The following is a 72,089-nucleotide window of genomic DNA, read 5'->3' on the forward strand; positions in this document are numbered from 1 at the left end:
TTTGGTGCTATATAGCATTGTTTTCATTACTTTTGATTTGATTTTCCATTGTTTGATGATACTAATACGTATAGTTGATGTGTAGAGCCATAGGTGCTTTGGCCAATTAAAGTCAGCTGTGGAATGACTTCAACTGCAAGTTTTAAAAGGAGAGTTTGCCTTCCAAGTGAAGCGAGTTCTGTAATAGGTTGGATCCGTTTGAGTCAAGTCCAACAACTGCATGGTGCTAGGCATAGCATACTACTGGCATAGACATAAAAGTAGGCATGTTTGAAAAAGATTTACAGTAATACAAAAGCAGTCTAGTAGGTAAACATAATCTAGAAATCCCATCTATTTTATCTTATTGGTTTGTAATTCTCTGAAGTATCTCGCATTCAAATAAAAATTTACTGCATGGGGAAAATGTGTAAACTATTTCAACTCTTTTAATAAGGTTCTAAATAACACAAACATTTGTGCCTTTAAAGTTTATATAGTGTGAAATCATGAATGATGTATTTTTTTATACTAATGTCATTACAAGAGCAAAATAATATGTGAAACACACCAAAAAATCCCATTCTCTGAAGTTTCATTGGGGAAATGACTGGTAACTTATATTAATTCCACTTTTTGGATTCAAGTTCCCGGTGCAAAGAATTCACCCAATGGGTCATAACCCCAGGGCAAAGGTCACATCTGGGTCATCTTTATATTGTGGACCTTATAGTTGTCAGATTACTCTTGGACCATTGGAACATAAAATGTGAGCTGCTTTGAGCTGTCAAGTTGTCATAGAAGAAGTTACAAATGTAAACGATTGATGCAGCATGGCCCTTTGATTTTGTTTTGATTATATCTTGGTTTTGCGTCTATTAATCCCTCTGGAAAAAAAATAATCACTGATGGTTACTAATAATTCATATTTTTAGTTAAAATGTCTAATTTCATTTACATCACCAAGTGTTTTGTTTTGTTTAGCTCTTTTGTAACTGAAAATTAGAAAATCTGACAACTTAATTAATACATATTTTTTTTCTGTTTGATAAGGTTTTGTTTGATTGGTACATAATTTTAGTTCTTCATTTAGTTGTTTGAACATATAGTTGCATGTCAGTATGAATTGCGTGCAAATTTAATAACAGTAAACTAATCCGTTTCATAGAAGGTCCATTTTAATTATTTCACAAAAATATTACATGAGTCTTATTCCCTCTTTAAGAAAGTATCAAGTTTGTTCAAAATTTAAAAGAACAAGATTTTGGAGGTTCTTGTAAATTTCTGAGAAAAGTATACAGCATGTTAGTGAAATCCCCAATTAAATGAACGTTTTTTTATGTTTGTAGTTCGAATCAGACTCAATAAAATTTCAGATGAGCCCCCAATTCTTTTCTTGTTTGTTTCCTTCGTGGTTTAGTTTCAGATTGTGTCTTTAAGGCGTTTACGAGATGACTTCACTTTTAATCCTGAAGATTTTTTTAAAAGAGAGCTTTATTTGCGCTGCAAATAGCGGTCATACTAAAAAGCGTCAACACAGCGTCAACACACTCCAAAGCGTCAACACAGCGTCAACACATCCAAAATGCATCAAAAGTGACAAAAGCAGTATGTAACCCATACATTATGGACAGAAACAAGATTTGGCTTAAAATTAATAGGTTAAACGTCTGTTAAGCGTCTGAAAATTGCGATTATCCGTTCAAGAATATTGGCTCTCCGTGCCGCTCCGAAATCGGCTGCCATGTTGCCTCGGTAGACCATACCATTATGCTAAAGGGTGATAACGTTGTACAATAAACCAACAGAGAGGGCGCGGCCGGCCAATACCAAAAGATGTCCATTTCAATAAAGTATAAAATGAAACATAAACACAACTCACAAATTAATGATCCACCACTCCGATCCTCAGTCCTTACAGATCTGGTATCCCTCTGTTGTTAATGTTTATGACACGATAATGTCATTACCTACACACCCCTACTTGAAATGGTGTAGTCCAAGCTTTGCGCGAAGTCAAGATGGCGGACAACGGCCGTGCAAGTGAAAGGTCATTTTTTTTCGCGTGAAAATACTATATTTGTTACCACGAAATGGAAACTCAATCCAATGGAAAATCTCTTTTATTCGATGCTTTACAATTATATACCATTTTTGTCAATTCAGAATGTGTTTTGGATGTGTTGACGGTGTGTTGACGCTTCTGTCATGTGTTGACGCTGTGTTGACGCTGTGTTGACGCTTTTTAGTGCAACCCGCAAAGAGCGACCTCAACGACGGGTACCGGGTATGTAAGCAGAGACGAAAGATGGCGCTGTCCATGGTGTGAACGTGAAACGATTATGTGAAACGTCTTGCATTGCAAATATATTAGGCAACGATTAACATGGAGACACAGAAAGAGTCAGATGCTGCAGTAGCTGTCGGTTGTCCGTCTGAAACGGTTTGTACTCAGATACAGATACAGATACAGATTATGTGTGCTGATATTAACAAGCAATCTTTACCTTTGGAAAGAGTGCGCATGGACAGATGGACGTACATGTACATGGTTGGAGGAATGTGTTCTTATACCTCCATGCATCTGTCCATTTAAATGTAATGTGGCCAATTTACTGGACTAGGCCTAGTCCGAGTAACTAGGACTCTATGGATCGCTTTTTTTAATATTTGGACATGGTCTGGCGATCCGTAGAGTCCTAGTTACTCGGACTATAGCCCCACTAGTGTGGCCGTCGGTATGCTGCGCTGAACCAAAGGCCACACACCGTGGTACCGCGCGCTACTGAGGACGAAGTTTCATAAAATCTGCGGTCCGTTTCTTACATTCTCAGTTTCTTACTTTCTTATGGTTGTATTCTATGATGTCTCACCTATCACTTCTGGGATGCTTAGGTCTCTAATGATGTTCCATTTTCCGAGATATTCTTCAATCTTTCTGGAGCCCATATGCACTCGTGAAACGTCTGGTGGTGGCAGCCATTTTGAATGGGACAAGAGATGACCTCAAGCTGTGACGTCGCGTTTATGCAAATTGCTTGTCGAGCGCGCGAGGGCGCGAGTTGCAAATGCGACGGCTGTTTCCTGTGCCGTAGATCCTGAGGGGAGATCGGTGCACGTGGCCCCCTGACGATAAATGCATGGTACAGGAAACAGCCGTCGCATTTGCAACTCGCGCCCTCGCGCGCTCGACAAGCAATTTGCATAAACGCGACGTCACAGCTTGAGGTCATCTCTTGTCACATTACCATTCAAAATGGCTGCCATCACCAGACGTTTCACGAGTTCATATGGGCTCCAGAAAGATTGAAGAATATCTCGGAAAATGGAACATCATTACATCTAAGCATCCAGAAGTGATAGGTGAGACATCATAGAATACAACCATAAGAAAATAAGAAACTGAGAATGTAAGAAACGGACCGCAGATTTTATGAAAACGTCCTCAGTAGTGTGCGCACCACGGTGTGTGGCCTTTGGTTCAGCGCAGCATACCGACGGCCACACTAGTGGGGCTACTCGGACTAGACTAGGCCTACCTCCGTAAATAAAGCCAAAAGGCCACACTTCCACCATGCACAAAAACATGTCGAACCTTGTCAAATTTTGATTTTCACATTTAGGCTTAGTTTGTACTTTGTAGTTTATTTTTGCTTTAGAAGCATACTCACCCTCTTTATAGGCTAATCAGTAGCTGGAATTACCCAGCCCTGCCTTATTCAGATGTCTACATTTCGTGAAATTTCCAGATTCGTTTGCACCCGTTTGCATATCAAGATTTCAACATGAAATTTCACGAAAATTAGACATCTGAAAAAGGCAGCACTTTCTGATTAGCCTATAAAGAGTGCGAGTATGCTTCTAAAGCAAAAATAAACTACAAACTAAGCGTTAATGTAAAAATCAAAATTTGACAAAGTTCAACATGTTTTTGTACATGGTGGAAGTGTGGCCTTTATTTACGGAGGTTGTCCAGTAAATTGGCCACATTTATGGGGCTAATTCCTCCATGGAATACTGCAACCTGACGCTGCTTTTTTCTTCATATACATGTAAGGGGCCTATAGTACCATCACATCTCAATGAAGGTCAGTCATTGCAAAAAGGCAGTGGATATTTAGCCGGAGAGGGCAAACCTTTAGTAAACGTTAGCTTGCCGAATATGCACTGAACATGCGCAGTGACTGGGGTTTTTTTTGTACTTACGTTTAAAAAAAAACCTCCAGAGCCACAAATCTGAGAAAGAAAATGTAAAACTTGACAATAAAATGTTTCATGAGACATGTTAAAATAATAAAAGAAGAATATTCTTATTTTGGGGGGATGGGGGAAAAAAAACCTTGAAAATTTCGCCAGCAGGGATAGAACCCGGGTCTTCCCGCTCATGAGATCCGTTGCTTATCCACTAGGCCACAGGTGCTACACAACCGTTGGTGGGAATTTAATATATCTTATAGGCCTAATTCAGCCCTATCTTAGAGAGTACAGCACCCTCTGTTGATTTCCAATTTTGTTAGGAAATACTTAGAACATTTTCTTGACTCTCTGTAGACTTTGTACACAACTGCTGAAGCAGCGTCAGGTTGCAGCATTCTTTCCTTACCTTTTTGCAGCCATAATAGTTTTGTGGGAAAGAGTTCCATACAAAGTAACATTACAATACAAGGCCACCACTCAAAGTCTATTACTAGTACCGGTACTACACAAAGTCTATGGGCCATTACAGAAAAAGTTACAGCATTATCAAAGAATATTTGCACTCCTAAAATAGTGTTTTTTTTCATAGGATTTACAACTTTTGGTACTTTTCAGTTCATATTAACCCTAAAGGGGCCGGGGGGGGGGGGGGGGGGGGGCGGAATCCGCCCCCCCCCCCCCCCCGAACATTTTCCGTGATAGCCTCTAAAAAAAAGAATTTCGCGACCCAAGCTGTTATGACTTTTTAGCCTCGAGCTTTGCGCATCTTTTGATACCAAAAACATAAAAATCGGACCACTGGTTGCTGCGTAGCGAAAAATTTTCCGTGAAAACTGAATTTTCGCATATACGTCATGTACACAGAGCAGAATTGCCATTCGTACATATGAATACTTAATTAGCCATAATTCCAAAACCCTTTGACCTATAGTCATGAAATTTCTTGGGTATGTTTAGGAAGAGTTGCTCTATGCATGTGCCGAGTTTCAAATTTTTCGTCACTCGATGGCCGAGATCTTAAGGGGGGGGGCGGAATCCCCCCCCCCCCCCCCCCCCCCCCCCCCCCCCCCCCCCCCCCCCCCCGGCTGAGAGATGGTCAAAATAACCCGGCCCCTTTAGGGTTAAGGGTAGGCCTAATCCTTACCTTTAGGACCCAGTTCCTATATGAGGTGAAGACTCACCAAACAGCTGACTAAATGACACTCACAAGTGACATTCTGATATTTCTTGACACATCTGAACAGCCGGTAATGTAGCCCCACTTCTGGAATTAGAAGGCACCTTTCCGTTAGTCTTCTACTTACTAGCATTGTGATTTTTCGGGGGGTCAGTGCTGCCTGGAAGATCTAGTGGTGGCAAATGAGAAGGCTGTTCACTGTGTAAGAGCCTGGCCGAACATTTGAAACCTACATGTAGATGATGGACACGAAAGAAGAAGTACAAAGCATGAGTTGTCACAGAGAAGCGTTTTTAACGCTAAAAGGCAGTCGGGCAAGGTTTTGTGTATAAAACTTTCAGTGTGTGAAGGACCGGTAAACCTGGTAACACTATGGGATTTTAACGTGTAATTGCCATCTGGAATATGCTCTTTATGCTGGTGCACTTGATCGGCACGTTTCAAATATTTGAAAACATCTGATTAAATCCAAATTTTAATAATCAAATACTAATTTTTCAACAATGCAATGCACAGCACTAAGACCTAATGTAATGCCATTCGTACAATTTGATTCTATTGCAGTCATTGGCTGGCAGGGCTGATGTATGCAAGGGATGTCCTGGGCAGTCACTGTGCCAACAACAAGGTAACTGTTGACAACTATAATTATACGTGACATCACCCTTGTCACGTAGAAGTGGATATATGCATTGGGATGGAAGTATATTATCCCAGTATGGATAGAATAAATGGGTAAGGGGACCATCATTATTAGGGGTCCGCTCGTAATTCCGACGCCTCATAGGTCCGACGCCTCATTAGCCCTAACCGCCCTGAATCCTTCAAAGCCCTCTTTGCCAAAGTGGAGGAATTTGGAGGATTGAGGTTACATGGCAAAAGTGCATTACTGATTTCGTAGGATGCACTTTGTCAAGGTCTTGGGCCAGACCTTGTGTTGTTTTTGCTCAGCTATGTATAAATATAATGTAGGCCTGGATTATGCTTGAAATCCTCCGTACTGCTCCAGGATGTCACTGGCCAAGCCTCAACATATTGACAGTCACTGCAGCAGGATTTTGCAGGATTCAGGCAGTGGTCACCCCTCCACGGACTATATTCAAGAAATACTGGAGGAATTTGCAGGATTGAGGCTATGTGCTATTTTTCCAGGAGGCCAATTGGAGGATTTTGCAGGATTGAGGCTGCATCCTAACAAAAAGGCCTAGGAGTTAGGGTTATTCTGACAAAATCTCATCCCCCAACCAAATAAAGGCCCATAAGTCCGACGCCTCATAGGTCCGACACCCCATAGGTCCGACGCCCCATAGATGCCCCATAGGTACGATGCCTCATAGGCCCGACGCCTCGCAGGTCCGACAATTAAATTTACTTTGATTTCGGTCCATAAGTCAGACGATTCATACATCTGACGCCTCATAAGTCTGACACCTAGTTTGCTCGACAATCATTATTAATGAATACAAACATTGCGTAAAATGTTAGAATGATGGTACCAACAAGTGTTCAAGTTACAGATTACACATTCACATTGAAGGATGCACCACTCACAGTGGCGTAGCCATGGGGGGGCAACAGCCCCCCCCCATGAAACCTTGTCGCCCTCCCCAGTCGCCCCCCCCCCCCCCCCCCCCCCACTGAGATTTTGAGTTTCTAAAGAAATTATCATTGATCTACATGACGCCCCCCCCCCCCCACACTGAAAAATTCCTGGCTACGCCACTGACCACGCAGCTTGATTTTCAATGATATTAGGCCTGATTTGTGATTTCATTCTGTTTATTAGGTGGATCAGACCCAGACCAAGAGATGATTGACCTGAGAATGAATGCCATCAAACATAAGATACTTGTTCTCTCAGGAAAAGGAGGTCAGTTCCATAGTTGTAGCATTTTTACTACGGGATCAAAAGACTTCAATGTGATAAAGGTGTAATCATTCATGTATCAAAGCCCTTGGTTTCAGTCTTGTCACCTTTGACGATTGTCCATTCTATCTTATTGCACTAGAATAGAACGGCTTACATTGACTTGAAATTCTTGTGCCAGTAATGTTCAACATTGTTTAGTATACAAATACAAAGAATTAGTGAAAAACCCTTAGAAATTGAATTTCAGCTTATGAAGCTAACCCCATAGTGTGTTTAACATAGGTTAAGAAATTGCTAACTAAATGAACCATCAAAATTCTTCAAGCATAATGATCACAATTGAATGGTTTTATAGTTGAACAAAGAAATTGACGGGAGCAGAATATGAACCTGTGAGCTCCGGATTGCTGTTCCGCTGCTCTACCAACTGAGCTATCGAACGCTGTGTTAGCAGTTCCCCACTTCGGCAATCCCTTTTTATTTGAAAAGATTCTAAGGTTGTGAGCAAAATTATATGACAGTACAGTTTGCAACAGCAAGTTGTGGTCAACATCCAATACATGACCGATGACAAAATCTGGAACAAAAGTGTAACAATGTTTGCATGGTTTAAGGGAATATACATGTGCAACATTTGCAAACATCGAAAAACAAAACCACCAAATTTTTACGAAATATCTCACTAGGATCATGCTAGGATGTTGGTAAATGACAGTCTAAAGCATCCTGTAAAATTAGGGCACCTGGTGTGAAGTCATTTTGAGGAAAAATGGTATTTTTGTATACATTTCTAATGGTGGTGGTTTTTCCAGCATTTTCGAACACAAAACTTCAAACATGTTAGCGTAACAGTATTTGATCTATTATACTAACCCTCAAGTAGTTCATTTTCTGAAAATTACAGCAACAGCCAATGATGTACATTCCCTTTAAAACTATGATTCCAACTGGACAATCTGCATTTTGATGTGGTAAATAACCCTACACTTGTAAGGCTTGTTTGTGGTTAAATAGAAATGTAATTGAATATTTTCCAACTGTCATTTTGTGCTTGCAGGTGTGGGCAAATCCAGTTTAGCTTGCACACTCTCAATGGCTCTGGCCAAGTTGCATCCTAACAGGGTAAACATGACACTAGTTTGTTGTAAGCAAGTATGTTGTCTCAAGTTTATGCATACTTTATTGTTCACTTCATAGTTTCCTTTTCGTATCTGTCAATCCACTAATTGTTGAAAAAATGTCTTTAATTATTGGCTCCTATTATTAAAACTAATAGACTGGAAGACTGCTACTTTAAAGCTATAGTCCATCATTTGTAATTTGTGCATTTTGTTCGTTTGAAGCAACAAAAGAGTTCAAAATCTAATAAAGGATACTAAGCAACTAACCTGATAAAGTTTCAGCTAAGCTTCAGCTGTACATTCCGAGAAAAACAGCATTCTAAGATCTCAATTTCAAATCAAAAGTTACTGAATCATGTTTTGAATTGCAGCTTTACGCGACGTCACGCACTGATCCGACGAATTATAACAACCGCGCGCGCGTGTGCGTCGTTCCAATACTTGCGCGCGCTGCGCTGAATAACAAAACGAACTACTAATTTAAATTTTCCAACGGTGCTTCTTAAGAATCACCGTTGGAAATGCCTTCTTTCGTTGATTACTTCAAAATGACAGCTTCCCAGAAAGAATAATTTCACAGGGAGTTTAGTTCCCTTACTATCTTTCAACTAAGTTTGTTTTTCAACAATAATTACGCCAGTTACTTTTCGGATGGCTGCAAATGATGGACTATAGCTTTAAAATGTTCAGAGAGAAATTGAAAAAGCTGCCATCCCAGATTAGTAAATGTGTGCTGTTTTGAAAATATTGTTCCCAGGTTGGACTAGTGGATGTAGACATTTGTGGACCAAGTTGTCCACAATTGATGGCCGTTAAAGCTCAGACTGTGGTCAACACACAGTGGGGATGGACTCCACTCAAGTAAGTAGGACAAGGAACAGGTGTGTACAAGCCAGTTCTTGCTGAAGGGAATGCTTATAGGAGTGCATTTTTCCTTTGCTGAATGATCTGTTTGGATGGTACTTTATTTATAGCTGTTTAAAAGAATGCATATGAAATTCTGTAAGTTCGAAATTTATAACTTAAATGAAAGTTTTATACACTTAAAAGTTGAGTCTGTACCCTTCTGAAGGGGGCAGACCCAGTACAAGCTGGGGATTATTGCCTTACCCCCAATACTATTATTCTATTGCAATGCCTTTATAATGAAATAAACTTGAACTCATTTTTTACATTTATCATGAACAAGATCCTACATGATGAATAATGTAATTGTGTATATACATTCATCTGTGTATGGGTACTTACCTTTTGTTATTAAATAGTTCTTAATTGGTCCCGCATACTTTGTATTTTGTTGTTATCATTGATGTTTGCAGGTCTCCACTGGGCAATGTTAAGGTCATGTCTATTGGGTCCTTACTTCAGCAAACAGACAGTGCAGTAGTCTGGAGAGGACCACGTAAGACACAGCTTATCAAGAGATTTCTCAAGGACACATTCTGGGGACGTCTGGACTATCTTGTCTTTGGTCAGTCTAGCTCTGTATGCAATTAGTTTCATTGAACTGATTATAGACCATGTCACCTATGATGTCATGCCGACAGACAACTGACATGCAAAACAAACACCTTATCATCTTTCTCACATTATTTTGCCAAAATTTAACAGTAAAAAATTAAAAATGCAACACATTTCAACACAGCAATATTTCAAGAGATATACATGCAGTACCAAAGAGAATACGAACATGAAAGTTCGTTTCCAGGAGACAACAGTTTTCAAAAGTTGGCAGAATGTGACCACATCGTCCAGTTTTGTGAATAGATGTGACATTGTCTATATTCTATCCCTGTTTAAGCACTACATAAGGAGCTTTTTTCTACTCTGTAAATTTGTTTTTTAAAACTCTGTGAGTGGCTTTTTTCACGGCCTTGTCATAGACAAACTCCATTATCCCTCCTATGCAAACATACATTCTGTGCCAAGTTGTCCTTGCAGTCAAAATCAATCAAGTGACTGTTTTCAACCTGTAAGAATTCCCAGCCTACGTAAAGTAGGATTGACTGGCTGGGACTGTTTAATTAACTTGACACAGCTAAGACAAGATAAGTTTGCGGTAGCACCATGTGAATAAATCTCTTTTCTGAGTATGTGTGGTTCTGAAAAGAACCGGAGGGACTCAACGTTTCGAACAGTATGCTCTGCCCGTCATCAGGAGAATTACATACTCTGCTTTGTCTGTTGACACTGTGCTTGTTTGACATGTGATCTGACTGCTGGTGACCAGCCTTTGATAAAAGTATAGTAGGGGAAGTAAAAGTGAATTTTGACTGTGTGTGACTGCTTAAATAGCAGGAGGGTTGGGAAAAAAGGTAAAGGTTTCTGCAAGACTGAAGTGAGCATTTCGTTTTGAATTTTAAAATTAGATGATTTTTAGGAGTGAGTACCCACTTCACAGGTGAGTCTCCACTTTGCGGGGATCAACCGTATTAGCCTAATTTGCAGAGCAACTGGTGCACACACACATGTAACCCATAGGCTTTAGAGTATAGCATTGATGGAATGTTTTATCTTTTTCAGTTCAGTGCACCTAGTGTTGTTAACCTTCATGTACCATTGTCTACACAGTGCTTATGTAGTTCTGATCTAAAGTGTAGTATGCTGTCCAAAAACTTCTGCCCTTAAATTTTCAATAAGACGAATTGACAATTTGCTCAATTGAAAAACAGTTACATGTACTTACAGCAAACAAAAGAGCTAGCTTTTGGAAAGCTTACAATGTATCCTGTGTTACTTGAAGTTACTCTGTAAGAGTTTTCACAAGTTGAAAGAAACTGAAAAATCCTTCCGTCATTCTCCAGACACCCCACCAGGTACAAGCGATGAGCACTTAACAGTCGTGAAGGCCCTTAAAAATGTGAACCCAGAGGGCGCTGTGATTGTGACTACCTCCCAGCTGGTTGCTATGGCAACGGTCCGTAAGGAGATCAGCTTCTGCCGCAAGATGGGGCTGACGATCCTAGGGGTGGTGGAGAACATGAGTGGATTCGTCTGCCCTTGCTGCCAGGTGGGGACGCAAAGGCCAAGTTTGGGTAGTTTTGTTCTTGACATTTGCGTGTGTGTTTAATACCATAATAGAAAATGGCACCACACACCACCATTGAATGTTGGTTTTTGCAGCAAGACAAAACAGACAAATTCTGTGGAATCCATCTTCAAAACAACAAACAAATGAAAAGATTTTCCGATTGAGAAAACTGTGAAATATTTCCTAAGCGGTTGATGAGATTAGTTAACATTATTTGTAATGAAGCGGCTGTTGGTTACATTGGATAGTAACCAACTGACCAACCAACCAACTCAGCCAAGATTTATGGGGAAGGGTTTCACCCTGTACCATTATCACAATCTGCTGCCAAAAAAAGAAATCATTTGTTTACTTTGTGCTGTTAACTTATAGAGAATATACGCAACTAGCAGTCGCAAATTGCCCAAATTCAATTCAGTGTTCGGAAGAAATTCTTAAGGAGACATAAGGACATAAATAAGATCCCCTCATACAAATGTATTTGGTATTGACAAGTACCAAGGAAACTTCACCTAGAGTCATACATTTAAGCCACTAGTTTTGTTAGTAAAGGAATTCTTAATTTTACTTAATAGTTATATTAGTTGATGTGTTGATAAGTAAGGCGTTTAAAGCTTGATCAGTTTTATTGTGGAAAATAGAAGTATTGAAAATATCTTGTTTCCACTTTTCTTATGTATTTTGGAGAAAAAAAATTGAAAGATTGATACAAAATTTAACATGGAGCGCCATTGCTTGGCTTATAAACTACCTTGCACACATGCGAGTATGTAGGGTGCATCTACAGGGAACGCAATGCAACCAATGCAACCTTTCATTTCTTATGTTCGCTAAGAATTCTCTGGCAGTAATCAAAGGTACAATGTGGTGATTTAACTTCATAAGAGAAGGTCACAATATTTATTTTAATTAATGGCATGCTTTAACAAGACAATTGACTGCTGTGATGTTGGACATGGAGGTTTTTACTCCTTCATGGACACATAGCACCCTTGGCTCTGCCTCGGGTGCTATGTGTCCCTCGGGAGTTAAACACGCCAAGTCCCACATCACAGCAGTCAACAATTGTTGTTAAAATGTGCTATTGTTCTGTTGTGACAGATACCCTCGTTTTCTGTAGTGTATTTTAAATTTAAGTATCTTTGTTCAAATTTGATTTGCTATTTTTAGGAGGAAACTAATTTGTTTCCTACTGGTGGTGTTGAGGCATTAGCTGAAGAATTCAATCTCAGATACTTGGGTAAAATACCACTTGACCCGGTAAGTCCTTGTCTGAGATTAGTCTCGCATTTCTTTGCATGAAAAAATGTTAAGTGATCCTGAAATAAAAATCCCCATTTAGGAAAACAGTCTTGTTACCTTGCCTGAGAAGTATGCAAACTCCCACAACAAACAACTGAAATAACCGTGTCATCATTATTACAATTCTCATTCCACCATTACAGAGCCTGACATCATGCTGTGAGGCAGGTCAAAGCATCTTAGAAGAGTACCCAGACTCCTCAGCTACAAAGGCATTGATGGGGCTTGCTAAAACACTGGAGGCATGCCTGCAGAGGTGACACCCGTCTACAACTTCCTCAAGGATTCAGGGATACACCGAGTCACAAAGTCAATTCCAGTACTAAAAATAGGTGGCTCAGAGTACTGCTTTCAGAAGACCAGAAGTGCTGCCTTTGGTAAAATTCACTACCACTTAAATTTTCCTGACTTGCTGCCCATTTAGGAGAGCATCTTTAGTAGGCTGAGCATTGGTTGGAATATAGACAAGAGTGTCTTGTCTTAGGCGATGAGCATCTTCTGCACCATTAGCTGAAAGCTCTAAAAGATTGATAATGACTCATTTTTGTTTTATTCTTTCATGGCTGTCTATCAATTTTGTCATCTTGTAACATATTGATGAACTGTTGCCTTTGTTGATTCAGTGATAATATTGTACCGAAATTTGCCTTGTCACAATTTAGGCCAAAAAAAAGTCTTTGGTTTCTGGTATGGACCGGAGCTTGCCCCAAAAGTGGTGCGGCGACGCACTTTTTTTTTTTTCCCTAATTTGTTTTTCTTCAAATGTCGGCTGTAATGCAGATGACGCTTCGATCCCTTTAAAACTCTCAAAAATATCCTTCAGGGTGGAGCTTGAGGTGACCTCAGTAACGCCATAAGGCTTGAGAATTCTACACCATCTTACGATCTCGACCGACACGAACATGAACATTCTGCGGGAAATTTGGATAGTCAAGAGAAAACGGTAACATCAGACTATACAGCATCATCGTGCATGTGCTGCCAGGCTGGTCATTAGTCTGCTCCCTTACATATTACGCTAATTAAAAAGCATTTACAGGTTCCAGATAACGACCATCGCTCCCTCAGTATGGCTTCCAGACTCACAATTACAAACTTACACCACCGTCTGCAAATGGTGCCCGACTAAATTTAGTGCAAAATTTATGGGAGCCCAGAGAGGCCACATAAAGCTTATACTCGATTGTAACCCCATCTAAAAACATGTTAAAATTGTGCAGCCGCAGGATTCCAGTCAAACCAGTGACTTTGGTGGTTTTCAGACATCATTTTACATTGAAAAAAAAAAGTTTAATTTTGCCGATGTGCATGGCTACGGCAATGAACAGGCGTGCATACCAGAAACCGGAGACTTTTTTTGGCCTTGGTGAAAGTTAATGGGGAATTTAGGAGTGTTCAATACCATTCATTACACCTATATTATCATGTTAACCAAATCAGACCCCAATGTTTTGAATAAAAGTGAAAAGGAACTTAATTAAACAAATATTTAAAATAATAGACTTTGAAATGCAGCCTTGAACACTTTAACCACGCAAGTAGGCTGAAATGAAAGAATTGTGCAAAAAACTCCAACATAAAATAGATATGCTGACTTTATTCAATTTATATCATCTTATAATATACATTGTTTATTTTGCAACCATTCCATGTTATTGATATTGAGGCACAATAAAGCATATCACTGACGGCATTTATTTTTATACATGACTTCAACATGTTTATCTGCATCTGGGCAGTCAATAATTAGGCCAAGAAATTGGTGGTCTGGGTATCATTAAAAAAAATCATGGTAAAAAGCTAGATTACAGTCTTTAGAATAGTTGGTTATTTATTCCTGTAACTACAGAAGTTTGTTTGACAAACGGAAAATAAATTTTACACGATATCTGAAGAGAACACAAACGTTAACTGTACACCCTTTGATGTCAAACATATTCTCCAGGCCCCAATGTCATGGCTTTGTTTACCACAGAGTTCTGCCCTTGTGATCACACTTCTGTGCTTACAGCACTAACACAGACATTTCTGCTAACCCTGTATGCACAATTCCATGCTTGACTATGAGATACGCTACCCGTTGGTGAACCATTTTGTTTGCATGGACTTTTCACTTACGATATTAGCCACGAAATTGAGCCCTGATGACTGCACACCTAACAACCTTTAAAACTGCCAATCAATTCTCTAAACGTATTATTTATTCTATAGATTTATAGCTCCAAATCATGTATTTATTTACAACAGTTGTGTGTAAATCCATTTTCAATTTCATACCTTGCTTGTTCAGGCACCGTCACGTTACATTTTCTGTGAAATCATTTACAGTAACAACAGTGCTTAGCTCTTCTGTTGTACGACAGCTATTTCAGAATATATGCAATTTGATTGAATTATATACTTTTTGTACAGACAATGCAGTATTATTAAACTGACAATTACTCATTATTTACCTTGTAAAATATAGCTTTTTAAAATCACTGAACTTGTTCTGAGTTATGTAAAAATGTAATTTCAAATCCCTTGCAACAACAGCTTGCTTCATTATATTTATAAATTGTTTATCAAACATACAATGTGATAATGACTTTGCTAAATAAATTCTTCTAAAAGAAAATAAGAAAATCTAAACAGAGAATCAAAAAGAGGTATTGGTGCTAAATGTTCAATGCAGTTTCTAAGAATGGTAAACACTTGACCCGAAACATTGCCTGTACTATTTCAAATTTGGTTCCAAGCCAAACCTCTTCACAAATTCTGTGTAGTACATTGGTCCTAAGATTAGCTGACAAAGTGTTGAATTGGAATGAATTTTGCTTTGGAAAGTGGAGCTGTCCCTGTGCACACATAAGAATGCATTGAATTAGTATTGCAAAGGGTCACTATACCATCTTGATGTGCAGATCATACTAAGATTATAATGGTGGAGTTCCAATGCTATTTATGTAAGAACAATAGGTTTTTAAATTCTTGGTCTTATCTTTTTTTTTGCATCATTCCCTGATAAATATTGACTGATAGCAAAGGCACCAAATATTTACAACTTTTCACTGAAACGGTATTTTACTCCATTTTTCTCATGATACAAAATATATACATGTAAGTAGGTCACCCAAAGATCAAAAATAATGCAAAAGTATTTTTCAAATGTTTATTTATTCAAAAATACAAAGAAGCTGCTAAAACTGAAAATAAGGAATGAGAATTATGTATAAACAATGGCTACTCTAAAACAGAGAGCTACAATATTTAATGTATACACGGATGACTGTACAATCTGATTTGTCAGTGTCATGAGTATTTAACAGAATGAACCCTGACCCCTGGCAATTCGTTCACAAACTATTAATCGTCACCTTGTTCACTCTATTCTATTGAGCAAGTTACTATCAGTTGTGCAAGTACATGTATGCTACCAATTGTTCCACAATCAGAAATTGAGGCGTACAGCCGTACACTGTTGGTTTGCACTTTTGAAATGTCAAGTTTGATATTGTGCATGAACACGTTTGTGCAAGCAGTTGGTGCCCTCACCTGGCTTTCAAATTACAGTAGGCTATAAAAGCACCTTACTAAGTATCACAAGGAGTTCATAAGTTAAGAAATTCCTAACTACTGAAAGCAGTTCCTTGTACCTCTAGGCATCTGACTCATCAAGCGCTTTGGAGTTATCATACCCTCCCTCCACACCTTTGCCTAAATTCAGACCTTCCAGCCCACTCGCTATGGGCACCTGGGGTACGTACGCTGACCCGGCATACGTACTGTTGTTCTTGTTAGAGTTGGAGTTGTTAGCTGGCCCCGCAAAATGCTGGTTGCTGTGTGGATCCACTGAGGGCATTGTGTGAACCGGTATGAACCCACTTGGCTGGCTGGGATGTGCTGGGGGTTGGCTATGATGTATTTGTGGATTGTGTTGAAACTGGGTTTGACTGGGTTCAAACTGGGTTTGGCTGGGCTGTAACTGGACTTGGCTGGGCAGTAACTGGGTTTGGCTTGGTTGTAAATGGGTTTGGCTAGGCAGTAACTGGGTTTGGCTGGGTTGTAGCTGGACTGGACTAGGTTGCATCTGGGCTTGGCCGAGTTGTAAGTGGGCTTCACTAGGTTGCAAAGTCTGATGGCCTGGTTGTTGTGACAGTGTTTGGTTCAGCTCCTTAGTATGGAATGGTGGCTGGTTGAACTGGCTGGTTGGTGGGCTACTCGATGCTAACCCTAGGTTTGGTGAGTCTCCCTGATAATACCAAACAAAACAAAAATTGCATATTTTCGGTATCATTTGATAAAGGCTGACGCCTACCCATTATGTCTACAGACCGGCGTGACTGACATGATAAAACAATGAACAACATATAAATAGCGGGCAGTCATTGAAAAAGTAAAACCAACTATGTGTACCTCGAATGCAATCAAGTGATGCGGTGCTTGTAAGCTTTTGTAAATTAAATAGGTTTGAAGACTTTGTAAATTTCTTTAACTCAAAAAAAGATCGCGTCAAGGTAGGTCCCTTTTTTATAATTCGGGTTTAAATTTAAACGTTTTGGAAAATTTGTAAACGGATTTATATTTGTATTTTCGTTTAAACAAGTAAATGTGTAAACATCACATTCTTAATCAGTAACACAATAAAATATACACAAAAGCCAAAAGGAATTATCTCAACTGTGTATAGTCCCCAATAGGTCTCGTTCAAATGACGTCATTTCCTACAGACCATCCACGTGCATCTGCATTTTGAGCGTCAACTTGCATAACGTGCATCGGCTGCTTTGTATTTCAAACACATTTCGAGCAACAAACGCGCGTGTTTGGAACATTTTCAACACTGCGCAATGCGTGTTTGATTACGTAACATACGCAGTTGCAGTTCTCCTACAGAGATGGCCGTCATTGAGCGAGCCCTATCTTAATGCATACCTTGTCTTGACCCACTGCAAGAGCTGTGGTACGCTGCTGGAGTAATGCCTGAAATGCGATGTCGGCCGCCAGACTAATGGCTTGGCATATTTCCTCTGCTCCGACGTCTGCTTCAAAGACATGGCATATGAACTGGGATTGTTGTCTAGCCCCTTGCTGACGCGTTATAAAGGCAAATAACCTGGTGGAATATGAACATTTGGATTTAACAGAAATAGGATAACTTGAAACTTTCAGAATACACTACCAACGCTTGACCAGAGCTATCCAGTCATGGGTTTACTATGTTGACAGATTGCCTAATCACAACTTCCATTCTGACCCAAAAAATCACATCAGTGGTTTTCATGATAATACATGTAGGTGCTCACCTTGCAAGCAATACGAGTGATTCACTAAACAGTGCGCCACTAAGAGGAAACCACGGAGAGTCATTTTTTCGCAGTGCATTGTGGGAGACAAATTTGCAGCGTGGGACACTTCAAATTGTTAGTTTGTACATACGATAGGTGTGTAAGTGTATGATTCGAGACTCCTTTGTCTTTTCTTTTCTTTTTATCAAGATATGGTGTTTTTTTGTGAGGCAGAAGAATGCTTTGCCTCGATCTATCAAAATTGTCTTCAAGTTGTCTACTGACTTTCATTCAAGTCAGTAGACAAGTTGGCTCCTCCATGCAGAAATTTCTCAACAGTCGTGTACTGTATCCCGATCCATCAAAAGAACATTGACAACAACACTCTCACTGTCACAGGTATTGAACATATTTGATCAATAACACGTTTTCAAACGTCGATTTTCTAAGGACAGTGAATGTAGTACCTTTTGTTTTCTTGATGGGCAGCCCAGAATGACACATCAGTCAGATCATGATGAGCTTTGATTACTTGTTTGGCAGAGTCAAGCAATCTGCAATGGAATGAAGGACCTTACATTTCTAAAGCCAAGAAATTGATGTATAAATACGCAGTATTTATGGAGGACCAAAAGTGGACATCTGCTTTCCTGCTTTCCGAATAGCAAAAAGCACATTGAACGTTTTCAAACATCCTATTTTTACAGCTTTTCTGCCTTTCTGCTTCCAGAAAAGCAGAATGTACGTTTCAATAAAATTTACTTTTTCTTTTCTGCTACATGGAAAGCAGATTTTACTTTTCCTCCTTTTGCTGGCGTTTCCTTTTCAATGTTTTATTTGTTCTGCATTTCTGCTATACCCGAGAGGCAGATTTTACTCAGGTAAGGACAAAAAGTGGCACACTGATTTTCTCCTTTCAGAAAAGCTGATCGAATGTTTTGACAACTCCTTCATGAATTTGAGTTTATCGTTTCGGCAAATTTCATGCTTTATTAATTGGTGCTGCATTTAAAGTGGTTGTTAATTTGATGCATTTAAGGGGGAAAACTACACTAAATGCCGACAAAGTTGACCCCTGACCTTATAGACTGGCTGGTCACCACAAGGTTCAACTCTGTCATCTTGAAGATGTTATGAATTGCCCTGGCAGCCATGATTTTCCTGATGGTATCCATGACGATGTCTAATCCTTTGTCTCGTCTGACCTCCATTGACCCCAAGAACCTCAACGAGTACATCTGGACATAGCCCACAGGATCAGTACTTCCTACAACTGTATGAGATAGGCAAACAAAATAACTTGCAAGCTGATATAGCCGCTCAAAATGGCCCCCGCTACTCGAGGATCATAGCGTATTGTTTCAATTCCTTTCAATAAAGGCATTAAAAGAATTAAGAAAACAGAAACAATGAACGCACATAGGTTAAGGATGCGGGTAGGGATATTGTTTAGAAATGAGGTTAGGGCAAGGATTAGGAAGACAGTCAGGGTAATGGTGAATCATGTTTGGTGTGTAGATTATCCATTTGTGTTGCAAATATCCGTGCCTCCTGTGCATCATGGTTAGAGTCTTAGAGACCAGATATCAGACTAGTCCAAACTTCATAAGATATGCACTTGGACAGTCTCCAAAATGGTTTCAAATAAGGACAGAGGTTACAATTGTGTCCTTCAGCAAGTCACTTTACTTCAATAGCTTCTGATCCACAAGACAACATCAGATTGCTGTTTTACTGGGTTTTTTTAAAATTGCTTTTACCCTTTTATAAAAGAATTTCATGTCTTTTTTTAACTTACATGACTAATATAATATGAATCTGAATCTGATTTTGAATCTGACTACCTATAAATAACAGGTATCTATACTTGAAGGGCAGATGTTGCTCATACAATATCTTAAGTTCAAAAGTCTCCCCTGATATTAGGGTGATTTTGTTGCAACACTGGGATGCATTTTTGGACTTACTTTGTATGGGTCTCGGCTCCTTATCTCCAAATGGGTTGATCCTCCTTTGTGATCCCTCCCTGGTGGGTGGAGCATATCTGGTCATTGGAGGCGGTTGCTCTTCACTGGGTGAGATCATATCAAACTGGATTGGTGTAGTGGACAGCACAGAATCAAGGGGAGATGGTGGAGGTGTTGCTGGGATGTCTTGACTGCTTGAGCAGCTAGTATCACTTGAACGGGATGACTCCTTGCCACTGTTCAACAAGAATACAGCCAAGCCAAGGCTCTCATTACTAAATATTTGTAAGAATAACCAAATATAATTGTTCTGTCCTCACCTGAAAAAACAAAAAAATCTGAAAACTCTGGGTTCATTTTTCTTCCTTAAAGCTACAGTCCATCATTTGTAATTTGTGCATTTTGTTCGTTTGAAGCAACAAAAGAGTTCAAAATCTAATGAAGGATACTGAGCAACTAACCTGATGAAGTTTCAGCTAAGCTTCAGCTGTACATTCCGAGAAAAACAGCATTCTAAGATCTCAATTTCAAATCAAAAGTTACTGAATCATGTTTTGAATTGTTTTGAATTGCAGCTATACGCGACGTCGCGCACTGATCCGACGAATTATAACAACCGCGCGCGCGTGTGCGTCGTTCCAATACTTGTGCGCGCTGCGCTGAATAACAGAACGAACTACTAATTTAAATTTTCCTACGGTGCTTCTTAAGAATCACCGTTGGAAATGCCTTCTTTCGTTGATTACTTCAAAATGACAGCTTCCCAGAAAGAATAATTTCACAGGGAGTTTAGTTCCCTTACTATCTTTCAACCAAGTTTGTTTTTCAACAATAATTACACCAGTTACTTTTCGGATGGCTGCAAATGATGGACTATAGCTTTAAGAAAAAAAATGGTAAATGCTTCAATTCGCGTTTTGGTAAAAAAAACATGCAGGCCTCATTAGTAGTAGGCCTACTGTATGAATTTACCGTACTGGACTGTGTACATATTATACTGTGAAGCATGTGGTGTTGTGTGTCTCGTCTCAGATATGTGCGCTATGCATGCAGCGCGCATGCAGTACATCTACATGTGCTTGTATAGGGGAACTGCCAACTGCATGGAATCCTTTACAAAATTCCCATGTAAGATACAAGAAAATAGGTAAAGGTTGACCAGCAATTTTTAACACAAACTAAAAACTAATGGCTCAATGAAAGTATGACACAGAAGTGCCAGTGTAGAAGCATGTTAATGACACTTGCATGTTTTAGAGGAAAATAAAATATTTAGATAACTTGTGGAAAAAAACTAAATAATTACATGTACATACCTGTGCTGAAAACTGTCAGCTCGTTGTTTCTGGGGCACATTGGACAGAGACATAGGCTGCTTGGGGCGTGTGCCACCGGTGGGGGTAGTGATGATACCTTCCCCACCCCCTCCCCCTCCATGAGTTGTCCCTGCGGTGGGTGGGGCACTGAAGGCTCGTGATCGTGCATCTCCAACACCTTGAGCTTGAGGGATATTACCCTGGAAGGTACAATTGCACAAACATTGATATTCTGGAATACTGAAAAACTGGGCAACTGCCAACATCTTGTCAGATAGCTCAGTTACATAGTAGAGCCCTGGCACATTATTCTGGAGGTTATACTGGTGCAAAGCAAATTTCAGTCTATTCTCTTCGTTCAACAAATATTTGATGGACAATATTACATGTTGGTTAACATTGCAAAGGATGACTTGCATGTACATCTTTTTAATGTAATTCTCTTCAGAAGTTTTTAAAGACATCATACTGCTTGGGGGGTCCGGGGGCTGTGCTGTCCAACCCCCCCCCCCCCCCCCCCCCCGCCCCCTCCCTCCAACATTTTGCAATGTACAATATTTTCTCCTGCATTCTACTGGCATTTGAGAATTTAGGAACTTAGCATTCAATGTGTAACTTTGGCCCCATTTCATTAGTACCATAACATTAGTCGGGGGCGGGGAAGGGGGAGGGGGAGGGGGGAGGGAGGGGGTTGTATACTTTTATAATTAGAGAAAATGAAGAGATATTACATGAGACCTGGAATGAAATAGGTTGCTTCTTACTTGGTGTTTGTTCTCTGGCATGTAGAAGCCACTGGAGATGTTACGGATTGTAGTAATCCACTCGGCTCTATCAGATTCACTCATACACTGAAGAGTAACCAACCTAGAATAGGACAACGTGAGTCACATGATAACATGGCAACTGTTGTTAAAGGGAATGTATACCATTAGCAGAGATTTAAAAACAAAACTGCCAAAATATTTGTTCAATACCCTACTTGAGTGAAAGTAAATAACAGTATCAAATATCCATTGAAATCATTACACCTGGTATGCTGTCATTTCCAAGAAGAAAGACATTTATATCAGTACTTCAGCTTGCTCACTGTGAACAAAACTGCTTTCTCAAATACTACATCCGTTAACACATCCAAACCAGCTATTGACTTTGTGCGTCCACTAAGTAGCCTAGGTACATTTTTTCTACAACACAGCCGACATCAAGCATGTCCTGTGATCTATGGGCATGACAGATTCAGTGAGCGGCACTTTGACAATTGAAAACAAACAGCATTTTTTTCCCCTTGTTTTTCCAGTGTTAATCATGTTTTTCCAGCACCAATGGACACAACACATTTAACATTTCATATTTGCATTATTGCAATTTATTTCGTATTTGCAATTTACATGTTGTTGAATTTCTCAACTAACTTTTCTTTGTAACAGCTCAAATAAAAAAAATAAAAAATGTGTGTTTGCTTTTTGGAAACTTGCCAAGTGGGCCTTCATCAGTTCAATGAATGTCAACAAAGGGAATAGTGTAAGCATTCAACTTCATCATGTACATGTAGTCAATGTATTAAATATTTTTTTCCCTTCAATTTTCTTTGTATAACGATTATAAATGGAGGCCACATCACAGCAGATCCACAGAACTCACTTTTTAGTGTCCTCTGGTCTGGTGATTTGGAAGATGAAGCGACGATCATCAACTTCTGCTGCATTGACTGTACAGCCATCCAAATCTAGGACTAAACTTCCTGCAATCTGTAACACACAAAGCAAACAGCTGATGCTATACAACATATTAACTGCAGTTAGTGATAACATCTTTTTTTTTCAAGATTTTCTTCTGATGAATCCCAAGTAAAAGAAAATGATTAAAAAAATGTTCAGTTTTAAAAGAGATAGGAAAAAAAAACCCGATACATTAATTACTCCTGAATATACTACATTAAACAAACATGCATATGCTGGCAATAATTTCTCTGGACTTAAATATGTAACATTTGGTACGACACAAGACATAGTCTTGGTTGCAAAGTCTAAGGTGAGCAATGCTACCTGAATTCCCTTATACATGTACAGTCGACTCTCGTTAGTACAAACTCTGTTAATACAAAATTCTGGTTATAACAAACATAAAGCCTTAGTCCCGACTGTGCATTTATGTGCACAATGAATGGGACTGATGTTCCTCTTAATACAAAATTCTGATATAACAAACAATTTGGCTAGGTCCGAACGAGTTTGTATTAACGAGACTCGACTGTAATAGGTACTGTTCATAGCAAAAACAGCTGAATTCATCATGACAGACATGGTATAATGCTTGCGTTCTTTGCTGTGCTTACTGTTTAGGGTCTATATGAACAATTGAAATGCACTGAAGTACAGTCAGTGGAAATGATGGGTTGAGTGCAGGGCCATGAAATACGGCTCGGTTTCTCAAGCCATTCTCCTGTGTAGTACTCACGGTTGTAGCTTATTTCCTGTTTAAAATGTCTCCCCAAAGACTCCAAGGTATTAACATTCAATGAACTATTCCGGCTACATAACTCATCATACCGGTAAACAGCCATCCAAACTCCTGCTCATGGTTACAAACACTCAATCTCAGGAATACCGCAGGTTCTGAAAATATCCTCTCATACTGTGCCAAAGGCTTTTGCCAATCAGTCAATAGGATATACCTAATTACCTATGCTTCCTACATATCCTAAGGGGTGAAAACAGTGTAAGCTATCTCATGTCAGTTCAGCATTTATTCTCATCCTCCTGTACTTATATGACAGGAATTCCTTTTCCTCATGTTCAAGAGACTGGTGAAAATTACTTAACTATAGGCCTATATATAATATTTAAATTACATACTTGTATGGCAAATGCTTTAAGGAAAAATTTGAGAATATTCTGAACTTGAAAACAATTCACTATCTCCAAACAAACACTAACAAACCTTATGTGGCTTTTTTGGAAATATTATGCTGTGTGCCATTCATTTACCCACCATCTGTTTTTTGAAAAGCAAATATTTATACAAACATATTGACACCAATTATACGTATTTTCAGATTTTGTTTACTTTGTTTGGTTATTTCAAAGAGTTCGACCAGAATATTGTTTCCCCAGATATAATTTTTCAAGTGAAAATTACAACCAAAGCACAGAGTCAAAAGTAGGATAAAGCTGTGTAGTGTAGGGAGCTCACATATCAACCAATCACACAAAACAGTGATGTACATGTAAAGGGGACACTGATTTGACACGTTCCCTGAATTTTGATCAATAAAGGCAAAGCTAGTATACACACACGTGTATGGTACCTAGGAGCTCACATATCAACCAATCACACAAAGCAGTGATGTACATATATGTAAGTGGACACTGATTGACACGTTCCCTGAATTTGGATCGATAAAGGCAAAGTATACACACACGTGTATGGTACCCAGGAGCTCACATATCAACCAACATCACACAAAACAGGGATGTAAGTGGCCTCTGACTGACACATTTCCTGAATTTTGAGCTATAAAGGAATTTTATACACGCACACGTATGGTACCCAGGAGCTGCCAACCACACAATGAAAACAGGGATGCAAGTGGACACTGACTGCCAATGATATTCTGAATTTCATACCTGTCCCTTGGCATTACTCATCAGATTGCCACCTTGAGTGAAGAAATACTGTCTGTCCCATCGGTGAGTCAAACCAGATTTGCTGCCAAACAAACACATCTCAGTAACCATTCAAGAATACACTGACAAATACTACACCAATACCCTTCAACTTTGCATAGTGTCCTTCAAATATGCATCAAGAGTTTATTCTTCATAGATGTAGATGTTCATCACCCCAAACAAGGACAAACAAATACTGTCAAACAAGGAAAGAACTGGGCAAAAAAAATAAATTGGGAATTACTTGAGACTTTTTAAAGTACATGCAACCTGATCTCAAGGATATCCAACATGTGATTGCTATTGCATTTTTTTTCCACTTCTATTTTCATACAACACAATTTTCTTTACACAGTAAGGTCATATTCACTTGTCAAGTATAATTTCAAACTGTAATACTACACTGATATCGACTTAAAACTACAACTCACATTCGTTTTAATTGTAACATCATTCTTTACTTGTTCTACTGTAGTTCTAAGACTCATGTCTTGATGGGGATTTGTTTAAGCAAATTTCATTGATGTTATTTTTGATGTGACACTCAACTAAGATGAATGCCTGACTAACAATTTCAGCTTACCTTCTGATCATGAGATATCCAGCTATCTGACTAAGGCCAGTATTGACTGGTCTAGACTGCATCTGCATGTCTGGGGTAGGTTCAGGCATGTAGTAATATGTGGAGTTCTCAGTAATCTCTTGCATCTTATCACTGGATCGCTGAGATAGTTGACCCATCTCCGAATGGACACTGTCAGGAATAAAGACGTTAAGTCTGGACTTAAATTGAGCTCTCCATTCTTAAAGCAGTTCCTATTTTTCAATTTCATCAATTTGTTTTTCACCTTCATTTGTACATACATGTATACACAGCAAGTAAGTTTTGATATGAAACACAATGTGGTTGGAGCACAACTTAACTAGCTTGCTGAATGAGGCACTCCAGTGCCATTGTCCTGCATGTCCTGTGCTATAATTTGTACAAGTTGAACACTGGTCACATGTTCTACAGTATGCCTTACTTTGCTCTCATTACCAAACCTCACAGAATCTGTGGCAGGTCTCCTCACAATAATCTGGATTTGAAAATAATAACCTACATGTAGACCTACATTTGTCATATTCAGTTTACCAAAATGGTGCATAAAGTGGACAAACATAAATCAAGTGACGTCCAGTACTCAAGAGACCAACAATTTTAGGTAGTTACAATGTTTGTTTTTTTAAATCAATCTAAAGTTGTATGTTGCGAAAAATGCACAAATTCACTTGTGCAGTGTAACATACCGGTATAGGATTCCCTGTTACTTTAACGCTTGTATCATTCAAATTCCATGGAAAGTACTTTAATTTCGTTCCAGAACATTATTGGGCTTCATTGTTTAAAATTTTCTGATTTTGAATTACACCAATACATTTCATATTTAGTCCGGAGAACTTCACGAATGCAGCATTCTGATTTCAAAAATGTCTCCTTTACATGCAATTGAAAAAGCGTTTGTTTTTTTATCATTTCATTTTCACCCTTTGGTCATTCATATTCACTTTGTGCATAAAGGCTATCAGCTTCGCTCCAAAAATTGGGCCACCGGTATCAAATGAACGAAACGAGTAATGTTCATAGCGACTTTTGGCAAGGTATACACATCTAGAATTGGAAAGTGTGTGATAGCTTTGTAGTGTGAGCGGTGGAAATGTTTTCACAATGACCCTCATTTGATACTGACCCAACCCCCAGGCTGATGGCCTAATAGACCTATTAACCCTAACCCACCTCACTCCTCCAAAATCCTCCTGGCGGTTTTGGAGGATTCTAGAGGATTGAGGATGAATGGTGATTGAATCAAATGAGGATTCTGGAGGATTGAGGATGAATGGTGATTGAAGCACATGAGGATTTTGGAGGATTGAGGATGAATGGTGATTGAAGCACAAGAGGATTTTGGAGGATTGAGGATGAATGCATTTTGAGGCAGGACTGTCTGATGATTTTGAAGGATTTGGCGTTGGTTATCCTTCATTTAAACACGAGTGCAAAGTTTTGGGATGAGGAGGATTTTGGAGGATTGAGGATGAATGCATTTTGAGGCAGGACTGTCTGACAATTTTGAAAAATTTAGGCGGAGTTGCAAATTTTGGAAAATTTTGGAGGATTTTGGAGGATTGAGGATGGTTGTAAGCAACAAGGGCCTAGGGGGTTAGGGTTAAGGGGGAGTTAAAGGGCAATGGTTTTGTAGCTTGGATAGGCCTAAACCTTTTGTGCATTCACTGTTACTGAGTTAATACTACACCCTCTGACATACATGTACCTGGAATTATTTGACTTTGTGTGTAATATTGTAAAAGTTTAGCAAATATTTTAAGAACCGTTTCAACATATGGGCTGCCCTTTCACGGTAACAAAATTCTCATTCACACAAGCAAAGAACATTCCATAAATCTCAAAGTCTCAAAGCCAATCTGAAAGAGATACTTTGTCATGATCAGAAAATAACTTGTATCAATTTGGACAATGGGATGCCAATCACTCACTGGAAGGGTTTTTTTCAGTACGACCGGTAGGACAACTTTTTTCTCTCAAAGACTTTGGTATAGTAGTTTCGATGAAAAAAAGGTAAATACTATGAAAATGGAATCCCATGGGTATTTTTTGTGTGTGGAAAAGATCAAGACACACTCAGCCCATACAATATTGTAGGGGGAACACTTCGGCATTGGAAACATCAAACGCAGTTTACTGTTTACATTGTATATGACTGGCCTAATAATAGATACTCAACCATTCGGAATATAATCAAGTATGCAGCGCTTCAAATACTTTGTAAATGAGATTAAAAGCATTCATAAGTTGTGAAATAAATGTACATGTACAATTCGAAGGCAGATGGCGTAAAACAAAGGTCCTTTTTTTAACGTTTCGTTTACACGTTTTGGAAAATATGTAAATGGATTTACAACATTTCTCGTTTAACATTTCTTGTTTCTCGTTTTTCAAGTGTGATTTTGATGTTCCTTTTGTTTAAATAAATCCATAAATGAAGTTAACATGTATCTCTGTTTGCCCTTTATTCAAAGGAACTAGAAACCCAAGCAAGTCATGCATGATCCACTGATTCCATGGTCATCTGCACATACATTTAAAGGTGCAACAAAAGAGTTAGATTACCTTTTTGAAGCAAGAGGGGGAAATCATTTTGCAAAATCTATTCAAAAAAATTCTTTAAAAAGTCAAAGAGGTTGAAACATATGTGAAAATAGCTTGCCACTAACAAAATTGAATGACAGTTTTAACATTTAAATGAATAATTAAAAACAAAAAAGGAAATTGCTTTTTTCAATTCAATGCCAATCTCACATTCATGAGACAAATTTCACGAAACAAGGATGAATCAGAATGCTACATTTGCGAAATATACTGGATCAAATATGAAATATATTGGTGTAAATTCGAAAGTGGAATTAACAAGGAGCCCAACGGCTCACAAGCACAGCAACTCACAAGCACATGCTGTACATACGGTAGTGCACATAAAGGAATTCCTTTCAGAAATTTTTGCTTGCATATTGACAAAAGCACAAAGCTTGAAAGTCAGTGCCAACTACATGTACATGTACATGTGTACACTAAGGATGCGACTTTGCATTCATTTTGTAAACGTTTAGCAAATATTTTAAGAACTGTTTAAACATTTCACACGTTTAAATGTTAAGCCATTTCATAAAGGTGGATGCCTGACATTTTGTCTGCAGACCAGCATGATTTACATGATAAATCAACAATGATTGACATAACAGAGGGCAGTCATTGAAAAAGTAAAACATAAGGTAAAACTTCGAGCATGAAAGTTTGTTTCCTGTCCCATTATTATATCAATTAAATAAAAGATACCTTTTTGAGTCTTTGGTTACAGAGCTCGTATCAGGAGCTTGCGACACCATCACAGTGTCTTTATCAACTGGTTAAGGTAAAACTTATCTACACATACCTGAATGTAATCAAGTAGGCCTACATGTGGTGCTTCTGAGGTTTTGTAAATCAAATAACGGTTTGGAAACATTTGTGCTATGTATGTTTGACTCAAAGGAACATCGAGTGAACGTAGGTCCCTCGTTTATAACTCGGGTTTTTATTCAATCTTTTTGGAAAAATTTGAAAAAGGATTTAGAATTATTTTCATTTTACACGTGTATCTCACATCCTTGGTGTGCACTGTACATTTGTAACACAATTTTAATGCACTTCAGACTATTCCAATTTCTTCTAATAAGCTCGTGCTGGTCTCGGCCCAAAATTCTGAGAACAGTAGGTGCGAGACCAAGACCAAGACCAGCGTTTTTTCCGAGACCATGCGTGGTCGAGACCAAGAACACGTTCAAACTGGTCTCGAGACTGGTCTCGAGACCAAGATCAGTCTCGACGGCTACAACACTGGTAACTGGGTCAAACACCTGATTTGTTTTTTTGCTCGTACCCCCCGCCCTGCAAACAGGATGCTGGGGAGGGGGTACGAATGAAATTTGTTTTGGACTTAAAACACTACTCCTTTCAAAAATTACATGGCACAATCACATGACTCATGCATGAACACAAACATGACAAATTCGTTGGCCCGCAGCTTCCGAGACATTTCCAATCAATCTTGTTAGATTATGTACATGATTTTCCCAAATTGCTGGCAGCGCATGCACATGGCCACTCAGTGGCTCTGGAACACAGACTGCATTGCCGTTGTACATACATATGCATACATGAATTTCCTTTCATGTTAAGTCGGTACTGTCAGCCTAAACTATTGTTTTCTTCTAATGAGACGTAAATTTTATAATTTTATCCTGCAAGTCTTGATTATTTTGATTGCCCCCAAAAAAATTCTGCAGCTAAAAATTGTGTTTCCAAATACCCGAACTGAACAATTCAGTTTGGTTCGGAAGTGCTACATGTATTCGCTGAATTGTGGTTTGGTTTGGGCAGTTTGGCTGCAGCACTACTTTAGTCACTCTTAAAAAGGAAATATACAAACAAAATTTAGAAATATTTTTTCTATAAGCTACATGTATGTGCTAGGACTGCTATGCACCACACTCACCCAAGTGAGGCACACACACTCTCGACCAATGGGAATTATGGGGTGCCACTATTTTTAGACACATTTGTTCCTTTGTTTACTTTTAAAACTCAAACTCTAAGAACGAACTTGTAAGGTCCCATTGTACCTTTTGTTAAACTTCCTGCTCCTTGTGCCCCATATCAGCCCTCGTGCATGCCCATTGGTTCATGTCAAGTTATGCAGTGTTCATGACTAATTCTAAACTGATTGCGTTCACACCCATTGCATGGGCACAGGGAGAATGCACCTGAATCTATGTGAACAACACAACTGAAATATCAGGTAGCAAAAACATTTTGCATTTTTTACAGCTTGGAAAAGTAATAAACAGAGCCCCTATATAACCGGTAGTTCAGATCAAAATGTAACTTATAATCTAACAATTGAAAACATTTGTTAGTTCGAGAAATACACGTGTGTATATACTGGTACCAAAAAATAACATGATGAGGTGTTATTACTTTTAAGTGACTTTTTATGACTTTTGCAGTTTCCTTGTAACGTTGTGCCATACCACTAAAGTTTGTGCAGTGTACGTAAGTGGGTAAATGGAACGCACCCTTAAATGCAGTGTTTCTAAATAAACTGACTAAAACCTGGAGCACACTGATGGAGCATTCAATATCAAGCTGCAGTGGGGGACAATATCAACTATTGGGCGGCATAGTACTTTTTGGATGTCAAAAAAACAACAACTAGACAAAAGTATCAACTACATCCTTGTAGCTGTCTACATGACTGTATGTGGAAATGCATAACATCACAGCCGGGCAGACAGACTGACTGACCGACAGACAGACTGCTCCAACTCTAGAAGTTTACTGCTACATTTTCAGGGAGTTGCCATTCAAACAAAATCAGCTTTGCAGTTTGCTAATCACAAATCAGCTGAGAACAAGTTCAAATCAAAATGAAATCACGTAATATATGCACGAAGAATGTGTTTCTGATGTAGGAACATCTCTACACAGCAAATCTGCTATATCAATAGTAGCCCATAATGTCAACAGCGAAGCCATTGATTTCCCATTTCAGAGATTTTCTGTGATAATTCTAAAATTCCTATCAACCCAGTCAAAACAGGTTTCTCTTTCATCATTTGTGCCTCAAAGTTAGTTGGCGTCAAAAAAAAAAAAAAAAAAAATGAACTATCCTCTCTGTGAACGTTTTTTCAATGGAACATAAAGCATGCAAAGACTCTAGTCATGACGCACACATAATGTTTAGAATTGTAACTACATGTCATGCACATGTACATATCTTGCTTTTTTTTTTTTCTTTTTTTTTTCTTTTGATCAGTAGTACACAACATTTGCATGTAGGGTTTACTGCAAAAGCTGAATCCATTTCAAATGGAAATTCAATTAATTGCATCTGTTTTATCATTACAAAACTTTTGACTGCAAATATAGAAATCTGGCATGATTATACATTTGAATGCAGGTAGACAAAGTACTGACATACCTCTGAACACTCTCAGTGATGTTGCCTAGATACTCCTCCGTCTGTCTTGTCAGGGTCTCCTTGCCCAAACGGAAGAGCATGAGCTGAGCTTGGAAGAAGCCCAGCATGGGCTGCAGCAGGTTGGTGGTGCGCTTGTATTGAAGGAGGTTCAGAGAATTGTAGTAGTTTAGGGAATTCTGTCAAAGAAATCATATGAAACTATTACTTGTAATATTCAGAGGAAATCCTCTCAGCTTCAATGACTATATGATCTGCAGTGTACATGTAGATCAGACCAAAAAAGTTAATCACTCCCCCCCCCCCAAAAAAACTGTTTACATTTGTTTACAATGTTTCCAAGTGGTAACCAACTTGACATGTTTACCTGTAAGAGTTTCTTCCTGCACGAGTATAACTCATCATTTGCATCTATTCTTGCTTTTGTCTCATTCTCTTTCTTCTTTGAGACCCGGCAGTACTTGACTATTGCATTGTCGTGTTCTGTTACAATAAGAACAAATAAGAAAGGCATCAAATAGGCACAAGTGTCTGGCCAAATATGCAGCAAAGTCCACTGATTATACCTTTAGATATTCACGAGGCACCTTGTTGGGAAAAAAAAACAAGATGAGGCTTGCTGGGTACTAAATAAGGACTATAGACCAATGAGCTCCGTGCGCTACCAAAAGAGGGCGCCCTTTTACATAACGACGACGCCCCATGGGCGGGACATTTCACTGGTTGACGCGCATCGTTCCTTGTGTGTGACGCACGTACACCTGGGAATTTGTTCTATTTACACGCAGTGGCTGCGCTTCGCGGCAAATGAATTGCAGTCAGGCAAGATGAGGGGGTGCTTGTGAACGGAGCGGATATACTAAGGACAAGGTGTCTTTACTCTCCTGATCTAATCTTAATGGATCCAACAAATATTACCTACTGTTGGATGTTGTTGAAAACCACAGTCTTAAGATAACAAATATTGCAAAACTGGAAAAACTGTACCTTGTTCTATCATTCGCTGGAGTGCTTTCATATTTGTGATTTCACTCAAGTCACCGTTGGTAAATGAAGACAATGGCTGAACCATCAAGTCATTCAGTTGAGTAGAATGAGCTGTGTAAACCGAGCTGACCTTGAAAACACAAAAGAAGTTACGCTCAGTGGTTTGGATGGTACTATTACCCCTGGGTAAGACTAGAGTCTCTACCCTTTCTTTCACCCCCCAAAACAGCACTGCAGCACCACTGACAAAGCTAAGAAGACTGTAACTTTGAACTAAGGTCTGGGGATTGCTTTGTGTCAATCATGGATTATGATGTCTTGAAGTCTATTGAAAAGCTAAACTCTGCCACCCACAGAGATGTGGCAAGGGGGAATGGGTTTACATGTATTTAATAAGAAACGGTGATTCTTCCTACAATTGCATATAAGAAAATGTCAGTGTAGCTTACTACATGTAAGAATCCATACTTCATCACCAATTGTTAATACTGCCAACAAAGAGAGGAATTCTAATCTGTCTATTTCTGACCATTTCTTTGCATTTCTTTGCATCGTTCCAAGAATCCAGGAATTTTGACATAAATTTAGGAATTCTCACCTCTTCCATTGTCTGTGCAAACTGCTTGAGGGTTGAAGCCAGAATACTGTCATCTCTGCCCAGGGGAAAATTCTGTCATGATTTTAAGAGTTCATAATTTTAACAAACATGATGGAAATTGCAAAGGGAAAGAATTTCACTGACTCACTAGATATTCAATAAATCCACTTAGAAACTTTCCTTCTCTGGAATGACCTTTTCCTTCAATTTGTCATTCCACTTTTTGTTTAGTTGTAACCAAACTTCAAAAAGAACGTCTTTGAAACAAGCAATCTAATGAAGTACTTTATAATCAGTAAAGAGGAAATAACTAGATACAATCTGTACCGTCAATTCTAAATATTGCATGGATGCTTTTCTTTCAGTGTACTGGCTTTGGGTGATTTTGAATGATTTCATAATGATTGGCTGCATGGACACCATTACCTCAGACAAGGCTTAATGTACAAAGACTGTGCCAGTGGTTTATCACAGTGTTTGCTGCACAACACCATCATTCAATTTGTGTCTTCTACATGTTCTAGTACTCACCAATGTTTCATATTCTTGAAGCTTCTGTGATAGTGTCTGGATAGCAACTGATAACGCAGTCTGGGGAAAAACCAACAAGTATGAAACTAAAACAACTACATGTACATGTACATGTATTGTTTCCTTCCTAATTACTCTACCATATGCTTCTGATCAGCCTTGACATTTTTGCCTGATTATTTATATTTAGATCAAAATCCACCCCCCCCCCCCCCCCGATTTTGGTGGAGTTTGGGGAACTTGGTCCAGGAGGCCTGATGTGACTAAATATTGATGGAGTATGATGGACTTGGGCCTAATAGCCTGAAGTAGTGCTAGGGGTATCCGATTGATTCTGCCTGGCTTCCTGTACTGCTATTGTGATAAAAGCCATGTGTAGCAAGTCCAAGATGTCAAGTGCGTCAGTGGTGGATTCTGTTATGTCATGTACCGGTACACTTTTGTATTGGAAGCACAGTGATGGATGGATTTTGATGGACATGGTCCAGTTCCTAATAAAAGATGCCAGGGAGTTAGGGTTAAAGCTATAGTCCATCATTTGCAGCTATCCAAAAAGTAACTGACGTAATTATTGTTGGAAACATACTTGGTTGAAAGATAGTAAGGGGACTAAACTCCCTGTGAAATTATTCTTTCTGGCAGGCTGTCATTTTGAAGTAATCAACGAAAGAAGGCCTTTCCAACGGTGTGTCTTAAGACGCACTGTTGGAAATTTCCGTGAGTAGTTTTTTTTTTTATTCAGCAAAGCGTGCGCAAGCATTGGCACGACACACACGTGCGCGGTTGCTATAATTCGTCGGATTAGTGCGCGACATCGCGTAGCTGCAATCAGCTCAGTGAGAATGTGTCTCGGATGCTGAATTCAGGCCCAATTCAAAACATGATTCAGCAACTTTTGATTTGAAATTGAAATCCTAGAATGTTGTTTTTCTTGGAGTACAAGCTGAAGCTGAGCTGAAACTTCATCAGGTTAATTGTCCAGCACCCTTCTTTAGATTTTGAGCACTTTTGTTGACTTCAAACGAACAAAATGCACAAATTACAAATGATAGACTATACCTTTAAGATCTTAAATTACAGTTTCTATCAAATGTCTTGTACTGTTTTCCAAAAAGATGTACATGTACGTAATCCTTTTCACTACACTTATAAACATAAGTTATTTTCTTCCTACTTATTTTCTTCAACGCAACTTACTAGTAAGTAAGAAAGCTGAAATTTGAAGACTAAGTGGTTGGGAGATTTGCTACATTACCTCACAGTCTACAACCCTCCTGCAAGCAGCCAGCAAACCATTCACATAACCAGTAAAAAGGCTGGTGTCTTCTTCAAAAAGTCCAAGCATGGACCTTGCCTAAATATTGAAAAGAAAAAAAAAATTGATACAACCAAAAATATTACACTTCCAAAAAACAAAAAATGATGGTGACCAGTCCTCGTGCACTCACACGGTCCAAACATTTTAACAAAGAGGCAATTTAAAATAACATTTTGTTTATAATTTTGTCGATTTTGTGAAGTAATGGGCCCCGTTCCTATATAACGAGAACACCACCCTTCTTTAGTGGACTCATTTAAACACCTTAGTGATGTTTAGACCATGGTCCCAACTTAAGCTAGGACTGTCCCAACTTGAGTGTTCCATGCTTGGTATTCAAAGGTAGCACCATGACTATGCTCAGGAATGTCAGAAATGTCAGGAAAAGAGTCAATGAATCTAAATTATTTTCAAAGTGTTTAAATAGCTGTACTGTGAACCGGTCCCGCATTTTTTCTGTTCTTAAGCCAGCACATTGCATAGTGGGTTCAATTTCCATCTGGTGCGTTGTTGTGGAAAGCAGTAACCTTTCCACGACAACGCACCAGACAAAAATTGAACCCACTAGCGGCGCCTGAAAGCGGTGCGGTACCCACATACATCACGCACACAGATTGTTCCATTGTCATCAGGTGATGCATGCATTTGCATAATTAACCACACAAAATGGACGACAGCCATTGAAACTGGACGTTTTTTATGGACAAGCCCCAGAAATCATCAACAATTTTCATATTTTAGTTGTTTTTGGTCTATTTCAAGTTGATCAGTAGCTTCATGAATGACTGCTGAATGGTATGAGATATGTTATGGGATCTGGGATGGGATAATAGAGGTGAAAAAAGAACAATTTGGGGAGGCCATTTTTGAGGGGTCACTTAAGATTTAACTTTTAAACCGTAGTGTAGCCCCATAAATGTGGCCTATTTAGTGGACTACCTCTGTAAATAAAGGCCACACTAGCAGATTTACTCAACACGTTATGCAAAAAAAAAAAGTCTCCGGTTTCTGGTATGCGCGCGCGTCGCCGTAGCCATGCGCGTCGGCAAAGTGAAAAGGTTTTTTTTTCAATGAAAGATGATGTCTCAAAACCGCCAAACTCACTGGTTTGACTGGAATCCTGCTGCGGCACAATTTTGCTTCATCGACGGCAAATTTCGTCGAAATGACACATCCTGAACACGCGGGAAGGCAAATTTAGCTTTCTATGTGAGTACTCAACATATGTACGAAATTATGTATGGCGGATCAATTTCGCCATGTTCGAAATGCCACAACAGCGTGGCGTTGTATACAACGCCACGTTCACGGGTCTAGGCTTGCCTTGAGCATGATCGAGTAAAAAAGGCTATGTATTGAAAGTTCGATAAATCAAAGAGAAAGAATGCCTTCAGAGAAGCAGACGGGTGTAAGTCAATTATGGTGCATGTGGGTTTTTCTTGGTGCATGTAGGTTTTTTGGTCTACATCATGCACCAGTGCATGCCAATTTTTTTTTGTAAATCGAGCCCTGGCACAGGGTGACAAGTGATGGCCAGATATGGGAATCTTTCCGTTTTTGCTTAGGAATTCCTTGGAAATTTAACGAGCACTCACGATCGCGAGGGAAACTCTCGGAATTGAACGGGAAATTTCACTTTTTATCCGAATTGTAAGTAAACTTCAGAACAACTATCCTACTCATCGATGCCTACTTGTACCTCAGGTGGCATATCTAGTAATTTGTAGGCCATTTTGAGAGTGAAATCTGATGTTTTTGTTGGGCAATGTTGGGTTTTGGGTCAAAGACAAAACTGTGTCGACCGACTGATGTGGTTTAGCTTGGACCTTACTATCGCCAGACCATGTCCGAATGTTAAAAAGGTGATAAGTTGGGTCCAAGTTACTCGGACTAGGCCAGATTTTACGTCAAATTTCGTTCAAATGCAACGATGCATAACGAGTGCTCATCACACGGTAAAATAATGTTCAGTTTGTGTCATGAAGGGACGATTTTGCAAGGTTTGAAATGATACCAGCCAGAGCATGGCGTAGTTTACAAGCCACGTTCATGGGTGACATTAGTAATTGACCTATCCAGGCGCGGTTCTACGGGGGGGCTAGGGGGGGCTGTAGCCCCCCCAAAATTTTGTCTAGCCCCCAAAAAATAAATTCCGTAAAAAAAAAAAATTGCATTAGCAAAAGGAAGGATTGTGATGTACATGCGAACGGTTTCCCCCTTAAAAGAAGAAATAGCCGTGACAAGGGTGCATTAGTTAATATGGTGTGAATGATTTTAGGATTTTATTGGCGCTCCCCATTGAAAATATGGCATGAGCCCCCCCCCCCCCCCCCCCCCCCCCCCCCCCCCCCCCCCCCTCCACCTATTGATTTTCGGAGGCCTATGTGTCTGGAAAAAATAACCGGTCAACATTTCAGCACGCCTCCCTGAAAAAATTCTGGATCCACCGTGCTAGCCCCCCCAAAATATTGGTTCTAGAACCGCGCCTGGACCTATCACGGTAGAAACACGTTAGAATCCCGTCAACGCAGCTGGTGAAATATTGTATACTTCAGTACAACCATCTTAATTATTGATGTCTACTTGTACCTCAGGTGGCGCGTCTAGTAATTTGGAGGCTGTTTTGAAGGCGAAATCTGATGTTTTTGTTGGGCAATGTTGGGTTTTTGGGTCAATGACAGAATTGTGTTGCTCGGCATACATGTATATACTGATTAGCTTGGACCCCACTATCATGACTATCGCCAGACCCGTGAACGTGGCATTGTATACAACACCACGCTGTTGTGTCATTTCGAACCTGGCAAAATTGATCCGCCATGCATAATTTCGTATGGATGTTTAGTACTCGCCTAGAAATCCAAATTTGCCTTCCCGCGTGTTCAGGATGTGTCATTTCGATGAAATTTGCCGTCAATGAAGACCCATACGAACGTGTAGAAATTAGATTTTAACGTTAACTGGACAAGTACCCAGGGTCACTTGCGTGCCAAATTATTGGAGCCCTCCGAGCTACCCGTCTGCTTCATGTGGCGAATATGATGGGTGGTGTCAGATTGACCAATCATGAGCAATGTTCAGTTTTTGTTTTGAACCAATTTCGCTTGGTTCGAAATTGCACAAAATTGTACAACGTGGCTTGTAAACTACGTCACGTTCACGGGTCTACACTATCGCCAGACCATGTCCGAATGTTAAAAAGGCGATAAGTTGGGTCCAAGTTACTCCGTACAGTCGTTTTCCTAGTTCCGGATTTTTGGTAGGTCCGGATAGCTTCAAATAAAACCTACCTTTTTTGGATTAGTCTCCAATGTTTTTTTTTCTGACGAAGTGCATTTTGAAAAGGAAAATGTAAGCTTCTTGATACATGAAGATCTTTTCAATAAAATCTCAAGATAAGTTGTAGAGTCTCTAATTTTTGAAAATTTGCCAACAAATGACCGTATGCATTTGACTAGTTCCAGATAGCGCATGTACTTATTCGTCCCTTACATGCCTTACGACCCAACTACATGCGCATTAATGGATTTTGTGTGACGTATTCTATGTGCTGTGTCAAATGTTTTCGGTCCGTCATGCCATTGCACTGCAGACAAACGTTTCAAAATCATTTACGTTTTTCTCCTTTTTAAATTTGGTGGAATTCTCTTGAATGAACTATTTTAGGAAAATGAAATAATACTTTATCAGAAAATATGCTTGCTCGGTAAGTTCTGGCTGAAAAAAAAGTGATTTTCTCGCGTGATTCTTTTTTGGCGCGAAGCAAGTTTTGATCGATTTGGAACTGATTGAACCGATCCGGAACTAGGAAAAGAAAAGTGACATCGGTACTTTTGATGTCGTAAAAGTCAAAATAAAAAGAGCCTAAATTTGGAAAATTATTATGAAGTATCTCCATCACTCAATGTAAACTATTAAACCAATAAATGTCACTTGAATTCGTGGAGCTGTCAATCATGCACACACGAGGCATGCGCGCCCCGCAGGCCCGGTGATAGTCTGGTTCACAGACCTGACAATTATTCCCGACGCTCACGTCTATATTGATTCATCAGGAATAGTCAGAATCTTTTGGTCTGAGACTACGGCGTGCCTCGTGCACGCATGATTGACAGGTGAACGATCCCTGCATATTGGTTCGTATCCCATTGTTCAGTTGGACCGACAAGTTGCCAAGAAGGCTCCAGAAAATATCGTAAATTACGCAGCAGCTGGGCAACTGACACTGGAAGCAGGTTCAAATTTTGTTATTAAGAGGGTGAGTGTATTTTTAAGGCAGTGTATATTTTGCCGGAGACGGCAAACCTTTAGTAAACGTTAATTTGCCGGATATGCACTGAACATGCGCAGTTACTGTTTTTTTGTACTTAAACATTTTCCGGTGAAAAGTTTTAGTCTGGCTCCATGCCAAAATTATCGTTGTTACCTCGTATTCACAAGATGGGATTCAGACCATTTTATAATTTCGGACTTTATTTCCCTTTTAAAAAAAATCCTCCAGAGCCACAAATCTGAAAAAGAAAATGTAATACTCTGCAAAAAATGTTTGAGACATGTTAAAATAATAAAAGAAGAATATTCTTATTTATTTGGGGATGAGAAAAAAAAAATTAAAAATGTGGTGCAGTCGGAATCGAATGCGAGTCATCCCGCTTACTAGAGCCTTTGCTTAACCATTACACCAAACGTGCTACACAACTTTTGGTGGGAATTTAATACATCTTATAATTCAGCCTAGCTGGAGTTACCCAGCCCTGAGTTTTATCATTGGGTTGTCATCTAGGGCTGGAGCGAGTTTTTCTCGTAACTTGTAGTATAGGCAAAAAAATTTGGAAAATGTTCAATTTTGTCCCCGTTACACACTAATTGCAACTGCAACTCACCCCAAACTTGCCTGGAATAACCATTACACAGGTCCTTGAAGTAAAAAACGATCCACGATGAAGATTCAGCCTACAATTGCAGTGAAAAAAGGAGGAATAACCGCTAACCTGACAACCTTTCAGGCATGGCCAGGACCGCAATTGGTTTGTGCACAAAAAAATTGTGTACAATGAATGGCGGTCGATTAACAGGCACAGAGAGCAATCGCTGTCAACTACTCGTTTTTGCCGGCTGCGCTGGCTGTTGGCGCATGACGTCACGCGGAAGCGTAACACCCGATGACTGTTTCATGCACTATTGGTTGCGGTTCCAGTACCAAAGCTGTGATGCGAGTGGTAAACCTTATATTAGTGCATGAAACAGTCGTCGGGTGTTACGCTTCCGCGTGACGTTGTCACGCTCCAACTATCGCATCGGTCCCAACTATAGTTGGGCCTGTCCCAACTATAGTTGGGCCTGTCCCAACTGTAGTTCCACAGTTGGGCTGGCCCAACTATAGTTGGGCCTGTCCCAACTGTAAGTTCCACTGTTGGGCTGGCCCATCTATAGTTGGGCCACTCCGATCTTTTTATTTTGCGGTGTCCCAACTATAGTTTACATTGATGTACAACTGTAAAACGTTCCCTACAGCTCTGATACACGTCTGACTTTACTGGGGACCACTGAAATTAGTTACTGATGGGGCGAATCTATAGTTGGGCCACTCCAATCTTTTTATTTTGCGGTCCCAACTATAATGTACATTGTTGTACGATTATAAAACATTCCCTACAACTCTAATACACATCTGACTTTACTTGGGACCAATGAAATTATCTATGGGTGGGGACCATCTGTAGTTGGGCCACCGCAATATTTTTATTTGGCGGTCCCAACTATATAGTTTACATTGATGTACGACTATAAAACATTCCCTACAGCTAGCTCTGTTACATACTGTCCGACTTTACTTGGGACCTTTGACATTAGCTATGGGTGGGGCCCATCTATAGTTGGCCGGCCATGGCAATCTTTGAATTTTGCAAAATGTTGCTGGACAATAAAACCCAGCAGCTGGACAACTCATCCAACTAGGCAGTACCACGTGACCGGCCAGCATTGCGGCATGCATGCACGACGAATACACGGTGCCAGCGCCGCGGAAGATTTAATCCAACAAGATCTATCAAGCATGAAGCATCCGGCGCAACTCCAGTCCTAACTATAGTTGGGCCGACCCAACTGCCGCACTATAGTTGGGACAGTCCCAACTATAGTTGGGACCGATGCGATAGTTGGGGCGTGACAACGTCATGCGCCAACAGCCAGCGCAGCCGGCAAAAACGAGTAGTTGACAGTGGAACTTACAGTTGGGACAGGCCCAACTATAGTTGGGACCGATGCGATAGTTGGAGCGTGACAACGTCACGCGGAAGCGTAACACCCGATGACTATTTCATGCACTAATATAAGGTTTACCACTCGCATCACAGCTTTGGTACTGGAACCGCAACCAATAGTGCATGAAACAGTCAGCGGGTGTTACGCTTCCGCGTGACGTCATGCGCCAACAGCCAGCGCAGCCGGCAAAAACGAGTAGTTGACAGCGATCGCTCTCTGTGCCTGTTAATCGACCGCCATTCATTGTACACAATTTTTTTTGTGCACAAACCAATTGCGGTCCTGGCCATGCCTGAAAGGTTGTCAGGTTAGCGGTTATTCCTCCTTTTTTCACTGCAATTGTAGGCTGAATCTTCATCGTGGATCGTTTTTTTACTTCAAGGACCTGTGTAATGGTTATTCCAGGCAAGTTTGGGGTGAGTTGCAGTTGCAATTAGTGAGTAACGGGGACAAAATTGAACATTTTCCAAACATTTTTGCCTATACTACAAGTTACGAGAAAAACTCGCTCCAGCCCTAGATGACAACCCAATGATAAAACTCAGGGCTGGGTAACTCCAGCTAAATTCAGCCCTATTTTAAAGAGTACAGCGCCCTCTGTTGATATGGATTGCCGCCGGCAAACCTTTAGTAATCGGTAGTTTGCCGTCATTACCTCCAGCAAAATATCCACTACCTATTTTTAAAGCATAAATGAACTGGGTCTGAGGAGTAATTGCAGAATACCCCGCCACTCGGAAATACACCCCTAAAATCACTGGCTACGAGGTTGGAATCACTGGAAAAGAAACAATTCAAGTCCATTGCCAGCTAGCCTACGCGGATGGGGTGCGTTTTGGCGGTCATAACCAAGAATTGGTTCGGTAGTTTCTTGTCGGTGAATATCTTCAGCAATTTTAATTGGGCTAGAATTACGCATGATCATGTAGTACTCAAATCCCCAAAACAATTAACCAAACAGAAACCACCGAACCAATTCTTGGTTATGACCGCCAAAACGCACCCCTGAGTGGGGGTCCATTGTTTGAGAACAAAGCAACACAAAATGAATGGGAGTTGCTGAAAAAATTCAAAGTCCAAACCAACCACCCTGTTGGCGGCTACGACTCTTGTACGAGGCTACGGAGTGGGACTCCCCTTGAATTAGCCCGACTGCGTCTTTCCGTACAGCACTATCGCAAACTCTGTAGTACGGCCAGACGCCCGATGCTTCCACAGAGACTGAATTTTGTTGGCCGCCGATGTAGCAATTTTGCTACATCTTTCGATCGCGATTATCTTTTCATCCAGGACACAAATTTCCAAAGTTAAGGTTCGTAGTCGTAGAGCAACTCATACCTTTTCGAAAAAAGCGTTGTTTGGTCTCAATATTTTCATCCATCTGGCCACAAGACGGATTTCAGTCATCAGATTCCACAAATATTGTCCCCCATGCGATCCCCCATGCGATTTCAAAATGGCGGCCGCGCTGTAATGTATGCAATATGCAGGCGCGCCCGCGCAAACTCATGAATAAGCATAAACAGTCTGTGACGTATGACCTTGTGTTTTTGGAAGTACGGCCCCGCCGCACGCACGTCCAAAAACACGAGGTCATACGTCACAGACTGTTTATGCATATTCATGAGTTTGCGCGGGCGTGCCTGCATATTGCATACATTACAGCGCGGCCGCCATTTTGAAATCGCATGGGGGATCGCATGGGGGACGATATTTGTGGAATCTGATGACTGAAATCCGTCTTGTGGCCAGATGGATGAAAATATTGAGACCAAACAACGTTTTTTCGAAAAGGTATGAGTTGCTCTACGACTACGAACCTTAACTTTGGAAATTTGTGTCCTAGATGAAAAGATAATCGCGATCGAAAGATGTAGCAAAATCGCTACATCGGCGACCAACAAAATTCAGTCTCTGTGGAAGCATCGGGCGTCTGGCCGTACTACAGAGTTTGCGATAGTACTGTACGGCCAGACGCAGTCGGGCTACCCTTGAATATGCTTGAGAACGAAGCAACACAAAAGGAATGGGAGTTGCTGAAAAAAAATCAAAGTCCAAACCAACTACCCTGTTGGCGGCTACGCGGTTACGAAGTGGGAGTGCAATGGAGCATGACGCATAGTCAGATAATACATACAAGTAGCGCTGAGAATGTTTATTGAGGGTTAGTCAGATAGTACATACAACTTTACAAGTAGCGCTGAGAATGTTTATTGAGGTCAACCAACCGTGACCTCGTAGCCGGCTACGAGGTGGATAGATCGTGTGGCGGGGTATTCTGCAATTGTGCCGGGTCTGAAGTCGCAATGTGGAAATCACTTTGAAAACTTCGCCGAGTAGGTTCAAAGATGGCGGCTGTGTGGCCTATGTTTACGGACATGACGGAGGCAGTCCAGTATGACATGTATGACTAGATTGACTCTTGACTGCCATGCCCATGCCAAGCAAGTTATATTTTATCGAACGAACCTGTGGCGAATTTTCTTTTGCATCTTGAAGCCGGAGAAAGTCAATTCCAGGCATTCTGACAATGTAGGAATTCCCTTACACAGTACAACTGCAAGAATCCGTCAACCCGTCAGTCACCACATTCCGTACTGCCGTACAGACAGTTCACCTCGAAAACAAAACTTCCCAACCCACTTTCTCAAGGTCAGTCTACTCCCGCGGTGTATATTTATGTGGGTCACGTCAGTGTCTGGTCTGACCACCAACGAATTATCATATAACAGTACATGTTGGGACATCATACCAGTGAAGGTAGTGTTTAGCTTCTGTGATCAGACTTACAATGGAGGGCGCAATTTAATCAATTTGCTCAGCTAGGAGACTGTATTTTGCTAACTTAAAGGGGCATCTACCAAATAAATTAAAGGTTATTGCTAATTGTTGTTTTCTTAACATTTTGGTCCATGGTGTGAAATCTTTTGGTGAACACCTCAATCCGATGGCCACTTTCAACACGTGCCCCATTACATTTTGTGATATTGCAACATTACGGACACACTCTCGCAAAATGTGGTCCGGCAGCTTTCTATACAAAAACCTCGTTGGCTCGGGGTTTTGTACGTAAACCTTATCAGTCAGCCGATCACGCTCAATTGACTTCGGCCAAACCGCAGTCCCATCATAAAAAATAAGTTAACAATGTTATCCAGACCATTTTTTCCGAGAGTGTGCAACCTCCGAAAGGGGAGCCAAACCACACACCCTAAGATGAACCGTTTTGGCTCAGTGCCATTCTTCAGCAGAGTATGCGTGCTCCGTCTGGGAGAGATCAGCCCATATCATGAAACCTGACCCAGCCTTAAATAACATGCAGTTTGATCACTGGATGCTTGAAACCCACGAACACAAGTAATTTGCACCTCCTTGCTGGCATTTCCTCTTCGGTTTTCCAAAGGGAAGTTGCCAGCCGAGCTAAGATGTCCGAATATTGATAAATGACGAGTTTCGCCTCCTCCAGGGATGGCAAGCTTCGGCACAAAAGGCTGAAGTCAAGAAAAGCTTCCTCAGCCATGTCCGCTCCTTCACAACAGCTAGGGAAGTGGCAAGACTCCAACACTGGAAGCAACGACTGGGAGCAAACGCCCACCGGTTGTCATGGTTGTACCATAACAACGTCGGAAAACCTCTCAACAGGTGCTACATCGACATGGGTTCAATGGAAAACTATCAGCCACTTGAGAACCAGGACTAGCTGATCACAGACCCGCCTTTATCAAATGGAGCTACAAAAGTGGTTCAGCTGCATGTAGTTGTGGAGAGGCAGAGCTGTATCACATCGTGGAGTGCCAGAGATTTCTACCTGCCTAGGTTCAAAGATGGCATTGACCCAGTAAACAGGACGGTATTGGGCCGATACCGGCTAATTACGGGTTTGTTGTGGCAGTACCATACAGTTTAAACGGTACAAGACCAGAAGCGGACTAATGCTAGCTTGATTGCGCCAAAACGGTTCCGTGTGTTGACGGTACAGACACCACAGAGTCGGAATCGGTCCAGTGCTCGCCCTATTAATTGGCAAACGGTAATGGTAACACTGTTCAGAGTCTGCATCGGACAAGTGCTAGTCTTTTTAAGGCAAAAAATAACAGCAAGACGGCGCACAGCCTTAACCGGGCCATTGCAGGTCCTCTTACGATAAACCATGATGATGAAAGACGGTAAAAGGCATGAATCGGGCCAGTGTTGATCCCTTTATGGGAAACCATAATGGCAAGACGGTACACAACCTGAATGGTACCGGTGCCGGCCCTTTCAAGTCCAACCATAATGGCAAAAAGGTACATTATAGCCTGAATCGGGCCAGTGTTGGTACTTTTACGGCAAACCATATGGCCGCCGTATTAAGTATCTGGACAAACTGACCATTTGACACAATCCAAAATAAATGTAGTACTAATCCAAATTGTTTAGTTGCGTTCCATGACCCTGAAAACATATGTTTAGACACCAACATTTAGATCCTTAGTGGCTTAAAGATGTAATACACATATTCGGAGATTTAGATTTTGAATGGCGGCCATGATACAAGATGGCCACAATTCTGTATTTGGACAAACTGACCATTTGACACTATCCTAAATGGTACAGTTGCATTCATTGACTCTGAAAAGGTATGTTTAGACACCAAAACTTTAATCCTAAGTGGCTTAGAATATGAGATATTGGTAGATATTGGTTTTTAATGGCCGCCATCTTTAAAATCCAAGATGGCCACCATAATGTCATTGGATAAGTTGGTTCCTGTCAAAAATTGAAAGCTAAGGCATTGAGGAGCATGTATGGAAAATGTGGCGCTTTTGTCCGGAATGTCCACATCCATTCACTAGGCTGCCTGACTAATTGCACTGCTCGACAAATTCCGGAAATTAATGGTAATACCTGCGTGCGTATCGTTTAAGTATCGTACAGGGCGCTCATACAACCACCATGTACATGCACATGTACATGTAAATGCGGATGTCGTTTGGGAAAAAAATTCGCGCCCGGCTGGACCGCGATATTGTTTCTAATCAGAGTATCCAGAGTATTTCTTTGTGATTCTTTGTGATCTTCGTGGTCACGTCCACTATGACTTCACATTCAATGAATCGGTGTACCCCCACCATATATACAACCCTTCCGTTTTCTTAGAAATGGTATACCAAGCTCTGATGAGTGTATTTTTTTTTACCCCAACCAAATCCATTACAAATATCAGTAGCAATGACAACATTTTATACTTTATACAGGTCTGCATATGCCTTTGGGTCTGTCACAGAAAAAGGCATGGGAAACACGATGTATTTGAAGAAGTAACACTAGTCTTTCCAAGACTAATTGAGGTACCCCAGTTTATACCCCAATTCAGAAATTGCTGCAGTTCAGAGGTTAACAATAATTCTACAGACGACAGAACCAGTAACTGGGTTAATATAGATGAGGCAAGAATGCATAGTGTAAGAAAAAAAGGGCTTGCCAACAGTCACTTCCAACTATAAGGCGGCCCTACTCCAACACATTAGAAGACCTATCTGAGGTGGATTTTGTCATATGAAAAGCGATCAAAATTTTCAACGGCGGGCGTATTGAGTAACCCCCCCCCCCCCCATTTTGAAAATGGATGTCGCGCCTCTAAAAGGGTAGGTTTGTGATGGCTTCATGTTCGGAAAAAGAAAGATTTTCATGAATATATTGTCCGTGTGGAGTTTAATCCGTTTATGAAAGGTAGGCACAACTTCTTTTTATAGGGGCATCATGACTACCCCCCCCCCCAATTTTACTATGTCTGCCACGCCCTTAAAAGGGTGTGTTTGCAATGGCTCCACGTCTGATTTTTTTCTCGTGAATATAAATGTCAGTTGGAATTAGCTTCATTCGTTTATGAGATGTGGGCACATTTTCCCGGTGGTAGGCATAATGAGAGCCACGCCCCTTTTTTCAATATGGCTGCCACGCCCCTAAAAGGGTGTGTTCACGATGGCTGTGTTCACATCTTGAATTTGTTTTCTCATGAATGTCATTGTCTGTGGAAAGTTCTATTTCTCTGTGAATGTGGGAACAATATTTCCATGGTAGGCATAATGAAAACCCCGCCCCCTTTCCTAATATGGTTGCCACGCCCCTAATAGGGTGTGTTCGAGACGGCTCCACATCTGGACTTTTTTTCTCATGAACATAAACGTCTGTGGGACGTTTTATTCGATCATGAAATATGGGCACAATTTTTACCACGGTGGGCATAATAATTACCCCCCCCCCCCTTATTTTAAAATGGCTGCCACGCCACCAAAAAGGTACTTTTGCGGTGGCTCAAAATCTGGAAAACACTTATAATCTATACAATTATGTCTTTGTGAAGTTTCCTGCTTTGGTGACAAGTGGGAACAACCGTTTTCACTGCGGGCACGACAAGTCCCACCCCCTTTTTTTAAATGGATGCCACGCCCCTAAAAAGGTAAATTTGCGATGGCTCTACATCTAAAACATTTTTTCGCGTGAAAATAAACATCTGTGCCAAGTTTCATGCTTTTATGCAAAAGTGCACAATTTTGTTCACATATCCGCTGGACTATAAGATATGTCATAATGAATAATAAGTCATAATTATGAGTACTTGTACTCTGCTGACGCTAAGCAGTTTGTAATTAAAGTACGAGGTTGTGCAAGCCAGGGGCCGTTTTCGCTCGTACCAGATATTATGTTTGATATGTATTATACCGCAAAGCCAAAAATTAAATAAAAAACATTCTGTGCCACTTTTAGGAAGCGAGTGCTATCAGACAATGCCAATTTATGGCTATTTTGATAAGATTACCCCTATGGGTGTTAAAGACAAACATTCCATTCGCACGACAACAGGATTTTGTTCTTATGTTGAAACAATTTAAAAGTACAGACAGGTTCATCACTTCTTTAAAACTTCAACAAAAGAATTCAATTAAATATAAATAAATATTGCACACTCTGCTTAAAAATGTTAAAATCACTAACAGTATTGTGATTTGGTTTTAGACTAGGACTATACTGATTTTAACTGCTTCACATAAAGTGGCACAGAATGGGTTTCTTGGTTTTGCCGTTATTCAATCATATCTTTGGATTTACAAAAGCAATACAATCTCAATTAAACAAACGGTATTCTCAAGCTAAATCTATTACCTTGAAGATGGTGCAAAACATCCTCAGAAAATTTTGGTTGTAAATCAGCAAAAATGGAGGGGTTTACATGCACCATTTTTTTTTCAGGACGCCCTGTATAGGCTTACATTTGAAGATTTAAAGCAATTTTTCGGCGATACCCTGGGCTGGGCGAAATTATTTGAGATTGGATTGATGAAAGGCCCGGTTAAAACATCAATGAACAATAAATGCTATAATAGATGCAACTTTGTTCAGAACAGACGAGGTGCCAAGTTACATCACGTTAAAGGTGGTGTTCTCTCCATTGGATTTGTACACGTTTTTGTTTCACTAATACACTTTGGCACTTCTGTTTCCGATCGACTTCAGACGTAGTGGGCCAGCCCTACACACATTGGATGGTCCCCAACGATTCTCTGGCGTCAGCACGATGGCGTCATAAGTAAGTTACGCCACATTAAAGGCGCATATTTCAAAGCCCTATATCTTCTAGAGTACAAGTCCGATCGGGTTGAATCATTATTTTTGAAAAACGAAAATATAGATGTAAATTTGAGTGACGTCGTGATGAAGTAATCACACTTCATGTGACCTCGCTTAAAAAAGGACAACTTAACTGGAGCCTATATCAGGCGCGGTTCTAGAGCCAATATTTTTTTTTGGGGGGGGGCTAGCAAGGTGGATCCAGAATTTTTCCAGGCAGGCGTGCTGAAATGTTTTCTTCGGACACTTTGCCTCTGAAAATCAATACGTGGGGGAGGGGGAGCAGTGGCGTAGCCACGGGGGGGGGGGGGGGGGGGGGGGGGGGGGGGGGGGTGGGGGGGGGGGGGCGACAGCCCCCCCCATGAAACCTTGTCACCCCCCAATCGCCCCCCCACTGAGATTTTGAGTTTTTAAAAAAATTATCATTGATCTACATGACGCCCCCCCCCCATGAAATGTTCCAGCCCCCCCCCCAGCGCCCCCCCCCCCCCCCCCACAGAAAAATTCCTGGCTACGCCACTGGGGGGAGGGGGGGGGGGGGCGGGGGGCTTGTGCCATATTTTCAATGGGGAGTGCTGATAAAATCCTACAATCAGGCACACTATATTAACAAAAAGTGTACAAAATGCACCTTTCTCATTTAGGGGGAGACCGTTCCCATGTACGTCAAATTTTTACATTTTGCTAGTGCATTTTTTTTTTGGTTTATGGAATCTATTTTTTTTGGGGGGGAGGGACTAGACAATTTTTTTTTGGGGGGGGGGGGTGTCCGGGGGAGCTAAACCAGTCCCCCCCCCCCCTAGAACCGCCACTGCCTATAATATATAAAACTAAAGGTTCGATTCGGTTGTAGGCCTATACTTGGTGTATATGGTGACATCATGTCTGTGTTATCGATGAAATTTGAAGCGTCGTCATCACGTCACAGAGTCATTTCAAACAGCCGAAACAGCAGTATTCGTCCACAAACACAATTCTGGTTTTCTTTTCGAGTTCAAACCACATCCCCTCCCCTGCCCGGCCGGCAATTTTTTTCCCCCAAACGACATCCGCATTGGGTGTAAGCCATGACGTTTTGGACTTTGCTTCTCTTAAAACTTGAGAAAAAAATGAAATTCGGACTTTATTTCCCTTTAGAAACGTCCTCCAAAGCCTCAGATTAGAAAAGACAAAAAAATCGTGTTAAAATGGTGATCCAAACCCATACCGCGGACATCCCTCGCGGTACAAAAGCACGATCCTTTCCGCCAACTGAGCTATTGCACTGCTCGACAAATTCTGGAAATTCATGGTAATACCTGCATGCGTATCGTTAAAGTATCGTACAGGGCGCTCATACAAATACCATGTACATGTACATGTAAATGCGGATGTCGTTTGGGGAAAAAAAAATCGCGCCCGGCTGGACCGCGATATTGTTTTTAATCAGAGTATCCAGAGTATTTCTTTGTGATTATATTTATTCCCAGAATTCAGCCTACCAAACAATAAGTTAACCCTCCCCTTCTAAGATTTTTTTTTTTTTAAATTGGAACCTGGACCAAACGGTTTTTTTTCGTACCACCCGACTACGTTATTGTTTCCATTCCAAGTGTCCAGCCTATCCTAAAATAATTATGAATCCCCCTTCTCTAAGCATTTTTTTCTCATCGGAGCCTGCGCTAGATGAGTATTATAAGTCCGATAATAGTTATATACCTTCCCCCCCAAGGGCGGATCCAGGGGGGGGGCCAAAGGGGGCCATGGCCCCCCCCCCCAAACGAAACCAATTTTTTTTTTTTTAAATGTGACATCGCAATAAAGGCAGGCAATGAGTACACCACCATCTTTTCCTCAAAATAAATTGGTTAAAGTGGTCAGAAATTGCCTCAGATCGCACCACAGAGCATCTAGAATCCAAAAATTTTTCGGGGCCCTTAAGCGGGCCCCGAACCCCACGCCGTAATTTTTTAGACCCACTTTTTGGAGGGACCAAATTTTTTTTTGGCCCCCCCCAAAAAAATTGTGTTCTGGATCCGCCCCTGTTCCCCCCCCCCCCCCCATTGGAATGCCTAGTTTTGTGTCGTAAGGCACGCATTGTTACCTTTTGCGAATCTTTTTGCAGATGTAAAGTTACATTCCATCAACAATTGTCTATTGTGATCGGGTAGCACAGTACAAGATATGTCAATTGTCTGACTACACACGCGGGACAGGTGATACTCTGAATAATAAGCAATTGGCTCCATTGTTTCCTTCCCAGTTTCACGCTGCATAGCGTTTCCTGCTGATACCGGTTCCCGAGTTTCGCCGACATAGATCTCTCCGTGTTTGCGTGGAATATTTTTATCTTGGATTTGGTATTAATATAACCTTGCTCTTTCATTATACCCGGTGTAATGATGGCTAATATTCTTGCCGGTAAGTTTTTGTCGTAATTATATGCTTTTGTTGATGTTTTAGTTAGTCTTTGACAAACTACCTGGACGAATGCGCCACTCCACATCGCGGGAAACGCCATCTTGGATTTGAATATGAAATCAATCATCTACACATGTGTTTATCCCTTCGACCTATTGGAAGGATTTTACAGTCATGATTATCCTTAGTTTTATTCAGGCGGTCTTATTTTTCATGGAACTTTGTATCCATTTATTAATGTATATTGTATATTTGGGCGATCGTGTAGTGTAGGGCCCCTGTTTTGTTTTGATTAAATTAGAGTCAACAACGTTTTTTTATTGCAATTTTGAACAGATTCTTGGTGTAGAAATCACGATTTTCCTGAGCGGTTTGTGCCTTGCGATTCAGCGCGCCGTGCGTGCCCACGGTACATCGCGCGGTGATCGCCATATATTTTCGGGTCGCGTGCTGTCGCCGCGCTGTCATCGTCATTTTACCCCCAAATTTCCCCCTAAAAATCAAAACCCTGCCCTGTATCAATGACATACCTGTTTATTGAGTATGTCGCCAACTTGTTTGGTAGATCCAATAATTTTAAAGTGGATTTGGTTCCCTTATAGTAGCCCCATGAATATAATGTGGCCTATTTACTGGACTTTCTCCGTAAACATAGGCCATACATCCACATGTACAAAAACGTGTCGCACTTTGCCAAATTTGGATTTTCACATTTAGGCTTAGTTTGCAGGTTTTTTTGCTTTAGAAGCATACTCACCCTCTTTATGTCTAATTTTTGTGAAATTTTATGTTGAAATTTTGATATGCAAACGTGTGCAAATGAATCTGGAAATTTCACGAAAAATAGACATCTGAAAAAGGCAGCACTTTCTGATTGTCCTATAAAGAGCGTGAGTATGCTTCTAAAGCAAAAAAAACCTACAAACTAAGCCTAAATGTGAAAATCAAAATTTGGCAAAGTGCGACACGTTTTTGTACATGTGGATGTGTGGCCTATGTTTACGGAGGTAGTCATAGGCCACATTTATGGGGCTACCCTTATAGGAACCGGGCCCTACACTTCACGATCGCCTACATTTGTATGTTACATGTACCATTCAATATAGGGTGAAGGCTTTCGAGTCACAGTGTTTCATTATGCTTTTGTCAATCCTGGCCAGCTTGGACTGGATTGTTTTTGTTTAGTCTTGTTTACTTTTGTGGATTACTTGTTGTATCTTGTATTTTTGCCGAATAAATAATAATAATAATATATTCTGAATGGTAAACTAAGGATTGAGGAAAGAATATTGCAACCTGTCGCCACTTCAGCGGCTGTGTACAAAATCTATGGAAAGTGAAGAACATTTTCTAAGTATTTCCTAACAAATTTGGAAAATATTTCTCAGTCCGAGATTCATGTCTTATCACCAATTTTTTTTCAATGACTGACCTTCATTGAGATGATGAAGAAAAAAAGCAGCGTCAGGTTGCAACATTCTTTCCACGATTAAAAATCACCAACGCGCATTGAACCAGAAATGTCTGAAAACCGGTAAAAAAAAATCAACCTTTGTGTAAGTAAAGTGTAATTCAATTTAAAGTCCGAACATTGCTGTGGAAAGAATGAGCATGTACTTCTTTTTGGTGTGCACAAAGTCTATGGAGAGCTGATTTCCAAAGCATTTTCTCAATTTCAGATTTATTTTCAACATTTTTGAAATGACCGACGTTAATGACAAAGGTGGTGTCGGGATGCAATATTCCTTCCATGGAGCTGGATAATGATTATGTACACTTCGTGTAGACCCCCCCCCCTCCCCTTTTATGTGGGTTTTACACCATGTGAAGTTTTGAGGATATCACTGGGCATTTTTGTACTGTCATGAAAAAAGTCTTGTCGCATTGTCCCCTATTTTTGATTTTTTTTTTGTCAGTGAATTTCAAGTCATGGTAGGAGCTTTTATGTGTCACTTGGTGGCCAGTCTGTCAGTCACCGAAAATAATTATTGACCAAAGTATGCATGGCGTTCCATGTGTGCTATCGGCTTCACATTTTTAAGCTCTGGCAAGGGTCATTTAATTTGATCGATTTCATGCAAGACTTCGATTTTCGAAATTACTTAAAACATAAATATAAGTTAAGTAATATTCCTTAAAATATAAATTAATGACAATACGAAGAATTTTACCTATAAGCGGACCCAGAGTTTCGCACGCGTTGAGTACGCAATGACTATATTGCATGTACTAACAACATACTTTTGGGGGTGGGGGTGTTTCATACTAAGACTCAACTTTAATAATCTAAACCACCATTTTTGTGATGTCATTGTGCAACAGTGCGTGAATGCAGATAGCCGACCTATCAATCTGTTTGATTTCCGATCACATTTTGTACGCTTGGTATATTTCCACGTGTTCCATTTCCCCCTCGTCATCATTTTTTTCAAAACATCAAGAGATTTCACAATGAAAACACAATCTTGAAAGACAAGGGTCCTGAAAATAAATAAAGCCCATTTAACTGGAATTTGTGTGCTTACTGTTTAGTTCGTATTTATATGTTATTATTTTTACGATTGCGTGGCGACTACATCCCCACGCATACAGAGGGGAGGAAATGGAACTGTCAAGTTATTTGCCACGTGTTTTAATATTTTTCACTCAGCATCCAAAATCTGATCAATTACTTTTAACCGCTGGTGATTTCCTAGAAAAGTAGGCCTGAACCACTTTTTCTTGAAAAACAAGTTGCTAGACTGCGTATTTTGGATTATTTCCAGCATGGATTATGTCCACACTGACTGACCCACACATTTTTGTCTTATTTCACCTGGAATTTGTCCTTATTTTGGCTCTTTCGGGCCAATTGGAACTTTCTTATTCGGGTCTGCATGACACTGTTTATCTACCGTGTTCTCTATATATACGAGAGCGCCCTCGCAGTATAGTCTTTGGTCGTGCCAGCGCAGCATTCAGGGTGCAGACTGTAAATAGGCCCACATTGCCTACGCCGGCCGAATCACGATTTGCATGCCCTCAAATTCTCCGGTATTAGAGCATTTTGTGAACTATGAACTTAAGGTTTTGTAGAGTAGAGTAGAAGTACAGTAGAGTGGAAGCCATGTACAGGACTGTAAGGTTGTATTTCTGTAGTAGTTTGATGAAATCGGGCCCTGCAGGTGCTCTATTTTGCAATGGAGCGTATATGCATCATCATCACGATGGACTTTAAATAGTACTTTACAGAGGGAATGATTATCTTCGTACTATTGGATGGAAGTTTTAATTCAATTTAGTTTGTGCCTCTTGGCCATACTTAGTTGTGATTATTAACACCGACAGTCGTGGAGTAGGGACAAAATGGTTGAGGCACAAGTTTTTCTTTCTTCCCTTTCTCTTGTTGCAGGTACTGACGACGGCCGGGACGGGATGTTCTCTACTGAGGGTGCTGTTGGCGGTTTCCGAGTTGAGTTCGTTCCATGTTTAATTTCATGTGTTTTTTTTTTCTTAGTGTTTTATTGTATCGTGGGGCCCCTGTGTTTTGTATGTGTATGTGTTGAAGTCAAAGACTTACTTTCCAAAATGCAATATAGCCATTTGGAATACTGGTGCCAAATGTCTCGAGTTTTAAGACTCCAGAGATTAACTGCCAGTAGAAAAGCTGGCTCTCAAGCAAAATTCTTCCCAAAAAGTGAGGAAAAATGGCGTTATGGCCTTTGGAAGGAAAAGTCTTTGAATTGATGTTGAAATTAAGTTGAGAATGGATGTAGACTCACAAACACCGTTTTCTTTTTCTCTTTGCAGTTTTTTTTCTTCCCTTTCTCTTGTTGCAGGTACTGACGACGGCCGGGACGGGATGTTCTCTACTGAGGGTGCTGTTGGCGGTTTCCGAGTTGAGTTCGTTCCATGTTTAATTTCATGTGTTTTTTTTTTCTTAGTGTTTTATTGTATCGTGGGGCCCCTGTGTTTTGTATGTGTAGGTGTTGAAGTCAAAGACTTACTTTCCAAAATGCAATATAGCCATTTGGAATACTGTTGCCAAATGTCTCGAGTTTTAAGACTCCAGAGATTAACTGCCAGTAGAAAAGCTGGCTCTCAAGCAAAATTCTTCCCAAAAAGTGGGGAAAAATGGCATTATGGCCTTTGGAAGGAAAAGTCTTTGAATTGATGTTGAAATTAAGTTGAGAATGGATGTAGACTTACAAACACCGTTTTCTTTTTCTCTTTGCAGTTTTTTTTTTCTTCCCTTTCTCTTGTTGCAGGTACTGACGACGGCCGGGACGGGATGTTCTCTACTGAGGGTGCTGTTGGCGGTTTCCGAGTTGAGTTCGTTCCATGTTTAATTTCATGTGTTTTTTTTTTCTTAGTGTTTTATTGTATCGTGGGGCCCCTGTGTTTTGTATGTGTAGGTGTTGAAGTCAAAGACTTACTTTCCAAAATGCAATATAGCCATTTGGAATACTGGTGCCAAATGTCTCGAGTTTTAAGACTCCAGAGATTAACTGCCAGTAGAAAAGCTGGCTCTCAAGCAAAATTCTTCCCAAAAAGTGGGGAAAAATGGCGTTATGCCCTTTGGAAGGAAAAGTCTTTGAATTGATGTTGAAATTAAGTTGAGAATGGATGTAGACTCACAAACACCGTTTTCTTTTTCTCTTTGCAGTTTTTTTTCTTCCCTTTCTCTTGTTGCAGGTACTGACGACGGCCGGGACGGGATGTTCTCTACTGAGGGTGCTGTTGGCGGTTTCCGAGTTGAGTTCGTTCCATGTTTAATTTCATGTGTTTTTTTTTTCTTAGTGTTTTATTGTATCGTGGGGCCCCTGTGGTTTGTATGTGTAGGTGTTGAAGTCAAAGACTTACTTTCCAAAATGCAATATAGCCATTGGAATACTGGTGCCAAATGTCTCGAGTTTTAAGACTCCAGAGATTAACTGCCAGTAGAAAAGCTGGCTCTCAAGCAAAATTCTTCCCAAAAAGTGGGGAAAATGGCATTATGGCCTTTGGAAGGAAAAGTCTTTGAATTGATGTTGAAATTAAGTTGAGAATGGATGTAGACTTACAAACACCGTTTTCTTTTCTCTTTGCAGTTTTTTTTCTTCCCTTTCTCTTGTTGCAGGTACTGACGACGGCCGGGACGGGATGTTCTCTACTGAGGGTGCTGTTGGTGGTTTCCGAGTTGAGTTCGTTCCATGTTTAATTTCATGTGTTTTTTTTTTCTTAGTGTTTTATTGTATCGTGGGGCCCCTGTGTTTTGTATGTGTAGGTGTTGAAGTCAAAGACTTACTTTCCAAAATGCAATATAGCCATTTGGAATACTGGTGCCAAATGTCTCGAGTTTTAAGACTCCAGAGATTAACTGCCAGTAGAAAAGCTGGCTCTCAAGCAAAATTCTTCCCAAAAAGTGAGGAAAAATGGCGTTATGGCCTTTGGAAGGAAAAGTCTTTGAATTGATGTTGAAATTAAGTTGAGAATGGAAGTAGACTCACAAACACCGTTTTCTTTTTCTCTTTGCAGTTTTTTTTCTTCCCTTTCTCTTGTTGCAGGTACTGACGACGGCCGGGACGGGATGTTCTCTACTGAGGGTGCTGTTGGCGGTTTCCGAGTTGAGTTCGTTCCATGTTTAATTTCATGTGTTTTTTTTTCTTAGTGTTTTATTGTATCGTGGGGCCCCTGTGTTTTGTATGTGTAGGTGTTGAAGTCAAAGACTTACTTTCCAAAATGCAATATAGCCATTTGGAATACTGGTGCCAAATGTCTCGAGTTTTAAGACTCCAGAGATTAACTGCCAGTAGAAAAGCTGGCTCTCAAGCAAAATTCTTCCCAAAAAGTGAGGAAAAATGGCGTTATGGCCTTTGGAAGGAAAAGTCTTTGAATTGATGTTGAAATTAAGTTGAGAATGGATGTAGACTCACAAACACCGTTTTCTTTTTCTCTTTGCAGTTTTTTTTCTTCCCTTTCTCTTGTTGCAGGTACTGACGACGGCCGGGACGGGATGTTCTCTACTGAGGGTGCTGTTGGCGGTTTCCGAGTTGAGTTCGTTCCATGTTTAATTTCATGTGTTTTTTTTTTCTTAGTGTTTTATTGTATCGTGGGGCCCCTGTGGTTTGTATGTGTAGGTGTTGAAGTCAAAGACTTACTTTCCAAAATGCAATATAGCCATTTGGAATACTGGTGCCAAATGTCTCGAGTTTTAAGACTCCAGAGATTAACTGCCAGTAGAAAAGCTGGCTCTCAAGCAAAATTCTTCCCAAAAAGTGGGGAAAAATGGCGTTATGCCCTTTGGAAGGAAAAGTCTTTGAATTGATGTTGAAATTAAGTTGAGAATGGATGTAGACTCACAAACACCGTTTTCTTTTTCTCTTTGCAGTTTTTTTTCTTCCCTTTCTCTTGTTGCAGGTACTGACGACGGCCGGGACGGGATGTTCTCTACTGAGGGTGCTGTTGGCGGTTTCCGAGTTGAGTTCGTTCCATGTTTAATTTCATGTGTTTTTTTTTCTTAGTGTTTTATTGTATCGTGGGGCCCCTGTGGTTTGTATGTGTAGGTGTTGAAGTCAAAGACTTACTTTCCAAAATGCAATATAGCCATTGGAATACTGGTGCCAAATGTCTCGAGTTTTAAGACTCCAGAGATTAACTGCCAGTAGAAAAGCTGGCTCTCAAGCAAAATTCTTCCCAAAAAGTGGGGAAAATGGCATTATGGCCTTTGGAAGGAAAAGTCTTTGAATTGATGTTGAAATTAAGTTGAGAATGGATGTAGACTTACAAACACCGTTTTCTTTTTCTCTTTGCAGTTTTTTTTCTTCCCTTTCTCTTGTTGCAGGTACTGACGACGGCCGGGACGGGATGTTCTCTACTGAGGGTGCTGTTGGTGGTTTCCGAGTTGAGTTCGTTCCATGTTTAATTTCATGTGTTTTTTTTTTCTTAGTGTTTTATTGTATCGTGGGGCCCCTGTGTTTTGTATGTGTAGGTGTTGAAGTCAAAGACTTACTTTCCAAAATGCAATATAGCCATTTGGAATACTGGTGCCAAATGTCTCGAGTTTTAAGACTCCAGAGATTAACTGCCAGTAGAAAAGCTGGCTCTCAAGCAAAATTCTTCCCAAAAAGTGAGGAAAAATGGCGTTATGGCCTTTGGAAGGAAAAGTCTTTGAATTGATGTTGAAATTAAGTTGAGAATGGAAGTAGACTCACAAACACCGTTTTCTTTTTCTCTTTGCAGTTTTTTTTCTTCCCTTTCTCTTGTTGCAGGTACTGACGACGGCCGGGACGGGATGTTCTCTACTGAGGGTGCTGTTGGCGGTTTCCGAGTTGAGTTCGTTCCATGTTTAATTTCATGTGTTTTTTTTTCTTAGTGTTTTATTGTATCGTGGGGCCCCTGTGTTTTGTATGTGTAGGTGTTGAAGTCAAAGACTTACTTTCCAAAATGCAATATAGCCATTTGGAATACTGGTGCCAAATGTCTCGAGTTTTAAGACTCCAGAGATTAACTGCCAGTAGAAAAGCTGGCTCTCAAGCAAAATTCTTCCCAAAAAGTGAGGAAAAATGGCGTTATGGCCTTTGGAAGGAAAAGTCTTTGAATTGATGTTGAAATTAAGTTGAGAATGGATGTAGACTCACAAACACCGTTTTCTTTTTCTCTTTGCAGTTTTTTTTCTTCCCTTTCTCTTGTTGCAGGTACTGACGACGGCCGGGACGGGATGTTCTCTACTGAGGGTGCTGTTGGCGGTTTCCGAGTTGAGTTCGTTCCATGTTTAATTTCATGTGTTTTTTTTTTCTTAGTGTTTTATTGTATCGTGGGGCCCCTGTGGTTTGTATGTGTAGGTGTTGAAGTCAAAGACTTACTTTCCAAAATGCAATATAGCCATTTGGAATACTGGTGCCAAATGTCTCGAGTTTTAAGACTCCAGAGATTAACTGCCAGTAGAAAAGCTGGCTCTCAAGCAAAATTCTTCCCAAAAAGTGGGGAAAAATGGCGTTATGCCCTTTGGAAGGAAAAGTCTTTGAATTGATGTTGAAATTAAGTTGAGAATGGATGTAGACTCACAAACACCGTTTTCTTTTTCTCTTTGCAGTTTTTTTTCTTCCCTTTCTCTTGTTGCAGGTACTGACGACGGCCGGGACGGGATGTTCTCTACTGAGGGTGCTGTTGGCGGTTTCCGAGTTGAGTTCGTTCCATGTTTAATTTCATGTGTTTTTTTTTTTCTTAGTGTTTTATTGTATCGTGGGGCCCCTGTGGTTTGTATGTGTAGGTGTTGAAGTCAAAGACTTACTTTCCAAAATGCAATATAGCCATTTGGAATACTGGTGCCAAATGTCTCGAGTTTTAAGACTCCAGAGATTAACTGCCAGTAGAAAAGCTGGCTCTCAAGCAAAATTCTTCCCAAAAAGTGGGGAAAAATGGCGTTATGCCTTTGGAAGGAAAAGTCTTTGAATTGATGTTGAAATTAAGTTGAGAATGGATGTAGACTCACAAACACCGTTTTCTTTTTCTCTTTGCAGTTTTTTTTCTTCCCTTTCTCTTGTTGCAGGTACTGACGACGGCCGGGACGGGATGTTCTCTACTGAGGGTGCTGTTGGCGGTTTCCGAGTTGAGTTCGTTCCATGTTTAATTTCATGTGTTTTTTTTTTTCTTAGTGTTTTATTGTATCGTGGGGCCCCTGTGGTTTGTATGTGTAGGTGTTGAAGTCAAAGACTTACTTTCCAAAATGCAATATAGCCATTTGGAATACTGGTGCCAAATGTCTCGAGTTTTAAGACTCCAGAGATTAACTGCCAGTAGAAAAGCTGGCTCTCAAGCAAAATTCTTCCCAAAAATGGGAAAAATGGCGTTATGCCTTTGGAAGGAAAAGTCTTTGAATTGATGTTGAAATTAAGTTGAGAATGGATGTAGACTCACAAACACCGTTTTCTTTTTCTCTTTGCAGTTTTTTTTCTTCCCTTTCTCTTGTTGCAGGTACTGACGACGGCCGGGACGGGATGTTCTCTACTGAGGGTGCTGTTGGCGGTTTCCGAGTTGAGTTCGTTCCATGTTTAATTTCATGTGTTTTTTTTTCTTAGTGTTTTATTGTATCGTGGGGCCCCTGTGTTTTGTATGTGTAGGTGTTGAAGTCAAAGACTTACTTTCCAAAATGCAATATAGCCATTTGGAATACTGGTGCCAAATGTCTCGAGTTTTAAGACTCCAGAGATTAACTGCCAGTAGAAAAGCTGGCTCTCAAGCAAAATTCTTCCCAAAAAGTGAGGAAAAATGGCGTTATGGCCTTTGGAAGGAAAAGTCTTTGAATTGATGTTGAAATTAAGTTGAGAATGGATGTAGACTCACAAACACCGTTTTCTTTTTCTCTTTGCAGTTTTTTTTCTTCCCTTTCTCTTGTTGCAGGTACTGACGACGGCCGGGACGGGATGTTCTCTACTGAGGGTGCTGTTGGCGGTTTCCGAGTTGAGTTCGTTCCATGTTTAATTTCATGTGTTTTTTTTTCTTAGTGTTTTATTGTATCGTGGGGCCCCTGTGGTTTGTATGTGTAGGTGTTGAAGTCAAAGACTTACTTTCCAAAATGCAATATAGCCATTTGGAATACTGGTGCCAAATGTCTCGAGTTTTAAGACTCCAGAGATTAACTGCCAGTAGAAAAGCTGGCTCTCAAGCAAAATTCTTCCCAAAAAGTGGGGAAAAATGGCGTTATGGCCTTTGGAAGGAAAAGTCTTTGAATTGATGTTGAAATTAAGTTGAGAATGGATGTAGACTCACAAACACCGTTTTCTTTTTCTCTTTGCAGTTTTTTTTCTTCCCTTTCTCTTGTTGCAGGTACTGACGACGGCCGGGACGGGATGTTCTCTACTGAGGGTGCTGTTGGCGGTTTCCGAGTTGAGTTCGTTCCATGTTTAATTTCATGTGTTTTTTTTTTCTTAGTGTTTTATTGTATCGTGGGGCCCCTGTGTTTTGTATGTGTAGGTGTTGAAGTCAAAGACTTACTTTCCAAAATGCAATATAGCCATTTGGAATACTGGTGCCAAATGTCTCGAGTTTTAAGACTCCAGAGATTAACTGCCAGTAGAAAAGCTGGCTCTCAAGCAAAATTCTTCCCAAAAAGTGGGGAAAAATGGCGTTATGCCCTTTGGAAGGAAAAGTCTTTGAATTGATGTTGAAATTAAGTTGAGAATGGATGTAGACTCACAAACACCGTTTTCTTTTTCTCTTTGCAGTTTTTTTTCTTCCCTTTCTCTTGTTGCAGGTACTGACGACGGCCGGGACGGGATGTTCTCTACTGAGGGTGCTGTTGGCGGTTTCCGAGTTGAGTTCGTTCCATGTTTAATTTCATGTGTTTTTTTTTTCTTAGTGTTTTATTGTATCGTGGGGCCCCTGTGTTTTGTATGTGTAGGTGTTGAAGTCAAAGACTTACTTTCCAAAATGCAATATAGCCATTTGGAATACTGGTGCCAAATGTCTCGAGTTTTAAGACTCCAGAGATTAACTGCCAGTAGAAAAGCTGGCTCTCAAGCAAAATTCTTCCCAAAAAGTGAGGAAAAATGGCGTTATGGCCTTTGGAAGGAAAAGTCTTTGAATTGATGTTGAAATTAAGTTGAGAATGGATGTAGACTCACAAACACCGTTTTCTTTTTCTCTTTGCAGTTTTTTTTCTTCCCTTTCTCTTGTTGCAGGTACTGACGACGGCCGGGACGGGATGTTCTCTACTGAGGGTGCTGTTGGCGGTTTCCGAGTTGAGTTCGTTCCATGTTTAATTTCATGTGTTTTTTTTTCTTAGTGTTTTATTGTATCGTGGGGCCCCTGTGTTTTGTATGTGTAGGTGTTGAAGTCAAAGACTTACTTTCCAAAATGCAATATAGCCATTTGGAATACTGGTGCCAAATGTCTCGAGTTTTAAGACTCCAGAGATTAACTGCCAGTAGAAAAGCTGGCTCTCAAGCAAAATTCTTCCCAAAAAGTGAGGAAAAATGGCGTTATGGCCTTTGGAAGGAAAAGTCTTTGAATTGATGTTGAAATTAAGTTGAGAATGGATGTAGACTCACAAACACCGTTTTCTTTTTCTCTTTGCAGTTTTTTTTCTTCCCTTTCTCTTGTTGCAGGTACTGACGACGGCCGGGACGGGATGTTCTCTACTGAGGGTGCTGTTGGCGGTTTCCGAGTTGAGTTCGTTCCATGTTTAATTTCATGTGTTTTTTTTTCTTAGTGTTTTATTGTATCGTGGGGCCCCTGTGTTTTGTATGTGTAGGTGTTGAAGTCAAAGACTTACTTTCCAAAATGCAATATAGCCATTTGGAATACTGGTGCCAAATGTCTCGAGTTTTAAGACTCCAGAGATTAACTGCCAGTAGAAAAGCTGGCTCTCAAGCAAAATTCTTCCCAAAAATGGGGAAAAATGGCGTTATGGCCTTTGGAAGGAAAAGTCTTTGAATTGATGTTGAAATTAAGTTGAGAATGGATGTAGACTCACAAACACCGTTTTCTTTTTCTCTTTTCAGTTTTTTTTCTTCCCTTTCTCTTGTTGCAGGTACTGACGACGGCCGGGACGGGATGTTCTCTACTGAGGGTGCTGTTGGCGGTTTCCGAGTTGAGTTCGTTCCATGTGTTTTTTTTTTCTTAGTGTTTTATTGTATCGTGGGGCCCCTGTGTTTTGTATGTGTAGGTGTTGAAGTCAAAGACTTACTTTCCAAAATGCAATATAGCCATTTGGAATACTGGTGCCAAATGTCTCGAGTTTTAAGACTCCAGAGATTAACTGCCAGTAGAAAAGCTGGCTCTCAAGCAAAATTCTTCCCAAAAAGTGACGTTATGGCCTTTGGAAGGAAAAGTCTTTGAATTGATGTTGAAATTAAGTTGAGAATGGATGTAGACTCACAAACACCGTTTTCTTTTTCTCTTTGCAGTTTTTTTTCTTCCCTTTCTCTTGTTGCAGGTACTGACGACGGCCGGGACGGGATGTTCTCTACTGAGGGTGCTGTTGGCGGTTTCCGAGTTGAGTTCGTTCCATGTGTTTTTTTTTTCTTAGTGTTTTATTGTATCGTGGGGCCCCTGTGTTTTGTATGTGTAGGTGTTGAAGTCAAAGACTTACTTTCCAAAATGCAATATAGCCATTTGGAATACTGGTGCCAAATGTCTCGAGTTTTAAGACTCCAGAGATTAACTGCCAGTAGAAAAGCTGGCTCTCAAGCAAAATTCTTCCCAAAAAGTGAGGAAAAATGGCGTTATGGCCTTTGGAAGGAAAAGTCTTTGAATTGATGTTGAAATTAAGTTGAGAATGGATGTAGACTCACAAACACCGTTTTCTTTTTCTCTTTGCAGTTTTTTTTCTTCCCTTTCTCTTGTTGCAGGTACTGACGACGGCCGGGACGGGATGTTCTCTACTGAGGGTGCTGTTGGCGGTTTCCGAGTTGAGTTCGTTCCATGTTTAATTTCATGTGTTTTTTTTTTCTTAGTGTTTTATTGTATCGTGGGGCCCCTGTGTTTTGTATGTGTAGGTGTTGAAGTCAAAGACTTACTTTCCAAAATGCAATATAGCCATTTGGAATACTGGTGCCAAATGTCTCGAGTTTTAAGACTCCAGAGATTAACTGCCAGTAGAAAAGCTGGCTCTCAAGCAAAATTCTTCCCAAAAAGTGGGGAAAAATGGCGTTATGGCCTTTGGAAGGAAAAGTCTTTGAATTGATGTTGAAATTAAGTTGAGAATGGATGTAGACTCACAAACACCGTTTTCTTTTCTCTTTTTGCAGTTTTTTTTCTTCCCTTTCTCTTGTTGCAGGTACTGACGACGGCCGGGACGGGATGTTCTCTACTGAGGGTGCTGTTGGCGGTTTCCGAGTTGAGTTCGTTCCATGTGTTTTTTTTTTCTTAGTGTTTTATTGTATCGTGGGGCCCCTGTGTTTTGTATGTGTAGGTGTTGAAGTCAAAGACTTACTTTCCAAAATGCAATATAGCCATTTGGAATACTGGTGCCAAATGTCTCGAGTTTTAAGACTCCAGAGATTAACTGCCAGTAGAAAAGCTGGCTCTCAAGCAAAATTCTTCCCAAAAAGTGACGTTATGGCCTTTGGAAGGAAAAGTCTTTGAATTGATGTTGAAATTAAGTTGAGAATGGATGTAGACTCACAAACACCGTTTTCTTTTTCTCTTTGCAGTTTTTTTTCTTCCCTTTCTCTTGTTGCAGGTACTGACGACGGCCGGGACGGGATGTTCTCTACTGAGGGTGCTGTTGGCGGTTTCCGAGTTGAGTTCGTTCCATGTGTTTTTTTTTTCTTAGTGTTTTATTGTATCGTGGGGCCCCTGTGTTTTGTATGTGTAGGTGTTGAAGTCAAAGACTTACTTTCCAAAATGCAATATAGCCATTTGGAATACTGGTGCCAAATGTCTCGAGTTTTAAGACTCCAGAGATTAACTGCCAGTAGAAAAGCTGGCTCTCAAGCAAAATTCTTCCCAAAAAGTGAGGAAAAATGGCGTTATGGCCTTTGGAAGGAAAAGTCTTTGAATTGATGTTGAAATTAAGTTGAGAATGGATGTAGACTCACAAACACCGTTTTCTTTTTCTCTTTGCAGTTTTTTTTCTTCCCTTTCTCTTGTTGCAGGTACTGACGACGGCCGGGACGGGATGTTCTCTACTGAGGGTGCTGTTGGCGGTTTCCGAGTTGAGTTCGTTCCATGTTTAATTTCATGTGTTTTTTTTTCTTAGTGTTTTATTGTATCGTGGGCCCCTGTGTTTTGTATGTGTAGGTGTTGAAGTCAAAGACTTACTTTCCAAAATGCAATATAGCCATTTGGAATACTGGTGCCAAATGTCTCGAGTTTTAAGACTCCAGAGATTAACTGCCAGTAGAAAAGCTGGCTCTCAAGCAAAATTCTTCCCAAAAAGTGAGGAAAAATGGCGTTATGGCCTTTGGAAGGAAAAGTCTTTGAATTGATGTTGAAATTAAGTTGAGAATGGATGTAGACTCACAAACACCGTTTTCTTTTTCTCTTTGCAGTTTTTTTTTTCCCTTTCTCTTGTTGCAGGTACTGACGACGGCCGGGACGGGATGTTCTCTACTGAGGGTGCTGTTGGCGGTTTCCGAGTTGAGTTCGTTCCATGTTTTTTTTTTTTCTTAGTGTTTTATTGTATCGTGGGGCCCCTGTGTTTTGTATGTGTAGGTGTTGAAGTCAAAGACTTACTTTCCAAAATGCAATATAGCCATTTGGAATACTGGTGCCAAATGTCTCGAGTTTTAAGACTCCAGAGATTAACTGCCAGTAGAAAAGCTGGCTCTCAAGCAAAATTCTTCCCAAAAAGTGAGGAAAAATGGCGTTATGGCCTTTGGAAGGAAAAGTCTTTGAATTGATGTTGAAATTAAGTTGAGAATGGATGTAGACTCACAAACACCGTTTTCTTTTTCTCTTTGCAGTTTTTTTTCTTCCCTTTCTCTTGTTGCAGGTACTGACGACGGCCGGGACGGGATGTTCTCTACTGAGGGTGCTGTTGGCGGTTTCCGAGTTGAGTTCGTTCCATGTTTAATTTCATGTGTTTTTTTTTCTTAGTGTTTTATTGTATCGTGGGGCCCCTGTGTTTTGTATGTGTAGGTGTTGAAGTCAAAGACTTACTTTCCAAAATGCAATATAGCCATTTGGAATACTGGTGCCAAATGTCTCGAGTTTTAAGACTCCAGAGATTAACTGCCAGTAGAAAAGCTGGCTCTCAAGCAAAATTCTTCCCAAAAAGTGAGGAAAAATGGCGTTATGGCCTTTGGAAGGAAAAGTCTTTGAATTGATGTTGAAATTAAGTTGAGAATGGATGTAGACTCACAAACACCGTTTTCTTTTTCTCTTTGCAGTTTTTTTTCTTCCCTTTCTCTTGTTGCAGGTACTGACGACGGCCGGGACGGGATGTTCTCTACTGAGGGTGCTGTTGGCGGTTTCCGAGTTGAGTTCGTTCCATGTTTAATTTCATGTGTTTTTTTTTTCTTAGTGTTTTATTGTATCGTGGGGCCCCTGTGTTTTGTATGTGTAGGTGTTGAAGTCAAAGACTTACTTTCCAAAATGCAATATAGCCATTTGGAATACTGGTGCCAAATGTCTCGAGTTTTAAGACTCCAGAGATTAACTGCCAGTAGAAAAGCTGGCTCTCAAGCAAAATTCTTCCCAAAAAGTGAGGAAAAATGGCGTTATGGCCTTTGGAAGGAAAAGTCTTTGAATTGATGTTGAAATTAAGTTGAGAATGGATGTAGACTCACAAACACCGTTTTCTTTTTCTCTTTGCAGTTTTTTTTCTTCCCTTTCTCTTGTTGCAGGTACTGACGACGGCCGGGACGGGATGTTCTCTACTGAGGGTGCTGTTGGCGGTTTCCGAGTTGAGTTCGTTCCATGTTTAATTTCATGTGTTTTTTTTTTCTTAGTGTTTTATTGTATCGTGGGGCCCCTGTGTTTTGTATGTGTAGGTGTTGAAGTCAAAGACTTACTTTCCAAAATGCAATATAGCCATTTGGAATACTGGTGCCAAATGTCTCGAGTTTTAAGACTCCAGAGATTAACTGCCAGTAGAAAAGCTGGCTCTCAAGCAAAATTCTTCCCAAAAAGTGGGAAAAATGGCGTTATGGCCTTTGGAAGGAAAAGTCTTTGAATTGATGTTGAAATTAAGTTGAGAATGGATGTAGACTCACAAACACCGTTTTCTTTTTCTCTTTGCAGTTTTTTTTCTTCCCTTTCTCTTGTTGCAGGTACTGACGACGGCCGGGACGGGATGTTCTCTACTGAGGGTGCTGTTGGCGGTTTCCGAGTTGAGTTCGTTCCATGTTTAATTTCATGTGTTTTTTTTTTCTTAGTGTTTTATTGTATCGTGGGGCCCCTGTGTTTTGTATGTGTAGGTGTTGAAGTCAAAGACTTACTTTCCAAAATGCAATATAGCCATTTGGAATACTGGTGCCAAATGTCTCGAGTTTTAAGACTCCAGAGATTAACTGCCAGTAGAAAAGCTGGCTCTCAAGCAAAATTCTTCCCAAAAAGTGAGGAAAAATGGCGTTATGGCCTTTGGAAGGAAAAGTCTTTGAATTGATGTTGAAATTAAGTTGAGAATGGATGTAGACTCACAAACACCGTTTTCTTTTTCTCTTTGCAGTTTTTTTTCTTCCCTTTCTCTTGTTGCAGGTACTGACGACGGCCGGGACGGGATGTTCTCTACTGAGGGTGCTGTTGGCGGTTTCCGAGTTGAGTTCGTTCCATGTTTAATTTCATGTGTTTTTTTTTCTTAGTGTTTTATTGTATCGTGGGGCCCCTGTGTTTTGTATGTGTAGGTGTTGAAGTCAAAGACTTACTTTCCAAAATGCAATATAGCCATTTGGAATACTGGTGCCAAATGTCTCGAGTTTTAAGACTCCAGAGATTAACTGCCAGTAGAAAAGCTGGCTCTCAAGCAAAATTCTTCCCAAAAAGTGAGGAAAAATGGCGTTATGGCCTTTGAAGGAAAAGTCTTTGAATTGATGTTGAAATTAAGTTGAGAATGGATGTAGACTCACAAACACCGTTTTCTTTTTCTCTTTGCAGTTTTTTTTTTCCCTTTCTCTTGTTGCAGGTACTGACGACGGCCGGGACGGGATGTTCTCTACTGAGGGTGCTGTTGGCGGTTTCCGAGTTGAGTTCGTTCCATGTGTTTTTTTTTTTCTTAGTGTTTTATTGTATCGTGGGGCCCCTGTGTTTTGTATGTGTAGGTGTTGAAGTCAAAGACTTACTTTCCAAAATGCAATATAGCCATTTGGAATACTGGTGCCAAATGTCTCGAGTTTTAAGACTCCAGAGATTAACTGCCAGTAGAAAAGCTGGCTCTCAAGCAAAATTCTTCCAAAAAGTGAGGAAAAATGGCGTTATGGCCTTTGGAAGGAAAAGTCTTTGAATTGATGTTGAAATTAAGTTGAGAATGGATGTAGACTCACAAACACCGTTTTCTTTTTCTCTTTGCAGTTTTTTTTCTTCCCTTTCTCTTGTTGCAGGTACTGACGACGGCCGGGACGGGATGTTCTCTACTGAGGGTGCTGTTGGCGGTTTCCGAGTTGAGTTCGTTCCATGTTTAATTTCATGTGTTTTTTTTTTCTTAGTGTTTTATTGTATCGTGGGGCCCCTGTGTTTTGTATGTGTAGGTGTTGAAGTCAAAGACTTACTTTCCAAAATGCAATATAGCCATTTGGAATACTGGTGCCAAATGTCTCGAGTTTTAAGACTCCAGAGATTAACTGCCAGTAGAAAAGCTGGCTCTCAAGCAAAATTCTTCCAAAAAGTGAGGAAAAATGGCGTTATGGCCTTTGGAAGGAAAAGTCTTTGAATTGATGTTGAAATTAAGTTGAGAATGGATGTAGACTCACAAACACCGTTTTCTTTTTCTCTTTGCAGTTTTTTTTTTTTCCCTTTCTCTTGTTGCAGGTACTGACGACGGCCGGGACGGGATGTTCTCTACTGAGGGTGCTGTTGGCGGTTTCCGAGTTGAGTTCGTTCCATGTTTTTTTTTTTTTTTTTCTTAGTGTTTTATTGTATCGTGGGGCCCCTGTGTTTTGTATGTGTAGGTGTTGAAGTCAAAGACTTACTTTCCAAAATGCAATATAGCCATTTGGAATACTGGTGCCAAATGTCTCGAGTTTTAAGACTCCAGAGATTAACTGCCAGTAGAAAAGCTGGCTCTCAAGCAAAATTCTTCCCAAAAAGTGAGGAAAAATGGCGTTATGGCCTTTGGAAGGAAAAGTCTTTGAATTGATGTTGAAATTAAGTTGAGAATGGATGTAGACTCACAAACACCGTTTTCTTTTTCTCTTTGCAGTTTTTTTTCTTCCCTTTCTCTTGTTGCAGGTACTGACGACGGCCGGACGGGATGTTCTCTACTGAGGGTGCTGTTGGCGGTTTCCGAGTTGAGTTCGTTCCATGTTTAATTTCATGTGTTTTTTTTTTCTTAGTGTTTTATTGTATCGTGGGGCCCCTGTGTTTTGTATGTGTAGGTGTTGAAGTCAAAGACTTACTTTCCAAAATGCAATATAGCCATTTGGAATACTGGTGCCAAATGTCTCGAGTTTTAAGACTCCAGAGATTAACTGCCAGTAGAAAAGCTGGCTCTCAAGCAAAATTCTTCCCAAAAGTGAGGAAAAATGGCGTTATGGCCTTTGGAAGGAAAAGTCTTTGAATTGATGTTGAAATTAAGTTGAGAATGGATGTAGACTCACAAACACCGTTTTCTTTTTCTCTCTTTGCAGTTTTTTTTTCTTCCCTTTCTCTTGTTGCAGGTACTGACGACGGCCGGGACGGGATGTTCTCTACTGAGGGTGCTGTTGGCGGTTTCCGAGTTGAGTTCGTTCCATGTGTTTTTTTTTTTCTTAGTGTTTTATTGTATCGTGGGGCCCCTGTGTTTTGTATGTGTAGGTGTTGAAGTCAAAGACTTACTTTCCAAAATGCAATATAGCCATTTGGAATACTGGTGCCAAATGTCTCGAGTTTTAAGACTCCAGAGATTAACTGCCAGTAGAAAAGCTGGCTCTCAAGCAAAATTCTTCCCAAAAAGTGAGGTTATATGGCCTTTGGAAGGAAAAGTCTTTGAATTGATGTTGAAATTAAGTTGAGAATGGATGTAGACTCACAAACACCGTTTTCTTTTTCTCTTTGCAGTTTTTTTTTTTCCCTTTCTCTTGTTGCAGGTACTGACGACGGCCGGGACGGGATGTTCTCTACTGAGGGTGCTGTTGGCGGTTTCCGAGTTGAGTTCGTTCCATGTTTAATTTTGTTTTTCTTAGTGTGTTTATTGTATCGTGGGGCCCCTGTGTTTTGTATGTGTAGGTGTTGAAGTCAAAGACTTACTTTCCAAAATGCAATATAGCCATTTGGAATACTGGTGCCAAATGTCTCGAGTTTTAAGACTCCAGAGATTAACTGCCAGTAGAAAAGCTGGCTCTCAAGCAAAATTCTTCCCAAAAAGTGAGGAAAAATGGCGTTATGGCCTTTGGAAGGAAAAGTCTTTGAATTGATGTTGAAATTAAGTTGAGAATGGATGTAGACTCACAAACACCGTTTTCTTTTTCTCTTTGCAGTTTTTTTTTTTCTTCCTTTCTCTTGTTGCAGGTACTGACGACGGCCGGGACGGGATGTTCTCTACTGAGGGTGCTGTTGGCGGTTTCCGAGTTGAGTTCGTTCCATGTTTAATTTCATGTGTTTTTTTTTTCTTAGTGTTTTATTGTATCGTGGGGCCCCTGTGTTTTGTATGTGTAGTGTTGAAGTCAAAGACTTACTTTCCAAAATGCAATATAGCCATTTGGAATACTGGTGCCAAATGTCTCGAGTTTTAAGACTCCAGAGATTAACTGCCAGTAGAAAAGCTGGCTCTCAAGCAAAATTCTTCCCAAAAGTGAGGAAAAATGGCGTTATGGCCTTTGGAAGGAAAAGTCTTTGAATTGATGTTGAAATTAAGTTGAGAATGGATGTAGACTCAACAAACACCGTTTTCTTTTTCTCTTTGCAGTTTTTTTTTTTTCCCTTTCTCTTGTTGCAGGTACTGACGACGGCCGGGACGGGATGTTCTCTACTGAGGGTGCTGTTGGCGGTTTCCGAGTTGAGTTCGTTCCATGTTTTTTTTTTTTTCTTAGTGTTTTATTGTATCGTGGGGCCCCTGTGTTTTGTATGTGTAGGTGTTGAAGTCAAAGACTTACTTTCCAAAATGCAATATAGCCATTTGGAATACTGGTGCCAAATGTCTCGAGTTTTAAGACTCCAGAGATTAACTGCCAGTAGAAAAGCTGGCTCTCAAGCAAAATTCTTCCCAAAAAGTGAGGAAAAATGGCGTTATGGCCTTTGGAAGGAAAAGTCTTTGAATTGATGTTGAAATTAAGTTGAGAATGGATGTAGACTCACAACACACCGTTTTCTTTTTCTCTTTGCAGTTTTTTTTCTTCCCTTTCTCTTGTTGCAGGTACTGACGACGGCCGGGACGGGATGTTCTCTACTGAGGGTGCTGTTGGCGGTTTCCGAGTTGAGTTCGTTCCATGTTTAATTTCATGTGTTTTTTTTTCTTAGTGTTTTATTGTATCGTGGGGCCCCTGTGTTTTGTATGTGTAGGTGTTGAAGTCAAAGACTTACTTTCCAAAATGCAATATAGCCATTTGGAATACTGGTGCCAAATGTCTCGAGTTTTAAGACTCCAGAGATTAACTGCCAGTAGAAAAGCTGGCTCTCAAGCAAAATTCTTCCCAAAAAGTGAGGAAAAATGGCGTTATGGCCTTTGGAAGGAAAAGTCTTTGAATTGATGTTGAAATTAAGTTGAGAATGGATGTAGACTCACAAACACCGTTTTTTTTTTTCTTTTTCTCTTTGCAGTTTTTTTTTTCCCTCCTTTCTCTTGTTGCAGGTACTGACGACGGCCGGGACGGGATGTTCTCTACTGAGGGTGCTGTTGGCGGTTTTCCGAGTTGAGTTTTCGTTCCATGTTTTTTTTTTTTTCTTAGTGTTTTATTGTATCGTGGGGCCCCTGTGTTTTGTATGTGTAGGTGTTGAAGTCAAAGACTTACTTTCCAAAATGCAATATAGCCATTTGGAATACTGGTGCCAAATGTCTCGAGTTTTAAGACTCCAGAGATTAACTGCCAGTAGAAAAGCTGGCTCTCAAGCAAAATTCTTCCCAAAAGTGAGGAAAAATGGCGTTATGGCCTTTGGAAGGAAAAGTCTTTGAATTGATGTTGAAATTAAGTTGAGAATGGATGTAGACTCACAAACACCGTTTTCTTTTTCTCTTTGCAGTTTTTTTTCTTCCCTTTCTCTTGTTGCAGGTACTGACGACGGCCGGGACGGGATGTTCTCTACTGAGGGTGCTGTTGGCGGTTTCCGAGTTGAGTTCGTTCCATGTTTAATTTCATGTGTTTTTTTTTCTTAGTGTTTTATTGTATCGTGGGGCCCCTGTGTTTTGTATGTGTAGGTGTTGAAGTCAAAGACTTA

At 40.4% G+C, this 72,089-nt stretch overlaps 2 protein-coding genes across 3 annotated transcripts; one reads left to right on the plus strand and one right to left on the minus strand.

Annotated features, from left to right (window-relative positions):
- The first annotated feature begins 2,257 nt into the window (after positions 1 to 2,257).
- LOC119721874 (cytosolic Fe-S cluster assembly factor NUBP2 homolog) lies at positions 2,258 to 13,308 on the plus strand. The gene is made up of 9 exons (XM_038191808.1): positions 2,258 to 2,422; positions 5,918 to 5,981; positions 7,140 to 7,223; positions 8,281 to 8,345; positions 9,102 to 9,205; positions 9,664 to 9,815; positions 11,149 to 11,354; positions 12,546 to 12,635; positions 12,821 to 13,308. The coding sequence occupies exons 1-9, from the start codon at positions 2,366 to 2,368 to the stop codon at positions 12,935 to 12,937; spliced, it is 939 nt and encodes a 312-aa protein (XP_038047736.1). The 5' UTR covers positions 2,258 to 2,365; the 3' UTR covers positions 12,938 to 13,308.
- Positions 13,309 to 14,254: 946 nt separating this feature from the next.
- Positions 14,255 to 43,858, minus strand: LOC119721875 (DCC-interacting protein 13-alpha-like). 2 transcript variants are annotated; one of them, XM_038191811.1, is made up of 17 exons: positions 43,717 to 43,858; positions 34,842 to 34,940; positions 33,587 to 33,646; positions 33,056 to 33,127; positions 32,458 to 32,587; positions 31,838 to 31,953; positions 31,474 to 31,649; positions 25,482 to 25,652; positions 24,857 to 24,938; positions 22,872 to 22,978; positions 21,992 to 22,094; positions 21,228 to 21,427; positions 19,912 to 20,147; positions 19,025 to 19,217; positions 18,412 to 18,498; positions 17,592 to 17,772; positions 14,255 to 16,908 (listed from the first exon to the last, which is right to left on the minus strand). In XM_038191811.1, the coding sequence occupies exons 2-17, from the start codon at positions 34,929 to 34,931 to the stop codon at positions 16,315 to 16,317; spliced, it is 2,598 nt and encodes an 865-aa protein (XP_038047739.1). In that variant the 5' UTR covers positions 34,932 to 34,940; positions 43,717 to 43,858; the 3' UTR covers positions 14,255 to 16,314. The 2 variants fall into 2 exon arrangements, with proteins under 2 accessions (XP_038047739.1, XP_038047738.1); XM_038191810.1 differs by having other exon boundaries at positions 43,638 to 43,857.
- Between the last annotated feature and the right edge of the window lie 28,231 nt (positions 43,859 to 72,089).

The sequence above is a fragment of the Patiria miniata genome, unplaced genomic scaffold (assembly GCF_015706575.1).
Source record: "Patiria miniata isolate m_02_andy unplaced genomic scaffold, ASM1570657v1 HiC_scaffold_14, whole genome shotgun sequence".
NCBI classification, from domain to species: domain Eukaryota; kingdom Metazoa; phylum Echinodermata; class Asteroidea; order Valvatida; family Asterinidae; genus Patiria; species Patiria miniata.

Coding starts and splice junctions, on each gene's coding strand:
- LOC119721874 (XM_038191808.1), top strand. CDS start 2,366: ATGGAGACACAGAAAGAGTCAGATGCTGCAGTAGCTGTCGGTTGTCCG. Junction 7,224..8,280: donor TGTTCTCTCAGGAAAAGGAG/GTCAGTTCCATA, acceptor TTGTGCTTGCAG/GTGTGGGCAAATCCAGTTTA. Junction 12,636..12,820: donor GTAAAATACCACTTGACCCG/GTAAGTCCTTGT, acceptor CCACCATTACAG/AGCCTGACATCATGCTGTGA.
- LOC119721875 (XM_038191810.1), bottom strand. CDS start 43,691: ATGCCTGGAATTGACTTTCTCCGGCTTCAAGATGCAAAAGAAAATTCG. Junction 34,941..43,637: donor CAAAAGAAAATTCGCCACAG/GTTCGTTCGATA, acceptor TTCAATATTTAG/GCAAGGTCCATGCTTGGACT. Junction 32,588..33,055: donor TTGCACAGACAATGGAAGAG/GTGAGAATTCCT, acceptor TGTGTTTTCAAG/GTCAGCTCGGTTTACACAGC.